General features: G+C 42.0%; 2 protein-coding genes across 2 annotated transcripts; one reads left to right on the top strand and one right to left on the bottom strand.

Annotated features, from left to right (window-relative positions):
- The first annotated feature begins 5,643 nt into the window (after window positions 1–5,643).
- Window positions 5,644–24,543, top strand: LOC138945806 (microfibril-associated glycoprotein 4-like). The gene is made up of 5 exons (XM_070317315.1): window positions 5,644–6,330; window positions 9,670–9,803; window positions 10,209–10,305; window positions 20,838–21,005; window positions 21,939–24,543. The coding sequence occupies exons 1-5, from the start codon at window positions 6,036–6,038 to the stop codon at window positions 22,187–22,189; spliced, it is 945 nt and encodes a 314-aa protein (XP_070173416.1). The 5' UTR covers window positions 5,644–6,035; the 3' UTR covers window positions 22,190–24,543.
- A 17,627-nt stretch (window positions 24,544–42,170) lies between these two features.
- Window positions 42,171–65,517, bottom strand: LOC138945914 (zinc finger protein Gfi-1b-like). The gene is made up of 4 exons (XM_070317434.1): window positions 65,346–65,517; window positions 51,820–51,993; window positions 50,658–51,350; window positions 42,171–43,700 (listed from the first exon to the last, which is right to left on the bottom strand). The coding sequence occupies exons 1-4, from the start codon at window positions 65,515–65,517 to the stop codon at window positions 43,474–43,476; spliced, it is 1,266 nt and encodes a 421-aa protein (XP_070173535.1). The 3' UTR covers window positions 42,171–43,473.
- Between the last annotated feature and the right edge of the window lie 6,572 nt (window positions 65,518–72,089).

Below are 72,089 nucleotides of genomic sequence, written 5' to 3'. Positions count from 1 at the left end.
TTGGTATTTATAGATATGGCTCCCCTCTGGATATTGTATGCATTTTTGAGAAGGAATTGTTATATAGAAAAGTTGTTTAAAATACATTTACATATAGTAATGTTAATGATATAGTAAAAACATTACTTTAAAAAAAAAAATTAAAAAAAGATCAATGAAGAAGGATGCTCCCCGCCAACAACAACAACAACAAAAAGGCAAAAAAGAAAGGGTTGAAGCAGCCTGCATGCAACTGAGATAGCCCCCCCCCCAAAAAAAAAAAAAAAAAAAAAAGAGCTATATTTTGTCATGCAGATTGCGGACACCTCGCTTGAAAAAAACACCTTTTATTGTCACTTTCATTATTATTTCTTCTAAAACGTGCCTGTCAAGATACCCCGCGTACAATGTTCCATCACTCATGGCTGGTCCAAATGGTATTCGTCTTTCAACACAGGCACCACTGTATATACAGTAATACCGTCGTTTCAAATACTTTGCAACTCGTGTAACCCATGTGTAAAACGTGTGTCCGTACCCGTTTAATTGCACATAACACATCCACAAGGAAACAAACAGCTACCAAAAAAATAAATGTGTTTTAATTGTAGCAATACAAAAGTCTGCAGGGTTAGCATCGAATTACTTCGACAGAATCTCGTCACACAGGTCTATCAGAACGGCATCTCTCGCTACGAGTCACTGAGTCGCTCATCAGTCATGTTGCCTAAATACAAGTCTTTCTGCGTCTAAGCCTGATCTAGATTGACATTTTTGTTTTATATGCAAAAAGAATTGACATAATACCAAGGTATGTTTTATACCTCAAAACATTTACACTTAGGGGGTTGCTTCAGTGGTTGGCCGCAACGAATTCCGCAGTGATCAATACCAAATCAGTACCTGGCAAGCGTTGGTCAGTATTGCAATTGATCACCAATAATGCTTTGGAATAAAAATGAATAGAGTAAAATAAAACAAATCAAAGGAGAGTAAAGAAACAATCAAATAAAATTAAAAGAATACCGCGCTGACAGAGCTCGAACCTACGACCTGCCAACTCAAAACGCAGTACGCTAACCGTTGCGCTACAGAGACATTCTTGCATCAGGGGAAAAAATAAAGTAGTAATCCCAAAAAGGTCAGAGGCATAGGCACCCGATATTGAACTTGGTACATTACAGAAGAGGAACTTTTTTTCGTGTTTCTTTCTAGAGTATTTTTTGCAGCAAGATATAACGTAACAAAGCAGACACATGTTTGGTTGTCTTTATAGAACCTTTTCTTGAACATATATTGGGGGTAAAGACACTGGTGATTTGTAAGTCTTCAAACCGGTGTCTTGTGCCTTTGCTTGTCCCCCAAGCTGTTTTGAAACTTAGAGGGTCTGACAGTGAATGATTTAGGTCAGTCCCTCGCATGGTTTGATATGCACGAGGAAAACGGGGAATGACTGGTTTTTTTCTGTTTCTTTTTTAAAAAAACTTTTTCGTCTGGTAGACACTCGTTTTCAAATGAAGGACTTAATGAAAAGATACCAGAATGATAAAGATTGTAGTTCAGTAACGTATGCGCTTGTGTCGATTGAGAGTAAACATCTGAACATGATCCGTTGATACGCGATACAGAAAGGCAATAACCCCACACAGAGGGAAGTCAGACGGTGGTTCCTTGTTTTGTCTACTCCCACTTTCTCTACTCCGAATGATATGGTGCTTGGAGACACAGGAAGGTATTCGTTGTTCGTAAATTGCCATTTGTGTGCTTTACGTTATTGGTTAAAAATATCGAGAATGAACGGAGACAGGTTACCAAGGAAGGCATATAGCATGCTCTTGAAGCTGGATGAAAAAGATAAACAAAATTGGGCCACCAATATTCGCCTGTGTTTGTACAGATATGGATTTGGATTTGTATGGGAAAATCAAGGGGTGCAGTTAATTCCTTTGTTTATGCGAACATTCAGGCAACGTCTAATCGATTGTAATATTCAAGATTGGTCCAGCCACTTGTCAAACAGTGACAGATTTGAAACAAGATTGGTCCAGCCACTTGTCAAACAGTGACAGATTTGAAGCAAGATTGGTCCAGCCACTTGTCAAACAGTGACAGATTTGAAGTATACAGACATTATAAGTCGTCATTTGGAACAAAATTGTATTTAAGATCCGATGTAAACAGGTATCTTGTTAAAGCCCTTGCCAATTTTTGAATGGGAATATCAGTCACCGAACCACATAAGCACAGATATGATAAATTTATACTAGCAGAGAAATTGCTTTGTCTTTTTTGCAAAACATGTATTGAAAGCGATGTTCATTTTGTATTTGTTTGTCCAGCATATGAAGACTTGCGTACAGAGTTTATTCCTGATAAATATTGTAGAATACCATGTACATTTAGGTTATCAATACTTGTCCAGTCACAACATCCTGAACATGTGAAGAGCTTAACCACTTTTATTTTTAAGACCAAAAAACGAAAAGAAGTTGTTTTTGGTTGAGATGTGGGAAGTGTACATTTATATTACATTCCTGTCAAGGAAAACCAGTATTTTTGTCAGATGGATTTGTTCCAGTTTTACATATATGTATAAGTTACAGCTCCGTCCATCCATGGTATCGCCTGATATTTTGTCGAGACTGGGTCAATGAATATGATGACGTCACTCGGGGGTGAAAGAATATAATGACGTCACTCTCGGCAGAGCCTCGAGTGACGTCATCATATTCATTGACCCAGTCTCGACAAAATATCAGGCGATACCATGGATGGACGGAGCTGTAACGTATATATGGCATGACCAAAGTAAAGAGAATTTGTCATGGGATGTGGAAACAAATCATTGAAAATTCACCATGGGCAATCAACCCAAGCCTAGAAGTTGTAGAACTATATTTTGTTTCAGTCTTGGCAAGGCCAGTTTTGTCCAGTTCCGGAAACAGGGCCGGACCCGGGGGGGGGGGGGGGGGGTTCCAGGGGTTCCGGAACCCCACCCCTGGAAAAAGCATGTACCTTGCTTTGAGTGTTTGTTTTTTTTACTAGTTTTAGCACCAAAACAATGCTGCTCTTAACCCTCAAAACAAGGCCCAGAATGCACCAGATTGCACAGATTTTAACCGTTTTTCAAAAAATTTCCGGGGGAGCATGCCCCCGGACCCCCTTTGCAGGCGCGCGCTTGTGGCTTCGCCACTTCGCTGATTTGCCCCCCAAAAAAAGGAGGAATCCCCCCTTTACAACTCATTTGGTCCGGCCCTGGGAAAAGACATCATGAATTCATTCACCCTGCCGAGACGAAAAAAACAATTCCATGGATGAAAACGTATAAGCTTATATCCCGTGACGCATCAAAGCAAAATTTTGCTTTGAAATGTCTTCACAACGTACAGATAACTTATAACGACATAATCGCCTTCACAAGACAGGAAAAACGCACACTTTGTTTTTCGTCTGCTAGTGCTACAAATCTAGTCTTGTTGGTTGACGGAGAGAATAAAGCTTCACCTTCATCAACAGGAATAAATGCTCAATCCGCTGTCAGTTCGCAACTGAACCTTGTTTTTTTTTCTTTAACTTTTTGGTTAACATTGAAACGGCAATCCAAAAGAGTGTTTCAGCTGTTTCAAGACACAGGCTTAGCTCCTTTTGAGTTGCTTTTCAGTCTAAAATGACACCGGAAGCGAACAAATTGTCGCGTATACTGTCGTCACAAAAAGACGTCATGACAAAGTTACACGCAAAGCGAAAGAGACTTTGACGTCATTTACTTATGTTCGGAATTTTCCGTCTGTTCCTAGCTTGTCAGTGACAGGAAAGACCTGACGTGAGTCAGCTTACCCAAAACGTCTTTGTTCTCTATTCACATTGCAGCTGTGAAATAATCAGTCTTGTGTCTCGGTCGTGTAGGTACAGAGTTTGCTTCTGCAATCATTGTGTTTGTGTTGATGACGGCTTCATAAGACAAATCAGCGAATCTATCGTGAGGAAGACGTTTATGTACAAATCACCGAACCCAACCCATTTTTTGTGTGCATTTTTCCGAAGAATAAACTGCATGTGGTTAATTTCATCCGTTTAATGCTTGTGGAAACGAACCATAAGGCTTTAGAATAAAAGATTTCATGCATTGCTTGGCCATCTGATCACAGATGAGGTCGCAGTTTGTAGGTTGAATCTATGAATCGGCCAGAGATTGATCTGCATTTCTGGAACGACCTTCCAGATTATCAACAGCGGGTTCATGGTCGGAATCAAGAGGTCAAATTTGCGTGGCTCCCAATCATTTCATAAAAGATTTCCATTTTCTTGTTTCTGCGGCTGCGCAAGTTATTTTGCCTAGGTCATGGCCGAACTTTAGGCCTACGGAGAAATATCGCTGGATATTTTCTCCCTAGATTAACAGAGACAAAGAAGGGAAGTCATGCTGTATATTAAGATTGAAACGTTATAACAGATTGCCTGTGAACATGTTTTTTATTACATTTAGTCAAGTTTTGACTAAATGTTTTAACGTAGAGGGGGGAATCGAGACGAGGGTCGTGGTGTATGTGCGTGTGTGTGTGTCTGTGTGTGTGTGTAGAGCGATTCAGACTAAACTACTGGACCGATCTTTATGAAATTTGACATGAGAGTTTCTGGGTATGATATCCCCAGACGTTTTTTTCATTTTTTTTTATAAATGTCTTTGATGACGTCATATCCGGCTTTTCGTGAAAGTTGAGGCGGCATTGTCACGCCCTCATTTTTCAACCAAATTGGTTGAAATTTTGGCTAAGGAATCTTCGACGAAGCCCGGGGTTCGGTATTGTATTTCAGCTTGGTGGCTTAAAAATTAATTAATGACTTTGGTCATTAAAAATCGGAAAATTGTAAAAAAAATATTTTTTTTATAAAACGATCCAAATTTATGTTCATCTTATTTTCCATTATTTGCCGATTCCAAAAACATATAAATATGTTATATTTGGATTAAAAACAAGCTCTGAAAATTAAATATATAAAAATTATTATCAAAATTAATTTGTCGAAATCAATTTAAAAACACTTTCACCTTATTCTTTGTCGGTTCTTGATTCCAAAAACATATAGATATGATATGTTTGGATTAAAAACACGCTCAGAAAGTTAAAACGAAGAGAGGTACAGAAAAGCGTGCTATCATTCTCAGCGCAACTACTACCCCGCTCTTCTTGTCAATTTCACTGCCTTTGCCGTGAGCAGTGGACCGACGATGCTACGAGTATACGGTCTTGCTGCGTTGCATTGCGTTCAGTTTCATTCTGTGAGTTCGACAGCTACTTGACTAAATGTTGTATTTTCGCCTTACGCGACTTGTTTGTAATTGTGTTTCACCCTATTTATGGGCTATGGCCTAAAATAAAACATTCCTGAGTCCTGAGTCCTGAGTCCTGAGTCTACTCCGCCTTTTGCGGTTTCCAAGGGGTCTCAGTCAGACATCTCGTGGGATACAACATTCTCAAGCAAGCAAGAGTCCAGTGGATGCTGCCTTTGTTGTGTCGGTGAGTGTATTTATTTAAAATCCGGTTTTTCGCGTGTTGCCGCGAGCATTCACGCAACAATCGATCAGGCCATATTTTATTAATAAAAAAGACCATCTAGAGGTTTGAGCTCAGTTCCCTTGCGAACACAGACAGTTCCATTGGCTCGAAGAACCAGATTTTGCGAGAGAACGCCGGAGGACGAAGACACCTGCCTTTTTAGATAATTCAAACAATCGAACATTCGCAAATTATAAACTGCTGAATCTAATAGATTTTTCATTTGAGACGAACACATTTTCAAACGTGGACTTTAGGACATCGAGTACGCCTCTACATTTAAAGACAACGCCCAAAATCATATTTGATATATTCATAGGACTTAACAGTACTGTTGATATATTCATAGGACTTAACAGTACTGTTGATATATTCATAGGACTTAACAGTACTGTTGATATATTCATAGGACTTAACAGTACTGTTGATATATTCATAGGACTTAACAGTACTGTTGATATATTCATAGGACTTAACAGTACTGTTGGATCCACGAAGATGATGGCCCTGTTGATCCTGCTTGCTGCCGGCTGGAAGCTAGGGGGCGCCACGGCCATTCAGAGTCAAATGTTCACTGATGTCGGTCTTGACGACAAGGCGTTCACAGAAGATGTTGTTTTTGAATCATCTGCAATAAGCAAGACGCATTGTGCCCTGATGTGCAACCAGCAAGACTCTTGTATGGCCTTCACCTTGGACAACAAGGTCTGCAGAGGTTACGCTGCTGTGATGACGTCACGCTCAAACTCGAGACCTGCTGTTGGAGCGCGGTCGTTTTTCAAAGGAAATAACCGTAAGTTTTCCAAAACACAGCAACAACAACAACAACAACAACAACAACAACAACAACAACAACAACAACAACAACAATATTAATGATATACACATGGTGACCGATGGGTAAAATTTCGTGTGTACAGTATAATAAGATGTTTGGTGGCTAATTGTTGACAGACCAGCACCCCTGTTGGTCCAAAGGGAGCATACCGTCTTCTGTGTCATCCGTAATGTATCGAGGAAGGCCGAGGTTGCTACAGATGCAACAGAAGGCGATATGCTCCTCGAGGACCAACAAAATTGCTGGTCCGACAACAAGCCACCGAACATAGTTTTTGTCTTCACACAATAATTGAAGGGAGTCCATATCCTCAACGTCATTTTTAGTATGCTATTCCGGGTCCCAAAGCGCGTCAGAAATGTAGATAGCTGGTCATACTTGTGTGTGACGTCAAATGTAACCTGTTTGTCCCTTTTCTTCCATCCTTAGAATGTACAGAGCTGACATCATATTTGACAATCTACGTTTCCCCATTCGCTACCTCGATTTGTCCCATATGAACATTGTTTTTAAAACCTGGGGCTGAATCGTTATTTAATCATTTAAGGGCAAGAGTTAATTCCTCTTTGGTAATATCAGAATCCAATCCACATTTTGGTCATTGGAGAGAAATGGTATATTCAAATCTTGTAAAAATTCCTTTGCGCTCATTTAAATAAAATAAAATCGGTTATCCCGAGTGTACAAGTAGATAAGGAAATTTGGACCCTTGCCTATGTTTCTAAAGAAGTGAGGTTAAGAGAATTGCAATGGAAAATTTTACACAACATATATCAAACAAATATTTTATTATGTAAAATGCAAGTCAGGGAGAATAACAGATGTTGTATATGTTGTACGGAAGTTGATTTTGTTGAACATTTTTTTAATGAGTGTATACCGGTAAAGTTGTTTTGGACGAAGATAGAAAATTGGACAGAGGAAAAGGTTGGATTAAGGGTTAAGTTTAAAATGCAGGATATAGTATTTGGCTATCAAGACACAAGTTGTAAAAAAATGAGAAATTTTGTAAATCACGTAATATTAATTGGTAAAATGTGTGTTAGTATTTTTAGAAAAGACAACTTGTGGTGGATCAGTGTTTGTAATTTTTGAGTTTCAAATATTAAGTAGAAAAATCGAATTGTAAATATAAGGAATATTTCCATTGTAAATAGAAAATGTCCATGTTTCGTGAGTGTAATATACCTCTTTGTTTGGAGTTAAAAAGAAAAAAAAAGAAAAAAAAAAGTCGCGTAAGGCAAAATTACTACATTTAGTCAAGCTGTGGAACTCACAGAATGAAACTGAACGCACTGCATTTTTTCACAATGACCGTAGTCCGCCGCTCGTGCAAAATGCAGTGAAACTGACGAGCCTGTTTAGCGCGGTAGTGGTTTCGCTGTGCTGCATAGCACGCTTTTCTGTACCTCTCTTCGTTTTAACTTTCTGAGCGTGTTTTTAATCCAAACATATCATATCTATATGTTTTTGGAATCAGGAACCCACAAGGAATAAGATGAAATTAGGGTTAGGGTTTAGGGTTAGGGTTAGGGTTAGGATTGTTTTTAAATCGATTTCGGAAATTTAATTTTGATCATAATTTTTATATTTTTAATTTTCAAAGCTTGTTTTTAATCCGAATATAACATATTTATATGTTTTTGGAATCAGAAAATAATGAAGAATAAGATTAACGTAAATTTGGATCGTTTTATAAAAAAAAATTTTTAATTACAATTTTCAGATTTTTAATGACCAAAGTCATTAATACATTTTTCAGCCACCAAGCTGAAATGCAATACCAAAGTCCGGCCTTTGTCGAAGATTGCTTTACAAAAATGTCAATCAATTAGATTGAAAAATGAGGGTGTGACAGTGCCGCATAAATAGATCCCTGCGCCTTGAATCCGAGTCTGGAGATACGCGCGCGATATAAGACTTCATATAACAATAGCCTCACCCTTTACAAAAAGCCATATATGACGTCATCAAAGACATTTATCCAAAAAATGAAAAAAACTTCTGGGGATATCATACCCAGGAACTCTCATGTAATATTTCATAAAGATCGGTCCAGTAGTTTACTCTGAATCGCTTTTCACACACACACACACACACACACACACACACACACACACACAAACACACACACACACACGCACGCACGCACGCACGCACACACGCACGCACGCACGCACGCACACAAAAACAAGTGGTAAACACATTTCAAGCGACAGCAACAACCTCAGCATTGAAAACATGGATCGGGTAGCGGAATATAGTGTACACTACATTGGGGTGTGCACGTTAAAGATCCCACGATTGAGAAAAGGGTCTTTCCTGGCAAAATTGTATAGGCATAGATAAAAAATGTCCACCAAAATATGAATGCGTGATGTATTGTGTAAAAAAATTCCATCTCACACGGCATAAATAGATCCCTGCGCCTTGAGTCCGAGTCTGGAGATACGCGCGCGATATAAGACTTGATAATAATAATAATGATAGTAGCGAGATTTCGGACCGGAGCAGCGTAACCGTAAAATGATAGTATCCGTCCAGAAAGAGTTAACATTCACGTACATTCCACATGTTAATGGCCACTATGAACTGTTTTCAACGCAAGAATCTATTGTGTTTGATAGTAAGCACCTGACACAAACTTGAAAAGTGTGTACTATATTTTGTCATTAAATATACATGTATCAAATGAAGTTGCAGATATGACCGAAACATAATAACACAAAATCAAATCATGTTTTTTTTTAAGATCTGTATTGAGCCATGACAAACGTATTGATTTTTGGCAAATAGATCACAATCTTGACTGTAACAACAGAAAAGTTCAAACTTAGTAAAACTATACACTCAGGGGCGGATCAGTTGCTTTGTAAGGGGGGGGGGGGGGGGGCACTTTGAATCGAAAGTGAATGTGATGGGCGCGAAGCGCCCGAATTTGCTAGGGGGGTCCGGGGGCATGTCCCCCCGGAAATTTTTTTTGCACAAAGAAGCAAAATGGTGCCATCTGGTGCCATTTGAACTTAGAAATGGTCATAGAATCAGCATAGAAAAATCTTTTTTTTTCTTCTTTTTTTTTCTTTTTTTTTCGGGGGGGGGGGGGGGGGGGCACGTGCCCCCTGTGCCCCCCCCCCCCTCGTCCGCCCCTGACACTTATCATCACTGCACATGTTGACGTCCAGCCAGAGTATGAACTGTGTGTGTTGATACTTTCCAGGTCTTGACACCTTGCACATGTTGACGTCCAGACAGATGCATGAACAAGCGTGAACAAGCGTATTGATTTCTTTACAGAGCTCACACGTGATTCAAAAAATAAGAAAAACTGCAAGGAAGAAACCAAGAGAGGCGAGGTCACCATCTATCCGGACAATTTCACTCCACTGCAAGTCTACTGTGACCAGGACACTGATGGTGGGGGCTGGACGGTATGTCACACACACACACACACACACACACACACACACACACACACACACACACACACACACACACACACACACACACACACTCACTCACTCACTCACAACCCACACACGCGTGCTTACAAAAAACCACGCCTGCATTTGTGCGAGTGTGTGTGTGTGTGTGTGTGTGTGTGTGTGTGTGTGTGTGTGTGTGTGTTCTGTGTTCTGTGTTCTGTGTTTATGTGTGCGTCCAAGTGTGTGTGTGTGTATGCACGCGAGGACGCATACGAACGCACGCAGGCATACACACACGCCCCCACACACGCATACATACACATGGACGCACATACATGTATGCGCGCGCGCGTGTGTGTGTGTGTGTGTGTGTGTATTTAACTTAGATGGTCGCTTATTTACAACAAACAGGTGTTCCAACGTCGACAAGATGCCTCCGTGGATTTCTTCAGGAACTGGACGTCTTATCAGAACTTCTTTGGTGAACTGACTGGAAATTTCTGGCTGGGTAAGGCAATTGTGTTGTGACATTGTGTCGTCTGTCACACTTCCTTCAAAGCGCTGTATACGTTAAAATAAATATAGGTTACACACTCCGAGTTTTGAATATCTTGCATATTTTTACCTATGGTCGATTTTCAGGTATTACCGAGCCTCTTTTTGACACAAACTCTGCGAGTGCCTGTTTTCTGCTCATCAAACCTTCCGCGACCGCAAATCGTATCATCAAATTCATGTGCGAAACGAGTCCCCTTTTGTCTTTTTGGTAAACGCGCCATAAAACGTCTGCTTTTGTATTCAGTCATCTATACTGCTTAAGAAAACGAATAACAGTTGTTTCTAGAGTGTTGAAATGAAATTGGAAACATTATTTTGCATCGTTGGCTTCTGGCTTTCGTCCTACCTGATCCGTACACCCGTCATGTTTCCGAGACTACGCAGTTCAATGCATTTGAAACTGTGCAGTTACAGGCCGGTTTCAGTCGGTGACCCAAAGTCGGTTGTCAGAAGCATTCGCCAAAAAGACTGCGTGTGTGATCTTACAAGCGATGAGGATGATTGCTGAATTTGTGCTTATTCACTGTTCAAATTTGGATTACTTACTTCTTCAATCGTCATTTAGGTGAGCCTTACTTTGATGTATGTCGTTCAGTCTTAGGCCAGTAAGTTATCTGTACTGTACTGCGGTAAGCTTAGTTTTGTTCTGCTGGTCTATTCAATGTAGTCAAAACTTGTAAATCTAGATCTGCTTGCATGACCTGAACCTAGACACCGTTGTTTACTTTAAAATTGAACAAGTCACGTAAGGCGAAAATAGAACATTTAGTCAAGCTGTCGAACTCACAGAATGAAACTGAACGCAATGCAATTTTTCAGCAAGACCGTATACTCGTAGCATCGTCAGTCCACCGCTCGTGGCAAAGGCAGTGAAATTGACAAGAAGAGCGGGGTAGTAGTTGCGCCAGAGACTATAGAGTATACAGAGACGCGTCATCCTTCTTTGCGCTGCGGTGCGAAATTGAGACCGGCCAGCCCAGCGCGGGAAAAGAGCCACACCCTGCCGCACAAGGAAACTCGCGTTTCGCGGCTACTGTCGGCTGTGTTTATATCACGGTTATATTAACATACTGTCTGTTCTGTCCGGCTGACAGTGCTGCAAAAAGTAACTGGATGAAAAAATATGTTTGTTTGTGAACATTCTTTTTTTAATGACCATAAAAACACCGCAGAAAATGGTATAGTTTAAAATTAAATCAAATTTTCTTAGGCAATATTCGCTGGATCGCTGTAGTTATGCAAACATGATTCAAGTCAGTCTCTTTTCACGAACTAACCGTCGTTATTTTTGTGTGTTTTAATCAAATACAAATACATACTGAATACATGGTCAGTTAAGCCTGAGAAAATATGTCAGGAATAAATCGTTTAACGAAATAGTTCCCGGTTAAATCGGTAACTAAGGCATTTAGTCAATTTGGTGTCGTCCCAGCACATCGAAACTGAAATGGGTTGTCAATTACACGGAGCTAAGAAGTTATCATGTAAGGAAAACTGTAATTCTTGTGACCAAACCGGCTGACTTTAAAGAATCTTGATCGATCGATGATTTTCTTATTTCTTTTCAGTTGCTTCTTTCTTGTTCAGAAAGCTCTCTCTCTCTCTCTCTCTCTCTCTCTCTCTCTCTCTCTCTCTCTCTCTCTCTCTCTCTCTCTCTCTTATTATGGCAAGATTCCGAGGTGGAATAACAGAACTATTTGTGCACGTTAATCGATATAAGAGATACGATGCGGATATGTTGTTATGCCCCTTTTTTCCAGGGAAAGTAAAGAAGATGAGTTTTATTTTGTGCTTTGTTGCCCCGCACTTCGTGATTTGCGATGCCAGTTTATTCCTGCTAAGTTTTATAGAAACCCAAGTTTACACAAGTTTTCTATGCTTTTGGCATCTGTGAATGAAGGTATTGTTCGAAAGTTGTCAGCTTATGTGTACAAAGCATTTCGGCTACGTAGTGTTGTTATGTCTTAGTTCATGTAAGCCTACGGTATATTTTATTTGAAATGTAATGTCTTAGTTCGTGTATGAACTATGATTTATTTCATTTGATTTGTGTGCAAATGTCATTATGTCATTGTATATATGTTCACCCCCGTCATTTACAATCAAAATATTAATCATGATAAATGATACTAACGTTCGCAGCTGCAAGCCGTTGTAGATCTACTCTATAACTCCGCGACGGCCGTGTCAATCAAACGAGATGGTTATGTCTACCCTAATCGATCACCGACCGTATTGCCACTAGATCTATCAGTTCCAGACTTGGCATGCCGAAATGAGATAAAGTAGAGGAGAAATAAATCTTATACATGTGAAACTAGTACCAACATGCACAGCTTGGACTGGTTTGAGGCTGTAGTGTGTACATTGTGTGTTTTCACTGTTCCGGTAGAATAGATCTACACGCAGTTCGACGCTACAACTTTTACTGATTTTCCAACATTTAACGAGAGAAAAATTGAAGAAACAATCCTCACCTACTCTCTTCCTTGGGAAATTTGAACATCCTCAAGCCTTTGGCATGTGCGTTTGAGCAATTGATGGCCGAACGCCATGCCCCACTGCGTTTTCGCGTTGGCGCGACCATGCTTGTGCAGCACGATATCACTACTGCTGTGGAAAGAGAAAGTAGGTGGTTCCATGTTTCCGCGTGGTGGCGCCACTGGGCTTCCGGTCTCACTTTTCAGCACCGTATGGAGCGTCTCTGTATACTCTATAGTCTCTGGTTGCGCTGAGAAGGATAGCACGCTTTTCTGTACCTCTCTTCGTTTTAACTTTCTGAGCGTGTTTTTAATCCAAACATATCATATCTATATGTTTTTGGAATCAGGGACCGACAAGGAATAAGATGAAAGTGTTTTTAAATTGATTTCGAACATTTCATTTTGATCATAATTTTTATATTTTTAATTTTCAGAGCTTGTTTTTAATCCAAATATAACATATTTATATGTTTTTGGAATAAAAAAATGATGAAGAATAAGATGAACGTAAATTTGGATCGTTTTATAAAAAATTTTTTTTTTTACAATTTTCAGATTTTTAATGACCAAAGTCATCAATTAATTTTTAAGCCACCACGCTGGAATGCAATACCGAAGTCTGGCCTTCGTCGAAGATTGCTTGGCCAAAATTTCACTCAATTTGATTGAAAAATGAGGGTGTGACAGTGCCGCCTCAACTTTTACAAAAAGCCATATATGACGTCATCAAAGGCTTTTATCGAAAAAATGAAAAAAAACGTCCGGGGATATCATACCCAGGAACTCTCATGTCAAATTTCATAAAGATCGGTCCAATAGTTTAGTCTGAATCGCTCTACACACACACACACGCACAGACAGACACACAAACACACACACACACACATACACCCCGACCCTCGTCTCGATTCCCCCTCTTCTCTATGTTAAAACATTTAGTCAAAACTTGACTAAAATAATGTAAAAATAACACACGCAATATCCGACCTTCTTCGCCACCTTTTATTTTAACCGTATCTCCAACTTTGTAAGTGGCAATTTCCATGTTGTTGGTCAACTTGATCAGTAGCCGATGATTCTGTAGCAAACGACAGATCTGCAGCAGACGACAGATCTGCAGCAGACGACAGATCTGCAGCAGACGACAGATGGGACAGTCTTGTTCTGTTGAACCAGATTTAGCAATCGATGCTCTAAAAGCGATAGCAAATGAACAAAACTGAAAGCATACTGTTTTAGTTTGATTCTTATTTCGTCGCTCAGGATTTTGAATCAGGATTTCGTTGTCGGGATTGATCTAAGCGGTTGCCTATGAAGAGTACTAGAGTTTTGCGCCTTGAATCACTCGTCTCTCTCTATCGCGCTCTCTCTCTCTCTCTCTCTCTCTCTCTCTCTCTCTCTCTCTCTCTCTCTCTCTCTCTCTCTCTCTCTCTCTCTCTATGAATGCCCGTTTGACAGCGTGGGCTGAGGAAAAGAACATTCTCTCTGAGTCACAGGCGGGTTTTAGAAAAAATTACTCCACAATTGACCACATGTTCACTCTTTATGCAGCAGTTACCAAGCAGCTTCAACTAAAAAAGAAGTTATATGTTGCTTTTGTGGACTTTCAAAAGGCGTTTGACACCGTTAAAAGGGATGTTTTGTGGAATGTTTTATTAAAGATTGGTGTAAAAGGAAGAATGTTTAACATGCTTAGGTCAATGTACTCATCTGTTCTCTCTTGCGTCCGATGTAACTCTGGCAATACTGATTATTTTGAATGCCTACAAGGCCTGAAGCAGGGCTGTCTAGCGAGCCCAACGCTTTTTTCGTTTCTTATAAACGAACTTGCCTCGGAAATAATATGTAAGGGCAGACACGGAATTCAAATGCTTCCCGGCGAGATCGAACTGTTTCTTTTGATGTTCGCTGACGACATTGCACTGCTATCATCGTCCATAGTGGGTTTGCAAAATCAACTGAACATCTTACATAACGTTTCAAAGCGTCTTGGGTTAAGGCTAAACATGAATAAAACCAATGTCGTTGTTTTTCGAAACGGTGGTCATTTAGCCAAAAGTGAGAAATGGTTCTACGGAAACGCGCAAGTATCAAGTGCTAGCTCTTACAAGTATCTCGGTCTGACATTCACAACCCAAGCCCGTTTGAATCTCTCTTTCAATGACGCAATCACCAGAGCCAAACAAGGTGTCATTGAGATTTTTAAAGTCTTATGGAATATAGGATGCCACGACATGGACATATTTTTCAAATTATTTGATGCGCAAATTGCTCCCATCTTGCTCTATGGCTCAGAACTATGGGGATGTTTTGACTGTTCACAGATTGAAAAGGTTCACATGTATGCCTGTAAAAGATTACTCGGGATCTCGTCAAACAGTCCAAACCAGATGGTGTATGGGGAACTTGGAAGATGCACTTTGTCAATCCTAGCAAATATCCGAAGCGTAAAGTACTGGTTGAGACTTAACTGTATGCCGGATTCGAGATATGCAAAGATGTCATACATCATGTTAAAAAACGCAGTTGAAAGGGGAAAACAGAATTGGGTCTCACAAGTTAAATGCCTCCTTTGCATGAATGGATTTGGAGATGTGTGGTTGAACGGGTCTGTAGGTAGGGAATGTGCGTTTATTAGAACATTACAGCAACGTCTGCAAGACTGCTTTGAGCAAAACTGGCACTGTAAACTTGATACAAGTGTGAGATTTGATGTATACAGGATGTTTAAAGGAGAACTTGAAAAAGAAAAGTATCTGGGTGTCATTGAAAACCAGTACATACGCAAAATGTTCACAAAGTTCAGACTGGGCATTACACCATTGAAGGTAAATAAACTGCGCTATAATCCCGAGTGCGCTGAATCCAGAAATTGTACATTTTGTAAATCAACTGAAGAAAATGAAAACCACTTCCTGTTTAAATGCCCAGCTTACAATGCAATCCGTCAAAAGTACATTGGTGCTTGTTTTGACCTTGACCAGTTCTCCAACTCATCGTTGTGTATTTTACAGACTGACAACAAATTACGACTGATTGCATTGTCAAATTATGTGTTCTACGCGTTTAGACAAAGAGAAAATCAATTGTGAAATAGACCGGTATGATCGTACAACCCAAAATCCTTGTCTTCATCTTACTGTATTTTTTTTCTTCTCTGTTTTTACTTCTTGTGCTAGGTGTTGATTTTAAGTTGCCTTGCTTCCGGACGGTCAAGTCCACTGTGTTCACATGCTAACTATTTCTCCCCCTTGTACATACACATTGTGTTTGATGCAATAAAAATTCGCCTTCGCCTTCGCCTTCGCCTTCTCTCTCACCGCTACAACCCAGCAGATTATGTGTATTCTTTGTTGTTTTCTTTATTTCTTCAATGTTAAAATGTTTGTAGATCGTTAGTCAAACGTGAGTTCGACTTTTATACCGCAGAATATCTCAATCGTTTTGCTGAAGAAAGTAGTCCCGGAGTCAACAATAAATATGCAGATGACCTCTATAAATTATTCAGTTGTACTCTGAGATCAAAGACAATGACCAATGACAGGTGAGAACGAGACTCGGTGATGATGGATTATACATATATGGTAACCATAGATTATCCAGAATAATCACCTCCTCAGCTGACAGAGACAAAGAGGCAGGTCATGGGATAGAAAGAGATAATTGTGGGTTGCTTTCAGTAACACGGTTAATGGGCCTCTACGCCCTGTCCATGATACTGGAAACAATATTAACTCCCCTATTGACCCCCCCCCAAAAAAAAATTGACACCCTGGTATGAAGGTTATTGACCGACACGGCGTCAGACTAAAAGCAACACCCTCAATGTATACATGGACTGATGACAGACTGCGGTATGACAATGTTGATTGTGTTGATGCTTTGCAGGTCAGAACGCGCTTAATGTATACATGGACTGACAGACTGCGGTATGACAATGTTGATTGTGTTGATGCTTTGCAGGTCAGAACGCGCTTAATGTATACATGGACTGACAGACTGCGGTATGACAATGTTGATTGTGTTGATGCTTTGCAGGTCAGAACGCCCTTTGTGTATACATGGACTGACAGACTGCGGTATGACAATGTTGATTGTGTTGATGCTTTGCAGGTCAGAACGGCCTTAATGTATACATGGACTGACTGCGGTATGACAATGTTGATTGTGTTGATGCTTTGCAGGTCAGAACGGCCTTAATGTATACATGGACTGACTGCGGTATGACAATGTTGATTGTGTTGATGCTTTGCAGGTCAGAACGGCCTTAATGTATACATGGACTGTGTTATGGAGTGGTATAGCCCTTATTGCGCCAGATGTTATGGTCTCTTATTGGCCGGTTTCTAGACAATCATAAATGCCTCTACACCACTCTATAAATTTAGTATTTGTTTACAGGCTTGAATGTAATCTGAATAGTTGTCCGCTACAGTAGCTTACAAGGCACAAGCGCACACTCACTCACACACGCAAAAACCTGGTGTTAATTGGATCTTGACACTGCCAAGACTAATTATTATTGTTTACAAAGCTTTTTACATCACAAAATCATTTCCGGGCTTCGACCAGTACTCTAGGCCGACAACACCGCAAGAAACTCTACAGTCCAAGACGCAGACACCTTTTGGCTCAAACAAAGCAGCTTAACAGGTAAGACGAATAGGTATTCTACTGTACGTTACCCTACTGCCATCTTTCGGCTTTCAAGATGTTGGTATGGCTGTAAGTCCTTCAGACGACTGACAAGGGTGCACCAGTCCTCACGACACCGCAACCATTGCTTGACGTAGTCCTTGATCCTTCCAGTTCGTCTCGGCGGCTAACTGTAGAACCCTGCCAGCTCTCCATGCCATGGTCATGTCCACAAGCCGCAGTTGACTGGTTCAGTTCAGCCTCCGGCGATGAAAACCCCCCAGTTGGAACACTGTAAAGTTTATAGTCCATAAGTCAACTTGTCTTTAGTTTCTTTCACTCGCACAATAAAAATACTCACTCGTCCAACATATTAAGCTGCATGAGCCAATATAATTATTTACACGTTAATTCCTGTTTTCTAAAGCCAAGAAAACGTTACGTAAAACCCTCACATGTTTAAGCAGTGTAGCACAATAGCTTAGGCCTACACAATAACGTTAAACACAGAACCAGTCACTCTTCTCACATACGACAACATGACATGAAAATATAACCGGTTTCAAACATACCTCAAAAGAGTGTAAAGCCAACATTTAGTACAGTCGCCGACCTGGCATGAATATGAAAATGGAAGATATCATGTAAGCTGATAGGGAAAGTTCGTCAGTCTTCATCCTTCTTCAGTCAGATACCTAAAACAGGAGCCCGTCTGCTAAAGTGTTACGAAAAACATGAGTCGAGCTTGGCTCCTTGACGGCGACTGATTTTACAAAGTCGTTCTTGCTATGACATTGCCAGTGAGCTGTCGCCTGCATTACTTGCACGTGAAAAACCTTGTCAGTTACACAAAGGTTCAACTGCGGTCAACGCGACGGTATGCAGCCTATAGCCCTTTCCAATGTCTGACCATCGCTATAGTCTATTCTATTTACAACAATACACATTACCACAAATACGAGTAAACCGCTTCGTAACAGACTGACTGCGGTATGACAATGTTGATTGTGTTGATGCTTTGCAGGTCAGAACGGCCTTAATGTATACATGGACTGACTGCGGTATGACAATGTTGATTGTGTTGATGCTTTGCAGGTCAGAACGCCCTTAATGGTGACATTCATGCAGAGGTTTAACATGAACGATGTTTCTATTTGTCGGTCGGGGTGTGTACGTCTTTGGTGTCCAGACTGTAATCTGAACTGTGTGTGTTGATACTTTCCAGGTCTTGACGCCCTGCACATGTTGACGTCCAGACAGATGTATGAACTGTGTGTGTTGATACTTTCCAGGTCTTGACGCCCTGCACATGTTGACGTCCAGACAGATGTATGAACTGTGTGTGTTGATACTTTCCAGGTCTTGACACGTGCACATGTTGACGTCCAGACAGAGGTATGAACTGTGAGTGTTGATACTTTCCAGGTCTTGACACGTGCACATGTTGACGTCCAGACAGAGGTATGAACTGTGTGTGTTGACACTTTCCAGGTCTTGACGCACTGTACATGTTGACGTCCAGACACAGGTATGAACTGTGTGTGGTGATACGTTCCAGATGTTGACGCCTTGCACCTATAGATGTCTAGACATAGGTATGAACTGTTTCGGTTGATATTGTTAGGGTCTTGACGCCCTGCACATGTTGACGTCCAGACAGAGGTATGAACTGTGTGTGTTGATACCTTCCAGGTCTTGACGCCCTGCACATGTTGACGTCCAGACAGAGGTATGAACTGTGAGTGTTGATACTTTCCAGGTCTTGACACGTGCACATGTTGACGTCCAGACAGAGGTATGAACTGTGTGTGTTGATACTTTCCAGGTATTGACGCCCTGTACATGTTGACGTCCAGACAGAGGTATGAACTGTGTGTGTTGATACCTTCCAGGTCTTGACGCCCGGCACATGTTTACGTCCAGTCAGAGGTATGAACTGTGAGTGTTGATACCTTCCAGGTCTTGACGCCCTGCACATGTTGACGTCAAGACAGAGGTATGAACTGTGTGTGTTGATACGTTCCAGATGTTGACGCCTTGCACCTATAGATGTCTAGACAGAGGTATGAACTGTTTCGGTTGATATTGTTAAGGTCTTGATGCCCTGCACATGTTGACGTCCAGACAGAGGTATGAACTGTGTGGGTTGATATTGTTAAGGTCTTGACGCCCTGCACACGTTGACGTCCAGACAGAGATATGAACTGTGTGTGTTGATACCTTCCAGGTCTTGACGCCCTGCACACGTTGACGTCCAGACAGAGGTATGAACTGTGTGTGTTGATACCTTCCAGGTCTTGACGCCCAGCACATGTTGACGTCCAGACAGAGGTATGAACTGTGTGTGTTGATACTTTCCAGGTCTTGACGCCCTGCACATGTTGACGTCCAGACAGATGTATGAACTGTGTGTGTTGATACTTTCCAGGTCTTGACACGTGCACATGTTGACGTCCAGACAGAGGTATGAACTGTGAGTGTTGATACTTTCCAGGTCTTGACACGTGCACATGTTGACGTCCAGACAGATGTATGAACTGTGTGTGTTGATATTTTCCAGGTCTTGACGCCCTGTACATGTTGACGTCCAGACAGAGGTATGAACTGTGTGTGTTGATACCTTCCAGGTCTTGACGCCCTGCACATGTTGACGTCCAGACAGAGATATGAACTGTGTGTGTTGATACTTTCCAGGTCTTGACGCCCTGTACATGTTGACGTCCAGACAGAGATATGAACTGTGTGTGTTGATACCTTCCAGGTCTTGACGCCCTGCACATGTTGACGTCCAGACAGAGGTATGAACTGTGTGTGTTGATACCTTCCAGGTCTTGACGCCCTGCACATGTTGACGTCCAGACAGAGGTATGAACTGTGTGTGTTGATACCTTCCAGGTCTTGACGCCCTGCACACGTTGACGTCCAGACAGAGATATGAACTGTGTGTGTTGATACCTTCCAGGTCTTGACGCCCTGCACACGTTGACGTCCAGACAGAGGTATGAACTGTGTGTGTTGATACCTTCCAGGTCTTGACGCCCTGCACATGTTGACGTCCAGACAGAGGTATGAACTGTGTGTGTTGACACTTTCCAGGTCTTGACGCCCTGCACATGTTGACGTCCAGACAGAGGTATGAACTGTATGTGTTGATACTTTCCAGGTCTTGACGCCCTGCACATGTTGACGTCCAAACAGAGGTATAAACTGTGTGTGTTGATACCTTCCAGGTCTTGACGCCCTGCACATGTTGACGTCAAGACAGAGGTATTAACTGTTTGGGCTGATACTGTTAAGGTCTTGACGCCCTGCACATGTTGACGTCCAGACAGACGTATGAACTGTGAGTGTTGATACTTTCCAGGTCTTGACACCCTGCACATGTTGACGTCCAGACAGAGGTATGAACTACGCGTGGACCTGATTATGTGGAACGGGACAAAAGGTTACGCCACCTACAGAAACTTCTCCATCAGCGACAGCAGCGACAACTACCGTCTGAACTTTGACAGCTTCACTGGGGGAAACGCTGGTAGGTGCATGATTGATGATACTTGTGTTAAAAAATGGAGAAAAAAAAAATACTGCTTTGTGACTTCTTGAGATAACTCCCGCTTTGAAGTGCGTTGAGACCAAGGAATGAATCATGTAAGCTTTGAATCGTACTCACTCAGTCACTCTGTTTGTTGTTGAGATAACTCCCGCTTTGAAGTGCGTTGAGACCAAGGAATGAATCATGTAAGCTTTGAATCGTACTCACTCAGTCACTCTGTTTGTTGTTGAGATAACTCCCGCTTTGAAGTGCGTTGAGACCAAGGAATGAATCATGTAAGCTTTGAATCGTACTCACTCAGTCACTCTGTTTGTTGTTGAGATAACTCCCGCTTTGAAGTGCCTTGAGACCAAGGAATGAATCATGTAAGCTTTGAATCGTACTCACTCAGTCACTCTGTTTGTTGTTGAGATAACTCCCGCTTTGAAGTGCGTTGAGACCAAGGAATGAATCATGTAAGCTTTGAATCGTACTCACTCAGTCACTCTGTTTGTTGTTGAGATAACTCCCGCTTTGAAGTGCCTTGAGACCAAGGAATGAATCATGTAAGCTTTGAATCGTACTCACTCAGTCACTCTGTTTGTTGCTCTGCTGTTTGTGTGTCTGACTGTCATAACAAATTAATCTTGGTCTTTTAAAATACAGAAAAATATGACATAAAATAGATATTGGCACTATGATAACCCTGCAATATTTCAGTGCTACTAAAACACACACACACACACACACACACACACACACACACACACACACACACACACCCAAACACACACACACACACACACACACATACATACACACACACACGCGCACACACACACACACACACACACACACACACACACACACACACACACACACACACACACACAAAACACACACACTGACGATGCTAGAACTGTCTATCCCCAGGTGACAGCCTGACCTTTCATCGCGGTCAGCAGTTCAGCACGTGGGACAGGGACCACGACACGTGGAGCAAGGACAGCTGTGCACAAAGTCACCACGGCGCCTGGTGGTACAGCTTCTGCGGCAGATCCAGCCTGAACGGGGAGTACATGACCAACAGCAGTGATCCATATAAAGACGGGCTATGGTGGTACCATTTTACAGGATGGGACTACTCCTTTCAATTTACTGAGATGAAGATCCGAGCTGTTTGAACAAGGGGAGCATGTCTGCCGTTGATCAGAAAAGAAGAACGGTTAAGATGATAGAACGTTGAATTATTCTACCCGATAAATCGAACGTTTCGTGAATGTTACAGTTTTTGTTAATTATTGATTTTTTAATATTAGCGGTCTCTCTGTTTCGGATGTCTAACATTGTTATAAACCTGTTTAGCAAATCATTAAATAAATGGCAAGTTATGTCAAGGAAATGCGCTTTGTAACGGAAGTTATAAGTAAAACAAATACATTTATTTTGGTGAAGGGTAAGGTCGTTTGGAATTATTGGAAATACGTGATTGATGATACTTTAAAAAATTAATTCATTTTGTATTCTTAACGGGGTGTAGTGTTAAAGAAAAATCCAATTTTCGTTTCAGCAGCAGAAAAGGCGATCTATTTTGTATTTTGTTTGAACACCAAGGATATGAAGTATGTATTCTTTCACAAAAGATTTTTTTGTTAGTTTGATTTTTGTGTTACATTGTTACTGTTTGTACGACATATACTCCCCAGCTAAAGAAAGAACACAATTTTAAATGTTGTGCCGCAGACGTAATACCAAACACAATGGATTGTAACCCTGAGCACGGTTCTTTATAATTTAGACCATTAATTTTTATACTGCGGACACACGTGAATGTTAGTCATCTGCACATGGGAACGGTGTGCACGTGTATTTCTCGATGTTTCGACACGGGGAACCCCGTCACATAAAATGTAGAAAATTCCAACTTTTCTTGATGGAATTTTCAATATGGTAGAGACAAAATAATACTCCCTTGTCCAATAAAACCCCAGGAAGTCTGATATGCGTGACGTCACACACGGCTGAAACACACATTTCGGGGAAAAAACACTTTTGACAGTGCAGGTGTTTTAAGTTATTTTAAGTGCATCTCAACAAGTTGTTGCTAGTAAACATTACTGAAGTATCTTTATTAATTACACAAATTTGGTCTAAGGAATACGAATTATCGGGGCTACCAAGGTTTCGCAAAATGTCAGGCAGATAATTCGTCGGACACACGTCAAAACACGTGAAAGTCAGTGTACATACTGGTACACTTGATAAGGATCTGGATCCATAACAATTAAGAGATTCCACTGTCTCTGTGGCAATCTACAAGAAATTAACAATGTTTGTGTACTCATGGCAGCAACGTTTTTCCATGGCTCAAAGAAACATTACACAGGCAACCTCCTTATAACGTTATGGGGCTATGCGGACATTCCAGCTCAGTTTGATTATGGTCCGTTTTATTTTGCACCTTCAATTGAGTAAACATTCCTTTACAAATGTGATGGAATCTCTTCACTTTGATTCAGAACTTGACACGCACTGCCAGAGTTGACTCCCCTCACTGTGTTCAACCTTTCATTAAGTGGAGTCATCGGACACACATTCCTACATGCTTTCAGTCAAATCCAAGATCTCATTGGTTTAAAGGTTGTTATTGTTGACAATTTGGAGTTTTGATAAGCTTTCTTCTAAATTCAATCACAAACAAGTCGCGTAAGGCGAAAATACAACATTTAGTCAAGTAGCTGTCGAACTCACAGAATGAAACTGAACGCAACGCAACGCAGCAAGACCGTATACTCGTAGCATCGTCAGTCCACCGCGCAGAGCAAAGGCAGTGAAATTGACAAGAAGAGCGGGGTAGTACTTGCGTTGAGAAGGATAGCACGCTTTTCTGTACCTCTCTTCGTTGTAACTTTCTGAGCGTGTTTTTAATCCAAACATATCATATCTATATGTTTTTGGAATCAGGAACCGACAAGGAATAAGATGAAGGTGTTTTTAAATTGATTTGGACAATTTAATTTTGATAATAATTTTTATATATTTAATTTTCAGAGCTTGTTTTTAATCCGAGTATAACATATTTATATGTTTTTGGAATCAGAAAATGATGGAGAATAAGATAAACGTAAATTTGGATCGTTTTATAAATTTTTATTTTTTTTTACAATTTTCCGATTTTTAATGACCAAAGTCATTAATTAATTTTTAAGCCACCAAGCTGAAATGCAATACCGAAGTCCGGGCTTCGTCGAAGATTACTTGACCAAAATTTCAACCAATTAGGTTGAAAAATGAGGGCGTGACAGTGCCGCCTCAACTTTCACGAAAAGCCGGATATGACGTCATCAAAGACATTTATCAAAAAAATGAAAAAAATGTATGGGGATTTCATACCCAGGAACTCTCATGTCAAATTTCATAAAGATCGGTCCAGTAGTTTAGTCTGAATCGCTCTACACACACACACAGACACACACACACACGCACACACGCACATACACCACGACCCTCGTTTCGATTCCCCCTCGATGTTAAAATATTTAGTCAAAACTTGACTAAATATAACAAGTCGCGTAAGGCGAAAATACAATATTTAGTCAAGTAGCTGTCGAACTCACAGAATGAAACTGAACGCAATGCCATTTTTCAGCAAGACCGTATACTCGCAGCATCGTCAGTCCACCGCTCATGGCAAAGGCAGTGAAATTGACAAGAAGAGCGGGGTAGTAGTTGCGCTTAGAAGGATAGCACGCTTTTCTGTACCTCTCTTTGTTTTAACTTTCTGAGCGTGTTTTTAATCCAAACATATCATATCTATATGTTTTTGGAATCAGGAACCAACAAGGAATAAGATGAAAGTGTTTTTAAATTGATTTCGACAATTTAATTTTGATAATAATTTTTATATATTTAATTTTCAGAGCTTGTTTTTAATCCGAATATAACATATTTATATGTTTTTGGAATCAGCAAATGATGGAGAATAAGATAAACGTAAATTTGGATCGTTTTATAAATTTTTAATTTTTTTTACAATTTTCCGATTTTTAATGACCAAAGTCATTAATTAATTTTTAAGCCACCAAGCTGAAATGCAATACCGAAGTCCGGGCTTCGTCGAAGATTACTTGACCAAAATTTCAACCAATTTGGTTGAAAAATAAGGGCGTGACAGTGCCGCCTCAACTTTCACGAAAAGCCGGATATGACGTCATCAAAGACATTTATCAAAAAAATGAAAAAAACGTTCGGGGATTTCATACCCAGGAACTCTCATGTCAAATTTCATAAAGATCGGTCCAGTAGTTTAGTCTGAATCGCTCTACACACACACACAGACACACACACACACACACGCACACACGCACATACACCACGACCCTCGTTTCGATTCCCCCTCGATGTTAAAATATTTAGTCAAAACTTGACTAAATATAAAAAGAGAGAAGAGCGCGCCGCTATACTTTAACGACTTTTGATTTCGACCCATGTCATGGTCCAACGTGTGCTACATCAACACACAAAGGCCGATAATTCATAATCAAACACAGTTTGACAGCAAAATGAACATAATTTCTGCTCATCATCTTTGATTCGATTTTTTTTCATTAATACACATTGGCGTCAAAAGTAACACAATGTGTACTATCTTTTACCGGAGAGCATACATATCACTGACAATCGCCATGAATCATCATCATCATCATCATCATCATCATCATCATCATCATCATCATCATCATCATCATCATCATCACCACCACCACCACCACCACCACCACCATCATCATCATCATCATCATCATCATCATCATCATCATCATCATCATCGTTGTCGTCGTCGTCGTTTTTGTTGTCGTCGTTGTTGTTGTTGTTGTTGTTGAAACATATTTCTTGCGCAAACAAAAGGTACCCCCCGCAGGTTCCCATAGTGGTTGGGACGAGAAAGAATTTACCCGATGCTCCCCAGCATGTCGTAAGAGGCGGCTAACGGATTCTGTTTCTCCTTTTACCCTTGTTAAGTGTTTCTTGTATAGAATATAGTCAATGTTTGTAAAGATTTTAGTCAAGCAGTATGTAAGAAATGTTATCTCCCAGTAAGGTAATATATTGCACTACGTTGCAAGCCCCTGGAGCAATTTTTTGTTTAGTGCTTTTGTGAACAAGAAACAATTGACAAGTGGCTCTATCCCATCTCCCCCCTTCCCCCGTCGCGATATAACCTTCGTGGTTGAAAACGACGTAAAACACCAAATAAAGAAAGAAACAAACGTTCTACGTCATTTTACGTGACAGTTAGGCTTATTTTGGGGGCTCAGATATGCCGTTACCAAACATGCCTGTGTTTTTCTTGGAAAAACTGAAGAAACATTTGTTGTCAAATCTCTACGCATAAGCAGTGTAACATTTGAGTTTTTAGTTTTTTTGGGGAGTGAACTTTTTTTTAACTGTCCAGAACTTATCAATTAACAAAGGAACAAACCTGATCAAGCGATTCCTGCTTTATCCGTGATGCCCCCCCCCCCCCCCAAGGCAAAGTAACGCTTCAGTGTTTTCTTTATCAAATAAAATCTATTGCTACGTGTATAGTTTGACCGATGACCGATGACCGCGACCAGGTGACCAGTGTTTGAGAGATGTATTCTTGTTGTCTGTCTGCTTCTTTTTATGCCACCCCGCACGATTACTGTGCTCTTTAAATCATGTTATGCCACCCCGCACGATTACTGTGCTCTTTAAATCATGTTATGCCACCCCGCACGATTACTGTGCTCTTTAAATCATGTTATGCCACCCCGCACGATTACTGTGCTCTTTAAATCATGTTATGCCACCCCGCACGATTACTGTGCTCTTTAAATCATGTTATGCCACCCCGCACGATTACTGTGCTCTTTAAATCATGTTATGCCACCCCGCACGATTACTGTGCTCTTTAAATCATGTTATGCCACCCCGCACGATTACTGTGCTCTTTAAATCATGTTATGCCACCCCGCACGATTACTGTGCTCTTTAAATCATGGTTTGCTCTTTGGTTTTTACCCGCACAGCTAACATGTCTCATATTGATACAAGAACGCGTGTAACCTGAACCTTAATCCTTGTAAAATAAAGTATTACGAATTTCACCGGATGCCTTCTCTTCCCTACATTTGTGAAACTCAGTTCAGTTTGTTGTTGTGCCTGCACAGTACTCGGTTTGTCTCGCTCTTGATTCACACTTTTAATTCACTTGCTACTTATCTTATCTTATCTTATCGTATCGTATCGTATCTTATCGTATCGTATCTTATCGTATCTTATCGTATCTTATCTTATTCTATCTTGTCATAACTTATCTTATCTTATCTTATCTTATCTTATCTTATCTTATCTTATCTTATCTTATCTTATCTTATCGTATCTTATCGTATCGTATCTTATCGTATCTTATCGTATCTTATCGTATCTTATCTTATCGTATCGTATCGTATCGTATCGTATCTTATCGTATCGTATCTTATCATATCTTATCATATCTTATCTTATCGTATCGTATCGTATCGTATCGTATCGTATCGTATCGTATCGTATCGTATCGTATCGTATCGTATCGTATCGTCAATTTATGTCCACGCATTTTGACGACTGTAGCGACGTTCACCGTTGTGCAGCAACGTTTATATTGGCAGGTTCTCAAACTTCAAACTTTAAAAATTCGGTCGCCTTCTCTATCTTAAAGATTAATTATGTTGCAATATAACGGTGTGAATGTTTAAACTACCGAAGAACGAAACTGTACAGTACATGAAATCAATATTTCAAAAAGCCACCAATAGGTAGGGATCAAACAAATTAATTCTTCAACTACTCACACTTGATTTAAAAAAAAACCCAGCTTTATATTTTCGAGCTTAGTATCCTTCAATTCCTCACTTACACCATGTTGGATTAAGTATTCAAGGACCATAATTACAAACACGTACTTATTGTTTAACTTAGTCAAGTACCGAACTTGTCCTTATTTTTTAAATCCATTTTAACCTTCGCCAGTCCGGGTTATTGACTACACACGGAAGACATCGTGGGGCCGTGCGGACCCATGCTTCTCAAAATGCACGCTTTTCCTTCTTTGAGAAACATGGGTCCGCACGGCCCCATAATGTTTGTAGTCTAAATATGACTTTATTTTTGTAAATTAATTCTCCCTAAAATTTTAGGACATAAGGGCTTTTTAGGTGCCTGAGGCATTCTTAAAAGCTCTTTGAAAAATTCCAACTAGTTTAAAAGATATTTGCAATTAAACACCGTTCTGGGTCCACACGGACCCACGAAACCCGGCGAAGGGGCGTGTTTTTCATCACTGTGAAATGTTTGGCTTAGACTGCTATTTAAACGTCAGTGTATGTTGTTGTTTTGATGTTGTTGTTGTTGTTGTTGTTGTTGTTGTTGTTTTGATGTTTTAACTCTCTTGCATCTATCAAAATAAGTAGAATAGTGTGTCGGTGTTGTATCATTAAGTCTGACATTTTTACACTTTCGAATTTGCTTTTTGAGTCACTTGAGAAAAAGTGACTCTATGTAATCGGTCAGTGTTAGTCTGTCCGGCCGGCCGTCCGGCCGGCCGGCCGTCCGTAGACACCACCTTAACGTTGGACTTTTCTCGGAAACTATCAAAGCGATCGGGCTCATATTTTGTTTAGTCGTGACCTCCAATGACCTCTACACTTTAACGATGGTTTCGTTAACCTTTGACCTTTTTCAAGGTCACAGGTCAGCGTCAAAGGAAAAATTAGACATTTTATATCTTTGACAAAGTTCATCGGATGTGATTGAAACTTTGTAGGATTATTCTTTACATCAAAGTATTTACATCTGTAGCCTTTTACGAACGTTATCAGAAAAACAAGGGAGATAACTAGCCTTTTCTGTTCGGCAACACACAACTTAACGTTGGGCTTTTCTCGGAAACTATAAAAGTGACCGGGCTCAAATTTTATGTGAACGTGACTCATTGTGTTGTGAATAGCAATTTCTTCCTGTCCATCTGATGCCTCATATAATATTCAGAACTGCGAAAGTGACTCGATCGAGCGTTTGCTCTTCTTGTTATGTTTGTTTGCTTGTTCGTTATCTTTTCAAATTGTGTTTTTGAAATGTTCAGTTGTCAGTTTGTTTTCTTTATATTACAATTATTGTATTTACTGTACTTAGGGGGGGGGGGGGGCTGAAGTGTTGTCCGTTGCAATAGATGTATTAGCTTTATAACGTGTACCGCTGTACCAAGTTAGATGTAACGGATATTTGACAAAAAAGCAGGCGTGGTGGATCTCTCAACATTATATCACCTTCACTTAGCAATGGACTCTTTAAGAATTGAGTATCGTTTTCGTGAACCTCAATCTGGAACTTCCTTATCTAATTCTGTACTCTTTAAAACCAGACTAAAGCTTTGCGGAAAGTATCATAAACATTTCATGATACCTGAAATGATTCCACCGAAGTCTTATATGTATAATCCGGGCTCCCCACGGACGCCCAACTTAAAAGGTCTTGGACCCCCACCTAGAGTAATTAGAGGGTCCGTGGTCCGTGGTCCGTGGTCCCTCGGGTAAGTTGTAAAGGGTCCCCAGAGTCCAGGGATCCCTGAAAATTGTTGGACGTGTTTTACGTGTGTTTGTGGTCCCTTTACCTGCACTGTGTGTGGTTGTCTTAGTGATCGTTAGTCTAACCGTTATTTGCTGTCCCTTTACCTGCACTGTGTGTGGTTGTCTTAGTGATCGTTAGTCTAACCGTTATTTGCTGTCCCTTTACCTGCACTGTGTGGTTGTCTTAGTGATCGTTAGTCTAACCGTTATTTGCTGTCCCTTTACCTGCACTGTGTGTGGTTGTCTTAGTGATCGTTAGTCTAACCGTTATTTGCTGTCCCTAGACCTGCACTGTGTGTGGTTGTCTTGGTGATCGTTAGTCTAACCGTTATTTGCTGTCCCTTTACCTGCACTGTGTGTGGTTGTCTTAGTGATCGTTAGTCTAACCGTTATTTGCTGTCCCTTTACCTGCACTGTGTGTGGTTGTCTTAGTGATCGTTAGTCTAACCGTTATTTGCTGTCCCTTTACCTGCACTGTGTGTGGTTGTCTTAGTGATCGTTAGTCTAACCGTTATTTGCTGTCCCTTTACCTGCACTGTGTGTGGTTGTCTTAGTGATCGTTAGTCTAACCGTTATTTGCTGTCCCTTTACCTGCACTGTGTGTGGTTGTCTTAGTGATCGTTAGTCTAACCGTTATTTGCTGTCCCTTTACCTGCACTGTGTGTGGTTGTCTTAGTGATCGTTAGTCTAACCGTTATTTGCTGTCCCTTTACCTGCACTGTGTGTGGTTGTCTTAGTGATCGTTAGTCTAACCGTTATTTGCTGTCCCTTTACCTGCACTGTGTGTGGTTGTCTTAGTGATCGTTAGTCTAACCGTTATTTGCTGTCCCTTTACCTGCACTGTGTGTGGTTGTCTTAGTGATCGTTAGTCTAACCGTTATTTGCTGTCCCTTTACCTGCACTGTGTGTGGTTGTCTTAGTGATCGTTAGTCTAACCGTTATTTGCTGTCCCTTTACCTGCACTGTGTGTGGTTGTCTCAGTGATCGTTAGTCTAACCGTTATTTTCTTACACGGTAGTGCACATTTGTCTCAAACCAACATTTGTCACAATTATGGGATTTTGCCCTATTTTGATAGAAGTGAATCGTTTTACAAAATGACAAGTTCTTTGTGAAAGGAGCTCTTTTTGTGTGAAATTGAGTATAAACTGTTGTACTGAGGCGATGAAGATAGGTATTGCCCGTTTTGCAAAAATTACCTATCTGCCAATAACAGCAAGTGCTGGAAAGCGTTTCCTTTGTTTTTGTTTTTTCTAAAAATGTGTCCAAATGATATATTTCAATTTTAGAGCTTTCTCGGAAAATAAGTATACAGGTCGAACATTTTGTTTGCTGGTAAGAATCCTGTTTGCCTTAAAAAGGCCTAGCTTAAACATTTGGTAACTAAAACAAAAACTTTCACAAAAACGTTTGAAAATCGTCATAATGACACCTTAAACAAAACCAAGAGAAATAATCTAAAACAATACAAAAATCCGTATTTCAAAACGCATATGCTATTAGTGCAGATATGACCGTGCTGAAGAGATGGAAAAAAACACAAACAAATAATTATGTTAATTTGTGGATGAAATGTACATGTTTGAACATCTGTCTTGAAAACTCTTTCAGACAGAAACAAAACCCGCACCAAGAAAGGAAGAAATACGTCACAGTGTTGCAATGCCGTGTATCCACCTCGCACTAGATGTTTGTATAATTATGCCATTATCTTTGTCAATAAAGCATCTTCTTATCAAATATTAGCTCTTCGTGTGTGTGTGTGTGTGTGTGTGCGTGTGTGTGCGTGTGTGAGTGTGTGTGTGTGTGTGTCTGTGTGTGCATATGTGTGTGTGTGTGTGTGTGTGTGTGTGTGTGTGTGTGTGTGTGTGTGTGTGTGTGCCGTAGTTAAGGGGAGGATCTCCATCCAAATATTAATCGCCTGTGCACTTTTAGGGGAACAAAACTGTGGTGTATAGCCCCCAATAGTAACAAGAACATTATCAAACAAACTCACGACAAAAACGCACTGTCACACATAAAAACTGACAGCTATCTTCGAGTTTTAGTGACTGCAAAATGTGTAATTCCAGACTTAATCTGGTGTTTTGCTCACTGCGACAACTTGTTTAACACGACGTGAATTACCTTCCGTTATTACCCCAGCAAAAACGTCCAAAACACAGACACCAAAACTCCATGTTTTACCGTGTTTTAAAATCTCCGGGATTTTATTGCGTTTCTGCAGTTTTTCTAACATGCTGTGAAGTGCATTGCTTTCAAGCCATTCAGTTCGATGATTAACTGGTTGTTTGATGTTGAAAGCACACTCAGCTTCACGTAAACCATCAGTTTCTGGTCACAGACACTGTCAGGCTTTTACACACGGTACAAACACCCTTTCGTTTAGCCATTCAAATGAACTGTGTCATTCAATGCTGTTAAATGCTATTTGCAAGTGTGTTTCGTAAGGTTAGAAGTGCTTTTTTTGTCTTAGCCGTCATATATAGCAAGTTTTGTGTGATAAAAGCTTTGGCTGTGGACAGAAACGAGTCCGTTTTAGGCGGCAAATTTAGAGTGTGTGTGTGTGTGTGTGTGTGTGTGTGTGTGTGTGTGTGTGTGTGTGCGTGTGTTTGTGAGTGTGTGTGTGTGAGTTTGTGAGCCGTGTGTGTATGTGTGTGTGTGTGTGTGTGTGTGTGTGTGTGTGTGTGTGTGTGTGTGTGTGTGTGTGTGTGTGTGTGTGTGTGTGTGTGTGTGTGTGTGAGTGTGTGTGTGTGTGTACACGCAAGCACTGGCACACGCACTGACACACACAGTTACACACACAAACACACACACACACACTCCTGTGGCCATGTTGTAATTGATACAGCCGTAATGCCCCGCTCTCCACAGAAAGCAGCCAGGCTGTTGAATTCAGCCAGTAAGGGTCCAAGTGAAAAGATGCTCCGATTCCAAGTAACAGCCTGGCCAGGTGTCGTGGGGGTGGGGGAGGGGGTTCCTTCAAAGCGGCTGTCCACACTAACTTAGTCCTTCACGGCTAGAAGGAGTATGAAGAATCGCTTGAATTGGTTCCACACCTTTTTTATGATGAACTGGGCAGGGGAAGTAACTCATTGTACTTTGCGAGTCGGACACCTTGGTGCAGTACCTTCCCTTGGGTCATTCAAGGTTGGGTGTGCTGATCTTTGGCGAAATTTTATATTTTATTATTTTAATTTTATCCGCATTGAGTAAGTGACGAGGAATAGCTTTTGACTCGTTAATTCAATAAACAGTTAAATCGATGAATAGCTAATTAACTCCACAGTTTTGTTGAATAGGTAACTGATGACATGTAGATTATTACCTAGGTAAAACAATGAATCAGTATCACTTGAAATAGATTAAATAAACGAATATAACAGGCGCTAATGATATAGACCATACTAATATGAAATAGCCAGCTAGCTGAGCTGACTGGGAAAAAACAACCTGTCTACCAGTGAATTAGGTCAGAAAGTGACAGCTGTGACCGTCACTCCCATTTAGCCAACACATTCAGAAAATGGTCTCTTCGCTCCAGCACAAATGCGTGTTTCGTGATGGAAATCTCAATTGATCCATATCAAGTCAGCCTTGTGTCATCCATTCAGAAAGACAACAATGTTCAGCTGACAAGCTTCAACGAGACTTTAAAAACTTGCGAACTGTTGAGGGCAAATGTTTCGTTTGATTTGACATTTTCCACAATGCAAATTTTTTCAACCAGAGGCTAACAGGACTGACTATAAGGCCCCACATGTGCAAACAAACACACGAGTGTACGAGGGAATTTCAGCCCATGAATGACTAAGAACAAGAATAACCTCCATTCTTTAGCGTCCAGACAAAAGTTTGAACTGCGTATGTTGATGCTTTTCAACTTGAGTCACGCTCACATACTTACATCCACACTCACACAGTGCGCCTCCCGTAAACCATCAAAGATACTGTCAGGCTTTTACACACAGTATAAACACCCTTCTATTTGAACGCTCACCAAACAGGAACATCCTAGGTGCCCTACGTAAAGAGCGAGTAATTTTCAAATAATTAATTTTGCGGATTGTCTCAGTAGACAATCGGACCGTGGTGCGTTTTGGCGCTAGACCTAACTTGTAAAATCTAAATAATAAATTGACAGCAGAGCTTGTTACACAAACATTCTTAAATCATAAAAGAATTCTTTTTTCATCAAGACAAGATCAGTACAATTCGAAGTTTTGAAAGTTTGAAAAAAGAAACGCCCGGAAGCAGGGTCACACAAGGTCGTGGTTCTCGTAGCAGACGACGGTTTATGCCTATCGCCAGTTCCTCTGAACAGTCAAAAGCCATCGCGAGAGTTCTTGTGAACCACAGCCGTTTGTTTCGTGCATAGTCAGAGGTACATATAATAACGTGCTATTGCAGATAAGCTCACAGCAAGTCGCATTCAAATTACTGAACTGACGACTGCATTGTGAAATGGGGAAACTGGATCACTTGGGTTCACGATGGCTCAGGGGTAAGATAAACCACGCAAAAATAAATTCTTTGAAAATTGCTCGCTCATTACGGAGGGCACCTAGGATGTTCTCAAGCGGTGAGTGTTTAAATGAAAGGGTGTTTGTACTCAGTGTTAAAGCCTGACAGTATCTGTGATGGTTTACGGGAGGCTTACTGTGCCTTTAAAACAAACAAACACACACGCGCGCACTCTTTCTCTCTCTCTTTCACATATTCTCTCTCTCTCTCTCTCTCTCTCTCTCTCTTTCTCTCTCTCTCTCTCAGTCTCTCTCTCTCTCTCTCTCTCTCTCTCTCTCTCTCTCTCTCTCTCTCTCTCTCTCTCTCTCTCTCTCTCTCTCTAACTGTTTCCCTTGGGCAGTATCCAGAGTGCACTATTTCTGTGTGTATGTCTCTTTCGACGTCTGTGTTGCCGTCCTCAGCTGCCGTCCCACAGGCAAACCGAGACTATTGAACAAATCGACAAACTGAACAGCGGCGCGCCCTGGCGGTGAAAGCCGTCCTTTCAGTTAACACCCGCGCGGCTCACAAGAGTTATTTAAAAACATATCCCGTCAATATTCCTTTCTCTCCCTCCTCGGAACAGCGATTAATTGAGTATTTCCTTTGTCGTCGCGGCGGTGAAAAGATGGCGGAAGCACAAGATGGGTATTGACATCCGGGACAATCGGGCTTTTGTTGTGGCCATCTTTAACCGGTCCCTAACCAAGCAACGCTCTTCGTCGGGCAGGAACTGTGTGAAGTGGAGCAATTGACCTTTGATTTTCTCTTACCTCATTGCTGTTTTGTCTCAAAGCGTCTGCAGCAAAGCACACACACTCGCCAGACTGTCATATACCGGTGTTGGTGTCAGAATTGCCTCCCCGGCTCATTCTTGTCCTGCCTTGTCGGGGCCGTAAAGACTAGTTAAAGGACCAGACCATGCTTATTTAAAGGTTATTAGAACCACTAACCGATGACTGAACGCATGCAAGGCTAGACCTAGTGCAGGGGAGAGACGGGCTTACGACACTGACATGATGAGGCAGGGGTACAGGGGCTGGACCTAGGGCAGGGGAGAGACGGGCTTACGACACTGACATGATGAGGCAGGGGTACAGGGGCTGGGCCTAGTGCAGGGGAGAGACGGGCTTACGACACTGACATGATGAGGCAGGGGTACAGGGGCTGGACCTAGTGCATGGGAGAGACAGGCTTCTGACATGGGACCCAAGAAACCCCCACTATACCCAGAACTGACATTATTTGGGTTTGGCTAGGGCTGGTAGCATGCAACACATGTGTTCATACCCGACTTTTGACAGTGTCTCATTCTCCGATAATCACTGTTGCGTTTTACGCCGTCGATCGCTGCGACTTGGGCTGTTAAGTATTTAGCAAATCATTGTTCGCAGGTTCTGCACATGCCGCTGTTATGGAAGAGTATCACAGGATTTAAAAGTCACTCGGTCAAATTCAGATTATTTTAGTGTTCGTGGCTTGTTTCTAACATGATTTCGTTTTCTGCGATTTACAGGTGTTCACTCGGTGTTTTATTGATTTGTTTCTAAAATGATTTCGTTTTCTGCGATTTACAGGTGTTCGCTCGGTGTTTTATTGTTTTGTTTCTAACATGATTTCGTTTTTTGCGATTTACAGGTGTTCGCTCGGTGTTTTATTGTTTTGTTTCTAACATGATTTCGTTTTTTGCGATTTACAGGTGTTCGCTCAGTGTTTTATTGTCTTGTTTCTAACATGATTTCGTTTTTTTGCAATTTACAGGTGTTCGCTCGGTGTTTTATTGTTTTGTTTCTAACATGATTTCGTTTTTTGCGATTTACAGGTGTTCGCTCGGTGTTTTATTGTTTTGTTTCTAACATGATTTCGTTTTTTGCGATTTACAGGTGTTCGCTCAGTGTTTTATTGTCTTGTTTCTAACATGATTTCGTTTTTTTGCAATTTACAGGTGTTCGCTCAGTGTTTTATTGTTTTGTTTCTAACATGATTTCGTTTTCTGCGATTTACAGGTGTTCGCTCGGTGTTTTATTGTTTTGTTTCTAACATGATTTCGTTTTTTGCGATTTACAGGTGTTCACTCAGTGTTTTATTGTTTTGTTTCTAAAATGATTTCGTTTTCTGCGATTTACAGGTGTTCGCTCAGTGTTTTATTGTTTTGTTTCTAACATGATTTCGTTTTTTTGCGATTTACAGGTGTTCGCTCAGTGTTTTATTGTTTTGTTTCTAAAAATTTATGATTTCGTTTTCTGCGTTTTACAGGTGTTCGCTCAGTGTTTTATTGTTTTGTTTCTAAAATGATTTCGTTTTCTGCGATTTACAGGTGTTCGCTCAGTGTTTTATTGTTTTGTTTCTAACATGATTTCGTTTTTTTGCGATTTACAGGTGTTCGCTCAGTGTTTTATTGTTTTGTTTCTAAAAATTTATGATTTCGTTTTCTGCGTTTTACAGGTGTTCGCTCAGTGTTTTATTGTTTTGTTTCTAAAATGATTTCGTTTTCTGCGATTTACAGGTGTTCGCTCAGTGTTTTATTGTTTTGTTTCTAAAATGATTTCGTTTTCTGCGATTTACAGGTGTTCGCTCAGTGTTTTATTGTTTTGTTTCTAAAATGATTTCGTTTTTTGCGTTTTACAGGTGTTCGCTCAGTGTTTTATTGTTTTGTTTCTAACATGATTTCGTTTTTTGCGTTTTACAGGTGTTCGCTCAGTGTTTTATTGTTTTGTTTCTAAAATGATTTCGTTTTCTGCGATTTACAGGTGTTCGCTGAGTGTTTTATTGTTTTGTTTCTAAAATGATTTCGTTTTCTGCGATTTACAGGTGTTCGCTCAGTGTTTTATTGTTTTGTTTCTAAAATGATTTCGTTTTTTGCGTTTTGTTTTTAGTTATTGCTCCTTTCTACCGGCTGTTGTTTCCTTACCTCGGTCATTATGACATCTACGTGGACATAGCGGTCCCAGACTTAATTAGCCCGTACAGGTGAAGGAAAGGCAGGTAACACCGGTAGAAAGCCGAGTTGTGATTGGCGCGGCGTTTGGCGTACAATCGATGTGGGTCATTAATCAGTGTGAGATACGTCCCCCTACCGACAGATGCCGAGGTTTACACGACTCAGGGGAGACAATAGCCCCGAGATCTACCGCTGCTCGCTTCGTTCCGAGTGATCGAACTTGCGCGCACCGTGGTTCCTTTGAAACACGAGACAGCATTGTGTCAGGGAGAAACAAGGCCCGGTCTCTAAACTCCTGCGCCCTTGCTTTCTGTATTCGATTATCCGCACAAATCGTTGGCTCCATTTTGTAAGGTGACGCCAAGCTGGTGTCGGAATAGCGTGATTTGAAACAGTGTCCTATTGCCAGGCGCAACAAACCCACAGACCTCCTTTCAGATTGAATCTTTCCCGACAGCGTCAGCTTCTCAAAGCAAGAAAGCGTTGTTTTAAACCTTACTCTATTTGCTTTGTGATCCGTTTTGATCCACAGTCGTAGACGTCGCAAATAAACGATGGAATTGTGTGTCCCTTTGACATGCAAATCACGTGGAAACCGGATTCTATCGTAGGAAAATCGAAATCTTGCCATAAGCGCACACACACACACTCACACTCACACACACAAACACACCACACCACACACACACACACAAACACACACACGCACCACACACACACACACACACACACATTACCCCCTCCATCCCTCCTCCCCCTCTCTCCCTTCCCTCCCTCTCCCTCCGCTTGTCCCGTGGCAGTAATGTTTTACTTGGCATTGGAAAGCACTTATTGTAACATCCTTGATGATCGTTTTCATGGTTAGCTGTTACCGCTAGCTTGGTTTTGATGTGATGGCGTGTCGTTGTGTGATGTGTATGTTGTGTGATCTGTATGTTCTTTAAGTCTTTTCTTTTCTGATCGCGTTTCTTTCACACACACACACACACACACACACACACACACACACACACACACACACACACACACACACACACACACACACACACACACACACACACACACACACACCACCACCACCACCACCCCCCCACACACAAACACACAAACACACACACACATACAATCAATCAATCAATCAATGAAGCTTATATCGCGCATATTCCGTGGGTACAGTTCTAGGCGCTCTGCAGTGATGCCGTGGGAGATGAAATTTTATACGGCCAGTAGATTGCAGCCATTTCGGCGCATATTTACCTTTCGCGGCCTATTATTCCAAGTCACACGGGTATAGGTAGACAATTATTGACTGTGCCTAAGCAATTTTGCCAGGAAAGACCCTTTTGTCAATCGTGGGATCTTTAACGTGCACACCCAATGTAGTGTACACGGGGGGGGGGGGGGGGGGGGGGGGGGGGGGGGGGGGGGGGGGGGGGGGGGTGGGTTCCGACACCGAAGAGAGTCTGCACACAACGTTGACGTCTGTGAAATAAATTTCCGCCGAACCTGAGATCGAACTCACGCTGACAGCGGCCAACTGAATACAAATCCAGGGCGCTACCAACTGAGCTATACACACACACCCCCCCACACACACACAAACACACACACACACACACACACACACACCAACCCACCCAGACACACATATACACACACACACACCCACAAAAACACACACACACACACACACACCAACCCACCCACACACACACATACACACAACCCAAAACTCATCTTGCCTGACCGCTGAATTAGCTGAGCTTCTGCACTCTTCACAGAACATGACGTAACGATAATTTATAATTATTGGACAGAACAAAACATGACGTAACAATAATTTATAATAATTATTGGACAGAACAAAACATGACGTAACGATTTTATAATTATTGGACAGAACAAAACATGACGTAACGATTTTATAATTATTGGACAGAACAAAACATGACGTAACGATAATTTATAATTATTGGACAGAACAAAACATGACGTAACGATAATTTATAATTATTGGACAGAACAAAACATGACGTCTCTATATTTTATAATTATTGGACAGAAAAAAAGAAAGTATACAGGGTGACCCCAAATAGGCCTCCCACAAAAATGTTAATTACCTCTACATTTGTTGACCGAATCACTTTTATAATTCAGTGTACATAATCTTTAGCTTATGTATGGCCCTTTCACAAAGTGACAATTTTTATAGATCAAAATAATTTAATGGTCTCTGACTTTTGTGTAATGTCAAACAAACTTTAAATTCAGGGATCGACTCAACAGTATGAGGTTTAAAATGGAGCGGTGGCCTAACAAAGCCGATTTAAGTCCTCCAGATTGTTACTGTTGGGGTTATTCGAAAGACCTATAATACCATAACCTACAATAGACATCTAGTGACTTAAATAGAGCAATTACAGACAGGATCAGGGCATTTCTCATGGAGGAATGCGTTCTTGACAGTGATGAATTTTGTTAGCAATTGCGCAAGTGTAACTTTACAACGAAGGGGGTCATTTTTCCAGTCATAGTTGTTTTGCATGAACTTACGTTTGTTTACGACCATTCCGCAAAGTTTCGAGTTTGTAAGTACAATGGTCCGACTTTTTCCGTCCCTCCAAAATGTGTTCCAAATTACACTTCCGAAATTGTCAATGACACCCAAGGGATTGCCCTTAACCTAGCTGAAACTGTTTTCTTCGGGTCACCGATGATCTGGGGGGTCAAAAAATTCAAAAGATAAAAGTTTGAAGGGTTTAAATCAGTTAAGTATGGCCACCGCTCAATGTGTGAAGGGTTTAAATCAGGTAAGTATGGCTACCGCTCAATGTCTGAAGGGTTTAAATCAAGTAAGTATGGCTACCGCTCAATGTCTGAAGGGTTTAAATCAGGTAAGTATGGCTACCGCTAAAAGTCTGAAGGGTTTAAATCAAGTAAGTATGGCTACCGCTAAAAGTCTGAAGGGTTTAAATCAGGTAAGTATGGCTACCGCTCAATGTCTGAAGGGTTTAAATCAGGTAAGTATGGCTACCGCTCAATGTCTGAAGGGTTTAAATCAGGTAAGTATGGCTACCGCTCAATGTCTGAAGGGTTTAAATCAGGTAAGTATGGCTACCGCTCAATGTCTGAAGGGTTTAAATCAGGTAAGTATGGCCACCGCTCAATGTCTGAAGGGTTTAAATCAGGTAAGTATGGCTACCGCTCAATGTCTGAAGGGTTTAAATCAAGTAAGTATGGCTACCGCTCAATGTCTGAAGGGTTTAAATCAGGTAAGTATGGCCACCGCTCAATGTCTGAAGGGTTTAAATCAGGTAAGTATGGCTACCGCTCAATGTCAACCCTCGTTCTGTTGAGTCGACCCCCGAATTTGGAAACTAATTTTTGAAATTGCACAAAAGTCAGACCATGTAGTCTACTAAATTGCTACTTTGTGGACAGGTCTGTGAAAGTAACCTAGAAGTAATTAGCAAGGAATGTGGCCATTAGATGTAGAAGTAATTAGCATTAGGGGGGGGGGGGGGGGGGTTACTCCCTATATTGGTCTGCTTTCTAACATTTTTTGGTTCGGAATTTAAATGTGAGAAATGTTTTATGAGACCCTGATTTCGAAAAAACTTGAACAGCCTTGGACGTTGCTTGTCCTCAGCAATAGCAATATTGTCGTGACGTCACAGAGGTGTATGGACGTTGCTTGTCCTCAACAATAGCAATATTGTCGTGACGTCACAGAGGTGTATGGACGCTGCTTGTCCTAAACAATAGCAATATTGTCGTGACGTCACAGAGCTGTATGGACGCTGCTTGTCCTCAACAATAGCAATATTGTCGTGACGTCACAGAGGTGTATGGACGTTGCTTGTCCTCAACAATAGCAATATTGTCGTGACGTCACAGAGGTGTATGGACGTTGCTTGTCCTCAACAATAGCAATATTGTCGTGACGTCACAGAGGTGTATGGACGTGCATCAAGGGGAACCAACTGTGACAAGCAACACATCCACCAACAACACTTCACACAATAGGCAACCAACCACACTTCACACAGGAGACAACCAACCACACTTCACACAGAAGACAACCAACCACACTTCACACAGGAGACAACCAACCACACTTCACACAGGAGACAACCAACCACACTTCACACAGGAGACAACCAACCACACTTCACACAGGAGACAACCAACCACACTTCACACAGGAGACAACCAACCACACTTCACACAGGAGACAACCAACCACACTTCACACAGAAGACAACCAACCACACTTTCCACAGAAGACAACCAACCACACTTCACACAGAAGACAACCAACCACACTTCACACAGAAGACAACCAAACACACTTCACACAGGAGACAACCAACCACACTTCACACAGAAGACAACCAACCACACTTCACACAGAAGACAACCAACCACACTTCCAACAGAAAACAACCAACCACACTTCCAACAGAAGACAACCAACCACACTTCCCACAGAAGACAACCAACCACACTTTCCACAGGGGACAACCAACCATACTTCACACAGGTGACAACCAACCATTCTTCACACAGGAGACAACCAACCACACTTCACACAGGAGACAACCAACCACACTTCACACAGAAAACAACCAACCACACTTCCAACAGAAGACAACCAACCACACTTCCCACAGAAGACAACCAACCACACTTCGCACAGAAGACAACCAAACACACTTCCCACAGGAGACAACCAACCACACTTCCAACAGAAAATAACCAACCACACTTCACACAGGAGACAACCAACCACACTTCCCACAGAACACAACCAACCACACTTCACACAGGAGACAACCAACCACACTTCACACAGGAGACAACCAACCACACTTCACACAGGAGACAACCAACCACACTTCCCACAGAAGACAACCAACCACACTTCCCACAGAAGACAACCAACCACACTTCACACAGGAGACAACCAACCACACTTCCCACAGAAGACAACCAACCACACTTCACACAGAAGACAACCAACCATACTTCACACAAGAGAACGATTTATTTGTTGGGAATAACACTCAGTGACACCGTGAAGTACCTGTCAAACATTTATTGCACTATTCACACACATGTTACACATGTTCAACACATCAATGTTGCTGTCGACTTAAATCTTTTCACAAAAATGTTTAACAAATTAATTATGTTGCTGTTGACTTCAAATTGGAAACTAAAGTTTAAAAGACCCACCGACAAAATAAAAAGAAAGTTCACACCACGTTTACGTTGAATCGCCCACAACAGTTGTTTGTCTTTTAAACTTTAGAAAGCAGACCCACAAACACATGAGCCAACTTCACACACACACACACACACACACACACACACACACACACACACACACACACACATACACACACACACAGAGCTGCACACACACACACACCCGCACACCGCACATACACACACACACACACACACACACATACAAACACGCACACACACCCACACGCACATGCACTTTATATTAGTGTTGGTCAGGGTAGACCAGGACTGACACTAAAGGTCCGTGATGTGAAAATCTACTTGAAAGGAAAACAATAGGAACGTGCGAAACATCGGATGCTGCACAATCTAGATCGATCACCTTGATACACAACTCATGATTTCATTCTGTCTTTGTTAGGCAAACAATGCACACACAGCAAGGTGAAATGAGCTGCGTCTATCTCCAGCACACACAGCAAGGTGAAATGAGCTGCGTCTATCTCCAGCACACACCGGCAAGGTGAAATGAGCTGCGTCTATCTCCAGCACACACAGCAAGGTGAAATGAGCTGCGTCTATCTCCAGCACACACAGCAAGGTGAAATGAGCTGCGTCTATCTCCAGCACACACCGGCAGTGGGACCTGATTCGTCAAGCGCTACCTTCACGCACTCAAACAGAATGCAGTCTGTCCTGTGTGAAGATCGTGTGAAGACTACCATCACGCACTCAAACAGAATGCAGTCTGTCCTGTGTGAAGATCGTGTGAAGACTACCATCACGCACTCAAACAGAATGCAGTCTGTCCTGTGTGAAGATCGTGTGAAGACTACCATCTGGCACTCAAACAGAATGCAATCTGTCCTCTGTGGAGACCGTGTGAAGACCATGCAATACGCTCTCAAACAGAATGTAGTCTTTTCAATTTGAAGACCACCAACAAGTGGCTGTTTGTGAGAATGTTAAGTACCTATCAGTATCATACCTTTTTAAGACCCCTTAATTAAAGACACTCCCCTTTAAGATTCTGTTTATCACATGTTCTGTTCGTAACCACACTGTGTCAAGATGACGGACAAGTGACTGTTCGCACATCTCGCGAGATGAGAACGGCGTGACCCGTGAAGGGTAGGGCCTGTCAGCGGCGGTGCGTGTCGGGATATCCCGGCATGCCCCCCGTGGCGTCGAGCAGCAGTGCATGCTGGGTCTCAAAATGGCGGCGCAGGTCCACCTTACGCTGAAAGGCGCGTCCACAGTGCGAGCAGGCGAAGGGTTTGAACCCCGTGTGCTTCCGGCTGTGGGTGATGAGGTTGGAACTCTGACTGAACGACTTGCCGCACTGCTGACACTTGTGGGGCTTCTCGCCTGAAACATAGAGTTTGTGACACAGAACAGCTAGTTGATATAAACTGTGCACACAAATGATTGCGACAATGTTCGTACCCCGACTGAAACATGAGTTTGTGACACAGTACAGCTAGTTGATATAAACTGTGCACACAAATGATTGCGACAATGTTCGTACCCCGACTGAAACAGAGTTTGTGACACAGTACAGCTAGTTGATATAAACTGTGCACACAAATGATTGCGACAATGTTCGTACCCCGACTGAAACATAGAGTTTGTGACACAGTACAGCTAGTTGATATAAACTGTGCACACAAATGATTGCGACAATGTTCGTACCCCGACTGAAACATAGAGTTTGTGACACAGTACAGCTAGTTGATATAAACTGTGCACACAAATGATTGCGACAATGTTCGTACCCCGACTGAAACATAGAGTTTGTGACACAGTACAGCTAGTTGATATAAACTGTGCACACAAATGATTGCGACAATGTTCGTACCCCGACTGAAACATAGAGTTTGTGACACAGTACAGCTAGTTGATATAAACTGTGCACACAAATGATTGCACCAATGTTCGTACCCCGACTGAAACATAGAGTTTGTGACACAGTACAGCTAGTTGATATAAACTGTGCACACAAATGATTGCACCAATGTTCGTACCCCGACTGAAACATAGAGTGTGTGACACAGTACAGCTAGTTGATATAAACTGTGCACACAAATGATTGCACCAATGTTCGTACCCCGACTGAAACATTGAGTTTGTGACACAGTACAGCTAGTTTATATAAACTGTGCACACAAATGATTGCACCAATGTTCGTACCCCGACTGAAACATTGAGTTTGTGACACAGTACAGGTAGTTTATATAAACTGTGCACACAAATGATTGCACCAATGTTCGTACCCCGACTGAAACATTGAATCCCGTGTCATGTCATTCAAACTTGCTGTGCCATTACAGGCCCTCCACGTGACTATCTGGCACACTTCCCGGATCAAAGATGTCCTTTACACGGGGTCACGTGACTATCTGGCACACTTCCCGGATCAAAGATGTCCGTTACACGGGGTCACGTGACTGGGGCTCAAATATTACGGATACCCCCTAAACTCGACCTGACAAAAACGACTGGTAACAGTTAAAACAAATTGACGAAAATTCAGAAGAGGCAAAACTTGGCAACGTTTACATATGAAGAGAAAGTGATATGAATGATCTATCCAGAACAGGTTGATTTGTTTAGCTATCTTGCGTATTACTTGTGTAATGCCATTACTACTGATGCAGGTGTCGATCTTGCGTATTACTTGTGTAATGCTATTACTACTGATGCAGGTGTCGATCTTGCGTATTACTTGTGTAATGCCATTACTACTGATGCAGGTGTCGATCTTGCGTGTTACTTGTGTACTGCCATTCCTACTGATGCAGGTGTCGATCTTGCGTGTTACTTGTGTAATGCCATTCCTACTGATGCAGGTGTCGATCTTGCGTGTTACTTGTGTCATGCCATTCCTACTGATGCAGGTGTCGATCTTGCGTGTTACTTGTGTAATGCCATTCCTACTGATGCAGGTGTCGATCTTGCGTGTTACTTGTGTAATGCCATTCCTACTGATGCAGGTGTCGATCTTGCGTGTTACTTGTGTACTGCCATTCCTACTGATGCAGGTGTCGATCTTGCGTGTTACTTGTGTAATGCCATTCCTACTGATGCAGGTGTCGATCTTGCGTGTTACTTGTGTAATGCCATTCCTACTGATGCAGGTGTCGATCTTGCGTGTTACTTGTGTAATGCCATTCCTACTGATGCAGGTGTCGATCTTGCGTGTTACTTGTGTAATGCCATTCCTACTGATGCAGGTGTCGATCTTGCGTGTTACTTGTGTAATGCCATTCCTACTGATGCAGGTGTCGATCTTGCGTGTTACTTGTGTAATGCCATTCCTACTGATGCAGGTGTCGATCTTGCGTATTACTTGTGTCATGCCATTCCTACTGATGCAAGTGTCGATCTTGCGTGTTACTTGTGTACTGCCAATCCTACTGATGCAGGTGTCGATCTTGCGTGTTACTTGTGTAATGCCATTCCTACTGATGCAGGTGTCGATCTTGCGTGTTACTTGTGTAATGCCATTCCTACTGATGCAGGTGTCGATCTTGCGTGTTACTTGTGTAATGCCATTCCTACTGATGCAGGTGTCGATCTTGCGTGTTACTTGTGTAATGCCATTCCTACTGATGCAGGTGTCGATCTTGCGTGTTACTTGTGTAATGCCATTCCTACTGATGCAGGTGTCGATCTTGCGTGTTACTTGTGTAATGCCATTCCTACTGATGCAGGTGTCGATCTTGCGTGTTACTTGTGTAATGCCATTCCTACTGATGCAGGTGTCGATCTTGCGTGTTACTTGTGTAATGCCATTCCTACTGATGCAGGTGTCGATCTTGCGTGTTACTTGTGTAATGCCATTCCTACTGATGCAGGTGTCGATCTTGCGTGTTACTTGTGTAATGCCATTCCTACTGATGCAGGTGTCGATCTTGCGTATTTCTTGTGTAATGCCATTCCTACTGATGCAGGTGTCGATCTTGCGTATTACTTGTGTAATGCCATTACTACTGATGCAGGTGTCGATCTTGCGTGTTACTTGTGTAATGCCATTCCTACTGATGCAGGTGTCGATCTTGCGTGTTACTTGTGTAATGCCATTACTACTGATGCAGGTGTCGATCTTGCGTGTTACTTGTGTAATGCCATTCCTACTGATGCAGGTGTCGATCTTGCGTGTTACTTGTGTAATGCCATTCCTACTGATGCAGGTGTCGATCTTGCGTGTTACTTGTGTAATGCCATTCCTACTGATGCAGGTGTCGATCTTGCGTGTTACTTGTGTAATGCCATTCCTACTGATGCAGGTGTCGATCTTGCGTGTTACTTGTGTCATGCCATTCCTACTGATGCAGGTGTCGATCTTGCGTGTTACTTGTGTCATGCCATTCCTACTGATGCAGGTGTCGATCTTGCGTGTTACTTGTGTAATGCCATTCCTACTGATGCAGGTGTCGATCTTGCGTGTTACTTGTGTAATGCCATTCCTACTGATGCGGGTGTCGATCTTGCGTGTTACTTGTGTACTGCCATTCCTACTGATGCAGGTGTCGATCTTGCGTGTTACTTGTGTAATGCCATTCCTACTGATGCAGGTGTCGATCTTGCGTGTTACTTGTGTAATGCCATTCCTACTGATGCAGATGTCGATCGGTCAAAAACAGGAGTTTTTGCGTCAATTTTGAGAGGTATCATGACATAAATCGCTGTATTTCAGCAATGACCTTTAGTTACTTATGGATTGCTTTGAAAGTTGTCGGATCGTATGTGCACGTAGGAGGCTTACTTCGGATACAATTTTTTTTATTGTTTCAGGCAGTATTGAGAGAGGGGGAGAAAAACACTTGAAAGACACGGCAGTAAAGGTGCCCGGCATAGCGACGTTGTATTTGCTCAGCATTGATGGCGGAGTGGTCGAGGTGGGTATTTGCCCGCTCAGGGCTTTATTCACTTCGCTATAGACTCGCACCCAGCCTGTTCGGTCACAGCGGGGAACACTGCGAGTGGCGCTCACTATCGATTGGATAACCAATAACCAATAGATTGTCCTCGTTGAAAAGAACATCAGTCAGGATAGCGCCGCCACCACTGGCAGCAACACTGTGACTTCTTCTTCTTCGTTCATGGGCTTAAACTCCCGCTTTCACTCATGTTTTTACACGAGTGTTTTGTTTTTTTACGTGTATGACCGTTTTATCTCGCCATTCAGGCAGCCGTACGCCGCTTTTGGGGAAAGCATGCTGGGTATTTTCGTGTTTCTATAACCAACCGATCTCTGACATCGATTAGCCATTACAGAATATTTTCCGTGCGCACTTCGTCTTGTGCTTGCGTGTACACACGAAGGGGGATAAGGCACAAGCATGTCTGCACACTAAGTTGACCTGGGAGATCGGAAAAATCTCCACCCTTAACTGACCCACCAGGCGCGGCCGGGAATTTAGTCGACCCCGCGAGCATCCCCATAGGTGGCCGATATCTTATCCACTATAGGCCACTGCGTCCGACCTCTGACCAAGCTGACAGACGACACTAGCAGACAGGGTGCTGAATATTGAACCGCCCTTCTTAGCCAGCTGTCAGTCAAACGGTGATAAGCCACGCCCCTCAGCTAAATGACAGTAGTGAGCTGTCAATCAAAGTGTAAACAGTCACGCCCCTTGGCGAAATGTCAGCAGCAGGTTACGCCTCCCTCGGCGCGCGCTCTCCCCCCGTTCTTCAGTCATGCTCCGCCTGGCCTTCTCGTCAGCTTGTGATTTCACGATCCCGTGACTTCCCGCGAGACTTGAGCGTGATTAGCCCGACCTATGAGTGATTTGGTGTACTGTTGGTAATGGATACGGCTCTTGCCCTTTCTTAGTGATGGTGGTGGTAACGCGGAATACACTAATACGTAAGATAAAAAATAAATAAATAGATAAAATTGATTAGTTAATAAATATTAAATAATTCGTGAGTCAGAGGCAAGAATGTTTAAGAGACCAGTGAAAAATGCAACTGTTCACAGGAAGCGCTCTTGGAGGGCAGTTTAAAGAAACGAAAGTACATACAGACACTGAGAAACAGGTTAGAAACAAGGTACGATGGCAGCAGATAAGAAACAAGGTACGATGGCAGCAGATGAAATTAGACAGAACAACAAAGTCAGACAGAAAAGTGACTGTATCAAAAAACGGCTGACAGATTAACAGCTTGCGATGCTGTAAGACCGATCAATCTGCGGGTGCTGATACAAATCTCGCGATCTCGCGCGATCACGTGACGCGTGGTTTGATTTGTTTGACATTCAGGTGACCTTTACAGCGGCACCAGGCGCCCCCACACACAGGTCCCTGAAGAACGCTTAGCGCACAGTCAGAGCGGGGGATATAGTTCACCAGGGGCGCTTGTCTTGGTATTGGCGTCATTAGCTAATGATGGAATGACACGTCATGAATTATTCCATACGTCATCATCTTGCCAATATGGCGCTGGCAGGCTAATTTATCCGAATCGGTGATTCTTCTTTTTTTGAATTAGGGTTTATAAATTATGAAATATATTTTCTGGGCTTGCAGCCGTTCTGTCGGTGCGAGCCAATCTTGCAATTTCGTTCTTTCTTTCTTTCTTGCTCTCTTTCTTCTTTTTGTTGTATGTTTGTCTGTCTGTCTGTCTGTCTGTCTGTCTGTCTGTCTGTCTGTCTGTCTGTCTGTCTGTCTGTTTGTCTGTCTGTCTGTTTGTCTGTCTGTCTGTTTGTCTGTCTGTCTGTTTGTCTGTCTGTCTGTCTTTCTTTCTTTCTTGCTCTCTTTCTTTCTTCTTTTTGCTGTCTGTATGTCTGTTTGTCTGTCTGTGTCTCTGTGTTTCTTTCGTTCTTTCTTGCTCTCTTTCTTCTTTTTGTTGTCTGTCTGTCTGTCTGTCTGTCTGTCTGTCTGTCTGTCTGTCTGTCTGTCTGTCTGTCTGTCTTTCTTTCTTTCTTGCTCTCTTTCTTTCTTCTTTTTGCTGTCTGTATGTCTGTTTGTCTGTCTGTGTCTCTGTGTTTCTTTCTTTCTTGTTTCTTTCTTGCTCTCTTTCTTTCTTTCTTCTTTTTGCTGTCTGTGTGTCTGTCTGTCAGTCTGCCTGCCTTTCTTTCCTTGCTGGCTGGTGACGTTCAAAGATTACATTATGGACTTTAAAGGCATATGTACTCGATGACTATACACGCTAATTGCTTTACCAACAGCTGGAGACATGCTAAATTAAGTTCTCTGCAAAATATTGTGGTCTAGGACCCCTTCAATGTTGAGATATGTTAATTTTCATTTTGATCTGGATCGTCCTATTTATAGATTTGGCAACACATGTAACGTTGATGCAAGGGAGCTAACACCGCGGCTTTGTTGACATCCTCACTTTTTCAGAGGCTAGAACAAGCTGTAATGCATGTATTATGGTCCGCGCATGGTGACATATCGTCATTATATGGTCTTATGGTGCGTTTGACATCGATTATGGGCAAACTACACTTTGTAAACACGGGAGCGCGTACATATGCCTTTAAGTCCCCCGTGGTTAACGTCAACACAAACGTAAGCCACATTGACCGCTGCTAACCATGTCATCGCGGGCGAGGAGAGGGACGCTGTCAAAGAAGCTTGCGTCACGCAGACCGTTAACTCGCCCAGTTTTAGGGCCAGTGTCATGATCTCGCAGCTGTAAGCTCTGACCCGGTTGCCTACCTTTGCAACCCTTGACAACCACTACGCTATGACTGTATCTGTCTAACGGAGTCCGACTTAACGCCCCTATTTAGCGACGGAAAAACGATTCTCGCCTGTGTGGATGGGTGTGTTTCTTACCTGTATGAATGTAGGTGTGTTTCTTATCTGTATGGATGTAGGTGTATTTCTTACCTGTATGGATTTGGGTGTGTTTCTTACCTGTATGGATGTAGGTGTGTTTCTTACCTGTATGGATGTAGGTGTGTTTCTTACCTGTATGGATGTAGGTGTGTTTCTTACCTGTATGGATGTAGGTGTGTTTCTTACCTGTGTGGATGTAGGTGTGTTTCTTACCTGTATGGATGTAGGTGTGTTTCTTACCTGTATGGATGTAGGTGTGTTTCTTACCTGTATGGATGTAGGTGTGTTTCTTACCTGTATGGATGTAGGTGTGTGTCTTACCTGTATGGATGTAGGTGTGTTTCTTACCTGTATGGATGTAGGTGTGTTTCTTACCTGTATGGATGTAGGTGTGTGTCTTACCTGTATGGATGTAGGTGTTTTTCTTACATGCATGGAAGTAGGTGTGTTTCTTACCTGTATGGATGTAGGTGTGTTTCTTATCTGTATGGATGCAGGTGTGCTAATAAGGTAGAAATAAACTGACCTGTGTGGATGTAGGTGTGTTTCTTCATGTCTGACTTCTGGTGGAACCTCTTGCCGCAGTATGGACAGGGGTAGGGGCGCGTGTCGGAGTGGATCAGCAGGTGGGTGGAGAGGGTGGAGGACCGCTTGAAGGTCTTGCCGCACTGACCACACACAAAGCTGCGGTCCTGGCAGTGTACCGCGCGGTGCTGGGCCAGGCTGACCGAGTGACCGAACGTCTTGGCGCACACGTCACAGGCGAAGGGGCGCGTGCCGGAGTGCGAGCGTCTCACGTGCACCTCCAGCCCGTGCGGCGTGGAGAACGGCTTGCTGCACTGCCCGCACTCGTAGCTAGACGAGGAGGAGGAGGAGAGGAGGGAGGGGTGCGAGGGGAGGGAGGGAGAGCGCTGGCAGTTAGACAAGCCGGGGGAGGGCAGGAGGGTCACGTCTGGAGTGAAGAGGCTGGACAGGTCTTTACGGGTGAAGCAGGGGGGGTTGGCATGGGCGGCGGGAGGTGTGTACCCGCCTAGACCCGCCCTCAGGTGCAGGTCCCAGGGGAGAGCACTCGGCCAAAGGTGGTAGGGGTAGAAGAGGTTGGCAGGGAGGTAACTCAGCTTGCCGAGCGATGATGGTGCCCTCTGGTGGAACTTGGCGAAGAAGAAGTTGATGTCGTCGTGCAGTTGTCGCACTGTGGTTGGCGACCCGCCATCTTTCTCTGCAGGCAAAGACAGCACGGGAAACTTTAAAGCCGAACATCCGTCTACCGGCCTTGTTACAGAAGTAGGCCACAGAGCTAAAGTAAGAATTGCGAGCACTAGAAACTAGAGCTACATCTGCCGCGCACCGATGTTTGCCTGCGTTGGCCTAGCTGTACTCAACCCCGCTGTGCAGAGTCACTTCATACAGGCTGCACGAGTCTGCCCAACTTCTCTTATAAATGTCTGATGGCGCACTGTGCAGTCACTTCACAGGGGATGCAAGAGTCTGCCCAACTTATCATATAAATGTCTGATGGCGCACTGTGTAGACTTCTGGTACAACAGGCAGAGTGGTTTTATTCCCCTCATGACTGCTTTGTGTAGCGAAGCAAGCTATCTAATCCGAGTGCTTGGTTTATAAGGGTACAACAACACGGACACACATAATATCTTATGGATTTAAGGCTCAGATAAACAAAAGCTTACCTTGAGCACCAGGAGACGATGTGTGTGTGTCAGCGACCTCTCCCAGCCAGGGTCTGAAGGCGGCGAAGTCTCCGTTCACTGTCGAGATCCGACCTGTCGTCTGCGCCTCCGCCTCGGGCTGCAAGAGTTCCGTCCCTTCGTTCTCCGAGTCGGACGGGAAGCCTGGGGGAATACCTGGCAACAACACACCGTGGACTAAGAGTTCAGGCTCAGAGGGCTCCATTGTTTTCATTAACAAATACACAAAACAAACCAACAAACAAACAAACCACCAAAACAAATCGCAAGCAAATACAAACAAGTCGCGTAAGGCGAAAATACAACATTTAGTCAAGCTGTCGAACTCACAGAATGAAACTGAACGCAATGCAATTTTTCAGCAAGACCGTATACTCGTAGCATCGTCACTCCACCGCTCGTGGCAAAGGCAGTGAAATTGACAAGAAGAGCGGGGTAGTAGTTGCGCTGAGAAGGATAGCACGCTTTTCTGTACCTCTCTTCGTTTAAACTTTCTGAGCCCTGTTTTTAATCCAAACATATCATATCTATATGTTTTTGGAATCAGGAACCGACAAGGAATAAGATGAAAGTTTTTAAATTGATTTCGAAAATTTAATTTTGATCATAGTTTTTATATTTTTATAATTATGTTTTTGGAATCAGAAAATGATGAAGAATAAGATGAACGTAAATTTGGATCGTTTTATCAAACAAATAATTTCTTTTACAATTTTCAGATTTTTAATGACCAAAGTCATTAATTAATTTTTAAGCCACCAAGCTGAAACGCAATACCGAAGTCCGGCCTTCGTCGAAGATTGTTTGGCCAAAATTTTAATCAATTTGATTGAAAAATGAGAGTGTGACAGTGCCGCCTCAACTTTTACAAAAAGCCGGATATGACGTCATCAAAGGAATTTATCGAAAAAAAGAAAAAAAACGTCCGGGGATATCATTCCCAGGAACTCTCATGTAAAATTTCATAAAGATCGGTCCAGTAGTTTGGTCTGAATCGCTCTACACACACACACACGCACAGACACACACACATACACCACGACCCTCGTCTCGATTCCCCCTCTATGTTAAAAAATTTAGTCAAAACTTGACTAAATGTAAAAACAACAACAACAACAACAACAACAACAATCAATTGTCTGCCACCCGTTTATTGATGTTTGATTGTCAGTGTGTGCTTGAAGACACCACTATCAGCCGTGGGCTGGTTGTTGTTGTTGTTGTTATGAAAGTGTCGCAGATCAACCGAACACTCCTCTCCCCAAAAGTCACTAGCAAGAAACTATAAATGGTTGTTTAATATATCCTTGTATTGATACGTTCGCTGACAGGGCAATGGAGGATTTATTGGTTTATTCATTTACTAAGACTTATTCCTTTCTTTATTCAGTCACTCATTTTCTTAATTTTTCATATTTTCATGTATTTAATCAAGTATTCCTCTATTTATATATCTATATCTCTATTATATGTATTGATTAGGCCAAACAAGATATCTGTTGGTTTAGCGTAACATGACCAAACAAAATAGGGTCGGTAGATCAGCTTTTTATTTCTTAAATTTTTTTTTTAATCTCGGTATGGTTGTTAAAATGTGTCAGAGGTTGATTTTTCGGATTTTTTGAGAAATGAAAAAAAGGTTTTAGGTTTGGCGGAAAAAAAGGGTCGGTCGGGTTACCCTAAACCAACATTTTTTTTGTTTGGCCTAAACCGATCTGTTCACTTTGTTGTACATTTTTGTTAAATTCCGACTTGAAAAGCTGGAATGGAGAAGTTACACCCGTCGCGATATAACCTTGAACGGTTGAAAAAGACGTTAAACACCAAATAAAGAAAGAAAGAAGTTACACCTTGATGCAATTAGAACTAGGCTTTTCATCGGAATTGTCAGCTGTCCGTGGCACAACTTATCGGAAGCTGTATGACGAGAAATCGGAAGCTGTATGATGGGTCAGGCTTTACAACACCACAAGAGCGACGCAGAAGACATACATTGATTGTATATTTTAAACTAGTTAATGGTATAGTGCCAGCTTGTTGGCTTGGTTACCTTCCGCCTCTCATTTCAGCAGTAAATCCCTATCACCGACACAAACCATTTGATAGGCAAAGTTCTCGCCGGAGAACTGAGTTATATAAACATTTCTTTTTCCCTTCCACAACAATCTCATGGAATGAACTTCCCGACAGTATAAAACAAACAACTTCTAGTGGTTATTTTAAAAGGTTCTTGTTCAGAGATAACACTGTTATTCCCCCGTATTTGTTTTATTCAAAAGATCGAACAGATATAAGTATTCATTGCAAATTCAGATAAGAGATAAGTGATTTAAATGCCGATTTATTCAAGAGACATTTGACAAAAGACGCGTCATGCAGGTGTGGCTTACATATGGAAAATTGTAAACACTTTTTATTTGACTGTCCATTATATGAGAATGTTAGAACCACCACTATCAGCACTTTGCCAGATTATGAAAAGATCACTGTCTGTTGTGCTATGTACAGCAACAGCGATAAGTCGCTCACTAAAAAAAAAGCGTTGTTTTATCAGATTTAAAGATATATATTAGATAGCAAACGTTTTTCATAAGATTGAATGAATAATGTTATTTTTTTTATTTCTGTTAGAAAATTAAACTAATCTGTAGTGGACTAATGCACTCTCTCTTTCTCTTTCTCTCTCTTTTTTTTTTTTTTTTTTTTTTACTCTCTCATTTACATGCGGTCAGAAAAACGTGTACATTATACAAAAGGACTAAAAATAGTCATACGTGAAAAAAAATATACGTGTCAACATGTGTAGCATCAAAATGATCATATGTCATCATATATTGATCTTTTTTTTTTTTAAACAATATTCGCATCATAATGTATGGCTGTCTTTACATTATATCAAAGAAAATAAACAATAATTTGTTTTTAATTAATAAAACTTCAGACTAACGAAATCTCAAAACAACATGATTTCCAAAAATAATTTCCAGTGTTAATCGTGAATCGGTTTTTTTAAAAATGCTTACGCACATCTTTGCGATTTTCTCTCTTTCTCATTCTCTTTCTTTCTCATTCTCTCTCACTCTTCCTCTCGTTTTCTCTGTATGTATGTGATACTCCAATTTTCATGCTTGTGTGCTGTTGTTGTTTTTGAAGATTAGTTGTCGGTGTTCTTACTGTTGTTGGTTTGATTGGTTTTAATAATGAATTTACAATATCGTCCGCCACTTTCTTATTTTGACTCTAAGAGCACATTCATAAGTTGATCGTGATGTGCTCCTTCATCAAAACATACATTCCATGGCTCTGTAAACTTGTATCAGAATAATATATTGTTTGAACCAAGAGCTTGCTGGACCTCTTCCGAGCATTTTTCAATTTGCCTTAAATGTGTTTTTTACATTTAGTCAAGTTTTGATTAAATGTTTTAACATAGAGGGGGAATCGAGACGAGGGTCGTGGTGTATGTGTGTGTGTGTGTGTGTCTGTCTGTGCGTGTGTGTGTGTAGAGCGATTCAGACTAAACTACTGTACCGATCTTTATGAAATTTGACATGAGAGTTCCTGTGAATGATATCCCCGGAAGTTTTTTTTCATTTTTTCGATAAATACCTTTGATGACGTCATATCCGGCTTTTTGTAAAAGTTGAGGCGGCACTGTCACACCCTCATTTTTCAATCAAATTGATTGAAATGTTGGCAAAGCAATCTTCGACGAAGGCCGGAGTTTGGTATTGCATTTCAGCTTGGTGGCTTAAAAACTAATAAATGAGTTTTGTCATTAAAAATCGGAAACTTGTAATTAAAATCATTTTTTTATTATACGATCCAAAAATAATTTCATCTTATTCTTCGTCATTTTCTGATTAAAAAAACATGTACATATGTTATATTTAGATTACAAACAAGCTCTGAAAATTAAAAATATGAAAATTATCATTAAAATTAATTTTTCGAAATCGATTTAAAAACAATTTCATCTTATTCCTTGTCGGTCCCTGATTCAAAAAACATAGATATGATATGTTTGGATTAAAAACAAACTCAGTAAGCTAAAAAGAATAGACATACAGAAAAGCGTGTTATCCTGCTCAGCGCGACCACTACCGCACTATTCTGCATGGCTTGTCGATTTCATTGCCTTTGCCACGAGCGGTGGACTGACGAAACTACGAGTATGTGTTCTTTGTGAAAAAAGCAGTGCGTTCAGTTTCATTCTGTGAGTTCGACAGCTTGACTAAATGTTGTTATTTTGCCTTACGCGACTTGTTGTATGGTCCACGTTCCCTTTGTCCTTTTGCCGAGTTTCTAATTTCATCCCTTGCAGATATTGGCTACCCAACATTTTTAGTTATTTGCATTTTTTGCAAAAGGTTCCCGCTGATCGTTTATTTTTAAACATTTCATTTTAACATATTGCTAGACATTGAAAGATCCCTCTCCCGTTTTAAATACAGTTGCTGAATCGTGATTTGAATCTTTGTTTCTTCACTTTAATCCTCGTCTCTCCGTGCTGAATGGACATGTGCGGAAAACGGTTTCTTCCAGCAAATCATTTTGGTATTGTTTCCTATCAGAATAAACAACAGTTTGCGGTCTGTTTTAGTCAGACATGTCCCGCTATTCGAGCTTACCTCTCTTGTTCCCCATGCCTTTGTCTCCCGAAAACACCCTGAGAAGGAAGAATGGAAAGCATTGTGTTAACATGTTGGGCATGCAGAAACATGAAGTGATCTGTTATTCGGATGCTGTGTTTTACAGCTGCACGTTCCGCTTGCTCGAACACTAACGGGGTGTTTTGTTTGTTTAATTGAGAGAAAACTCTCCCCAGGTAGACACACACTGCCAGCTGACCGCATTCCCACCCGCTTTCCACCCGTATCCACCCGTATTTCTGCCGCATCGAACAGCGCGGGATTCTGCTTGCATTCCCTCCCTTGCCGCGACCACCTTTCGCGATCACACGTCACCAAACAGTTCAATCAGGGGACGTAATCCCTGCTTGTAGCTGCTGTTTGAACAGGAGAGTTCCAATCTTGGAGAAATCTAAACGCACTGTGATCAGGGGAAGCCTTACGACACCGTCCACCTTGTACGAAGGGCGGGGGGGTGTGTGTGTGTGTGTGTGTGTGTGTGTGTGTGTGTGTGTGTGTGTGTGTGTGTGTGTGTGTGTGTGTGTGTGTGGCTTTGAACAGTAAGAACCACAATCACCATCACCATCCTCCTGCTCCTCCTGCTCCTCCTCCTCCTCATCATCATCATCATCCTCATCATCATGCTACTGCTCATGATACTGAGAGATTATAATCACTACATGGACTATCACCGCGTCTGTTTGCGTGTATTATTGTCAGTGTGTGTGTGTGTGTGTGTGTGTGGTGTGTGTGTGTGTGTGTGTGTGTGTGTGTGCATGAGACAAGAGAAATGAAAACAAGAGCAGAGTGTGAGTGTGCCGAGCAAAGCCCCAATTAGCGGCTACAAAGAGAACACCAGGGGTTTTCTGCTGTTTCACGTCCTCCGACACTGCTCTTCACTCGACACAATGGGCTCACTCTAGGCTGGTTAAGACCACGTGAGGTGCACAGCCTTGGACGCAGCGAAGGTTTTTCGCCCTTTCTTTCTACCCTTGTGTTTGCTGGCTACCCGTGTGTTCGCTGGCTACCCGTGTGTTCGCTGGCTACCCTTGTGTCCGCTGGCTACCCGTGTGTTCACTGGCTACCCGTGTGTTCGCTGGCTACCCGTGTGTTCGCTGGTTACTCGTGTGTTCCCTGGCTACCCGTGTGTTCCCTGGCTACCCGTGTGTTCCCTGGCTACCCGTGTGTTCCCTGGCTACCCGTGTGTTCCCTGGCTACCCGTGTGTTCCCTGGCTACCCGTGTGTTTACTGGCTACCCGTGTGTTCGCTGGCTACCCGTGTGTTCGCTGGCTACCCGTGTGTTCCCTGGCTACCCGTGTGTTCACTGGCTACCCGTGTGTTCCCTGGCTACCCGTGTGTTCCCTGGCTACTCGTGTGTTCCCTGGCTACTCGTGTGTTCCCTGGCTACCCGTGTGTTCGCTGGCTACCCGTGTGTTCGCTGGCTACCCGTGTGTTCCCTGGCTACCCGTGTGTTCGCTGGCTACCCGTGTGTTCCCTGGCTACCCGTGTGTTCCCTGGCTACCCGTGTGTTCGCTGGCTACCCGTGTGTTCGCTGGCTACCCGTGTGTTCCCTGGCTACCCGTGTGTTCGCTGGCTACCCGTGTGTTCCCTGGCTACCCGTGTGTTCCCTGGCTACCCGTGTGTTCCCTGGCTACTCGTGTGTTCCCTGGCTACCCGTGTGTTCCCTGGATACCCGTGTGTTCGCTGGCTACCCGTGTGTTCGCTGGCTACCCGTGTGTTCGCTGGCTACCCGTGTGTTCCCTGGCTACCCGTGTGTTCCCTGGCTACCCGTGTGTTCCCTGGCTACCCGTGTGTTCCCTGGCTACCCGTGTGTTCCCTGGCTACCCGTGTGTTCGCTGGTTACTCGTGTGTTCACGTTCACGAGTCGCTAGTCAAACAGAACACAAGGATAGCCAATGGCTGGTTACACTGAACACAAACACACAATAATAATCATATTGCGACAACTTCTGTACGCAAGTAAAGCATTAATTCTCGTGACATATTGGATTCAAACTTTATGACATTTAAGGAACTCAACTTGTAAACAAACTTCTGAACCTGTAATAATCCAAAGTGCGAAGTAAGCTTACGTTCCATATGTAGACATCATTTATAAAGTGTCACATCAATCAAAGATGCTGAAATAGAGCGCTTTTTGTCAACATTGACGGAAAACACCTCCGTTTTCGACCACTTATGCGTTCGCCACAAAAATTACGCAGGATAGCGCGCTTTTTTTAAGTGCAATTTGCTACTGCGCTATACTGACTTGTCACTTCAAGCGCTTAGCAAGCCGGGTTCGGGTAAACGGGAACGCTATTGTAATTACATGCCGCAGTGCGTTTTGTTTTATTCTCTGAGATTGGCAGATTTACTAAATATATTAATTTCACTTCACGCGACTTGTAGTCAAGATTTGATTAAATATTTTAACATAGACTGAGAATCGAGACGTGGGTGTGTGTGTAGAGCGATTCCCAGAAAACTACTGGAGCGATTTTCATGAAACTTTACACATGAACATTCCTGCAAATGATATCACCAGACATTTTTTACCTTTGTTCCCTACAAAGAGGTTTGGCGACAGTGTCGCGCAGTGCGTGTTATAACCACTGATCCACCCCCAACAGGACAGCGGCCACTAACTGGAGTGGGGCGGATTGCAGAGAGAAAGGCCGTGTTTGTCTGTGTAGGATAGTTTAAATCACACCCCGCGAACCATCAATTATTCACCACGCTTACTCGCTGTGCAAACCTTCAGATTTTGCATTCTGTATGGAGTTTCTTTAAGTTTGTTTTCTCATTCAATGAAAATCTTGATTGGAAGCAGAGAGAGAAGACAAGACAAGCAAGGCCTGGGGTCGGGGATGTGTATCATGTCTTTGTCTCGATCAAAACCCTGATGGCATGCTAATTGATCAAAACCCTGATGGCATGCTAATTGATCAAAACCCTGATGGCATGCTAAGTGATCAAAACCCTGATGGCATGCTACCTGATCAAAACCCTGATGGCATGCTAAGTGATCAAAACCCTGATGGCATGCTACCTGATCAAAACCCTGATGGCATGCTAATTGATCAAAACCCTGATGGCATGCTAATTGATCAAAACCCTGATGGCATGCTAATTGATCAAAACCCTGATGGCATGCTACCTGATCAAAACCCTGATGGCATGCTAATTGATCAAAACCCTGATGGCATGCTAATTGATCAAAACCCTGATGGCATGCTAAGTGATCAAAACCCTGATGGCATGCTAATTGATCAAAACTCTGATGGCATGCTAATTGATCAAACCCTGATGGCATGCTAATTGATCACACGCTGATGGCATGCTAATTGATCAAAACCCTGATGGCATGCTAAGTGATCAAACCCTGATGGCATGCTAATTGATCAAAACCCTGATGGCATGCTAAGTGATCAAAACCCTGATGGCATGCTAATTGATCCAACCCTGATGGCATGCTAATTGATCAAAACCCTGATGGCATGCTAATTGATCAAAACCATGATGGCATGCTAAGTGATCAAAACCCTGATGGCATGCTAAGTGATCAAACCCTGATGGCATGCTAATTGATCAAAACCCTGATGGCATGCTAATTGATCAAAACCCTGATGGCATGCTAAGTGATCAAACCCTGATGGCATGCTAATTGATCAAAACCCTGATGGCATGCTAATTGATCAAACCCTGATGGCATGCTAATTGATCAAACCCTGATGGCATGCTACCTGATCAAAACCCTGATGGCATGCTAAGTGATCAAAACCCTGATGGCATGCTAAGTGATCAAACCCTGATGGCATGCTAAGTGATCAAAACCCTGATGGCATGCTAAGTGATCAAACCCTGATGGCATGCTAAGTGATCAAAACGAACTTCTTCTTCTTCTGCGTTCGATGTTGATGGCCGTGCTAAATCCTCAGACCAGTGGCTGCCAGGAAGTCCGCAGTCGATCAAAACGAACGAACCAACGAACCAACGAACCAACCAACGCACGAACGAAAAGAACGAACGAACGAACCAACGGACGAACCAACGAACGAATGAACCAACGAACGAACCAACGAACGAACCAATGAACCAACGAACTCACGAACGAAAAGAACGAATGAAAAGAACGAAAAAACGAACGAACGAACGAATAAACTAACGAATCAATGAACCAACGAAAAGGAGAACTAACAAAACGTTTTCCAACGACGTCACGAATGAACATGTTGCGTTTCTTGTTGGACGAGTGCTACACGTACCAAGTGCTCTCAGTTTGGTTGATATGATTTAAAACACAAAAAATGATATGGTTACATAAAACCCAACATCCTTGCAAAATCCATTACTTGCCTTGACTGTTATAAATGTTTTAATAATGTGGATTTGAAGACGTAGTCCCCCTGCAACCGTGACATGTTTATTTGACGGTCACACTACATTACAAAGATAGTATTAAAAAGAGTGGTTCAGCAATGTCCCAAGCAATTAAGTAAAAATGCGATTTTTATTTTTTTAATGTTTTTTCCTGAATTGTAAATTAATGTATGTTTTAACATAGAGGGCTAGGGGGAATCGAGACGAGGGTCGTGGTGTATGTGTGTGTGTGTGTGTGTGTGTGTGTGTGTGTGTGTGTGTGTGTGTGTGTGTGTCTGTGTGTGTCTGTGTGTCTGTGTGTGTGTATGTGTAGAGGAAATCAGGGAAAACTACTGCATCGATCTTCATGAAACTTTACATGAGAGTTCCTGAGTATGATATCCCCGGAACTATTTTTCTTTTTTTGGATAAATGTCTTTGATGACGTCATATCCGTTTTTTTTGTAAAACTTGAGGCCGTACAGTCACGCCGTCATTTTTCTAACAAATGGATTGAAATTTTGGTCCAGCAATCTTCGACAAAGGCCGGACTATGGTATTGGAGGCTTAATAACTAATGAATGAGTTTGGTCATTACAAATCTGAAAATTGTAATTCAACTTAATTTTTTATATAACGATCCAACAAATACTTCCATCTTATTCTTCATCATTTGCTGATTATAAAAACATATAAATATGTCATATTTGGATTAAAAACCAGCTCTGAAAATTAAATACATGAAAATTATGATTAAAATCAAATTTCCAAAATCGATTTGAAAACAATTTCATCTTATGTATAGGCATAGATAAAAATGTCCACCAAAATACCCGTGTGACTTGGAATAATAGGCCCTGAAAAGTAGGATATGCGCCGAAATGGCTGCGATCTGCTGGCCGATGTGAATGCGTGATGTATTGTGTAAAAAAATTCTATCTCACACGGCATAAATAAATCCCTGTGTGCGCGATATAAATTGCATAAAATAAAAATAAATAAATAAAGAAATAAATCCCTGCGCTTAGAACTGTACCCACGGAATACGCGCGATATAAACCTCATATTGATTGATTGATTGATTGATATACAGGCAGCTAAAGTTTCAAGAAGAAGGGGAGGGGGACGAGGGATTACACATTCAGATTAACTACATATACAATATTTAAAAAACAAACAAACACTTAAGAGCATTGCATACAGTATCCGAGTACACAATGGAAACTAAACATCAGGGGCAGTTTATAGTGTTATCAAATTGGATTGGATTGGATTGGATAAGATTTACAGTCCAGTGAGGTTACCCTCATGGAAATTCGGGCTGCTTTCTCCCCGGGGAAAGCGAGCTGCCATACATACGGCGCTACCCATATTTTTTTTCCTGCATGCGTGTATTCATGTTTCCTGAAATGTGTGTGCAACTGCCTTTTAAAGGCCTTTAAGGATGCGGATCGTTTGATTTCTATTGGCAAAGAATTCCACAGAGATGATCCTGAAAAAGCTAAGCTGGATTTATAAAGATCTATACGAGAAATTGGAGGAAGTAAATTTTGAGACCCATACCTCTTCGTAACATGTGTAAAATAGGAATGCACATAACTGGGCACATCACCATGAACTAATTTATACATACAGACAGCCTTATTGTATGTAAGGTGGGTTTTTAGGGGAAGGAAATTAAGGCTGTTTAACTTCATTTCCGTAGACATGTGCGATTCATACAGGATAAGTTTTGTAGCACGACGGTACAAAGAATTGAGTTTCAATAAGTGAACATCACTGCAGCCATCCCACAATGTGGAAGCAACATTAATATGAGGCATTATATGAGCATGAACGAACATTTTTAATGTTTCAGACTTCGCATAATGTTTGAGTTTTGACAACAAATACAAATTCTTTGATAACACTTTGCAGAGGTTGCTTATGTGTGTTTGCCATTTCATTTCTTCATCGACAGTTACACCAAGTATGCGATGTTCTTTAACTTGCTGTATTTGAGTTGTACCTGAGGACTTATCTGATGCTTTTGTCTTGTGGTAATAACAATGTTTTTAGTTTTTTCTGGGTGCAGTATCATGGCATTTGATGTGCACCATTTCGCAACTTCGTCCAAAGTGTTCTTCAGGGAAGAATTTACTGATTCCAACGAGGTGTTACTGGTATGAATAGACAAATCGTCTGCAAAAAACTCGCATTTGACTTTATCATCCGATACATGTAAAGGCAAATCATTAACGTAAATACAAAAGAGAATAGGTCCTAATACAGACCATTGAGAGACGCCATGTTTTACTAGTGCAGTAGACGAATTCTGGCATTGTAGAGTGACATACTGTGTCCGGTCAGCAAGATACGATTTAAAGAAGTCACAGACCGAATCGTTTCTCAAATAATAGTGTAATTTTTTCAACAATATGGAATGATCGACTAAGTCAAATGCTTTCTTAAAATCGAAAAACAATGCTCCTGTAACTTCAGACTTGTTCATTGCTGACAGTCAAGCTTCACAGAGAAACGTAAGAGCTGTGTGGCAAGAATGCTTGGACCGAAAACCGGATTGAAACTGATGGAACAAATTTTGTTCTTCCATGTAAGCAAGAAGATGCTTGTGCACATGCCGTTCTAATGGTTTTGACAAAACAGGCAGCAAAGAAATGGGTCTAAAATTACTTGGGTCTGAGAGATCTTTACATTTGGGAAGGGGTATGACTTTGGCGCTTTCCAATTTAGACGGAAAAACGTTCTGCTCAATACTAAGGTTATATACGAACGTGAGCGAATTCACAATATACGGTAGAGAAAGCTTCAATAACTTCACGGGTATTTTATCAGGACCCATGGACTTTTTATTCTCCAGGTTTTCAATAAATGTTCCGACCTCATGAACTGCAATCGGAGGAATGATAAACGCTTCATTGTTTATTCTGTTCCGCTGACAGTATTCGTCCAATTTGTCAAAACAGTTATCTGTATCCGGAGAATATGTTTCTGCCACAGAAGCCTTCAATTTATCCGCTAAAGATATAAAATGATTATTAAATTCTTCCGCAGATAGTTTATTTAGATTAGCAGTTGACTTTTTCCTAGATTTATCAAGGATTTCATTTACTGCCCGCCAAATTGTTGCAGTATCTTTCTTATCGGAAATCAATTTATCAAAGTAACCAGTTTTTGATTGTCTCACACGGTTTAACACCTCATTCCTCTGCTGTTTATATTCGTCTGTCATCTTATTTTCCTTGAAATAATCTCTCAGAGCCATCGCCTCTATAATATCTGATGTTAACCAAGGTGGAAGTCTGGCATGTTTTACTCTATGCTGACGCAGGGGCACGTGCTTATCTATAATTGTGCTTAAAATGCTATACAAGTGATTAAAAGCATCATCTGCAAGACTGAAATCAAAAACGCTCTGAAATGGAGCTTCACTAAGATCACGAAAAAATGCAGACTCATCAAAATGTCTAAAACTTCTGTATTCTATGGTCGTGTGGCCTTTTGGTCCTGATTTAGGCAAGCGCATAGAGACCGAACAAAAAATACGCCAATGATCGCTGATACTGGAATTGGACACATACACATTTGAAACAATCTTCTTATTATCAGTATATATGTGATCAATAAGAGTTGCAGTTGTGTCTGTTATTCTTGTTGGGTTCAGAACCAGTTGATGAAGACCTAATAAAGTTGTTGTTGAATTCCATACTGTTTGAGGCTTATTCAGATTAATATTAAAATCTCCAAGCAATACAATTTCTTTATTGCGTGATTTGACTTTATTCATCATCTGAATGACATATTCTGACCAAATCGACGTTTCGGCAGGGTTACGATATATATAACCTATGAGCAGAGGCGAGGTTTTTACTTCAATCCAAATGCACTCAATATTGTCGTCCTCTAAATCAGTTCTTCGTGTTGCAAATTCAGAAATTGATTCATGAATATAGACTGCAATGCCTGTCTGATTCTTCCTTTGCGCGTCGCAAAACAGAGTATTGGGAAATGTAAATCAAGTTATCGGCAATTCTCGAGTCGAGCCGTGTTTCGCTCATCCCAAAAACATGAACTGGCTGTGAGCTTTGGTTTAGCAGCACGCATAATTATATCAGGCACTTTGTTAACGAGATGATAGACATTAAGATGTCCAACCTGGAGAGTGTGTTTTGACACGTTTGAATTCATAATAATTATAATAAACAAAATTATTAACAAGATGTTCCTGACATTGACAGCCAGTCAACCAGCCAGCCAGCCAGCCAGCCACACAGACAGCCAGACAACCTGACAGCCAGACAACCCAACAGACAGACAGTCAACCAGCCAGCCAGACAAACAGCCAGCCAGCCAGTCAACCAGCCAGCCAGTCAACCAGCCAGCCAGTCAACCAGCCAGCCAGCCAAACAGCCAGCCAGACGGACAGACAGCCAGTCAACCAGCCAGACAGACAGACAGACAGACAGGCAGACAGACAGGCAGGCAGACAGACATACACAGACCATGCATACCAACCTCTGAGTGAGGGCACCACCAGGTGGAAGGCGCTGGGACGGGTCAGCTTACTGTGGCTGTCATGGTCACTGGCCGGTCCCACGTCTTTGCCCGTGTCGTTGTGACTGTCCGGAACTCTCTCTGTGCTCATCTCGCCCTCTCGCTGACTCTTGACCAGAAACGACCTGGGCATCACACCGGACCCTGGTCAGAGCGAAATGAACTTCTCCCCCTCTGACTACTCAGCGACAGTCACCGACTCGGGGATTCCAACCAAGATGACCCTCTCTTGGTGAATGGCAAGCTTTCTGTATTTTGATATTTTGCAAGAACTCTCTTTTTATTTTTCTGTGAGAAAAATGTTCCCATGCAATTTTCCTTTTTTTCTGATGAAAATAATGTTCGCGTAGAATTAGATTTTTTCTTCAAGAATCAAAAGTAAACAACTTAAGTGCTGCTCTTTCTTGCTTTTTGACGATAATAATAAAACACACGAGCTAATTAAGTAGCAGCAAAAAGTCCCGTTCTTAAAGTGACACCGTTGTAACTGATACGCGTTCCGCTGTTGTCAGAGATGCTCTCGGTATGGTACGCCGTCCATGACAAATCTGATGAGTGGCGACACACGCGAACAAATCATCACACGGCCACAAACATCGTCATTGAGATTGTTTCTCTGCCTCTCTAGCACCGCCCTCCCCCAGCCACAGTGACACTGTCCGCACGTGCCCGCCTCGCGCCGTGACGTCACTCAGCCAATCAACAGCCAGCACACAATTAGCGGCACGTGCTGATGATGAGTGATCTATTGACCGGGAGGTGGAGCAAACAGGGATTGATACGAGGGACCGGTAAAGAGTACTAAGGACCCGTTAAACGCGGCGCCTTGAACGGGAGGTGGAACAACCAGGTTTTGATACGAGGGGCTGGTAAAGAGTACTAAGGACCCGTTAAACGCGGCGCCTTGAACGGTAGGTGGAACAAACAGGGATTGATACGAGGGACCGGTAAAGAGTACTAAAGACCCGTTAAACGCGGCGCCTTGAACGGGAGGTGGAACAAACAGGGATTGATACGAGGGACCGGTAAAGAGTACTAAGGACCCGTTAAACGCGGCGCCTTGAACGGGAAGTGGAACAAACAGGGATTGATACGAGGGACCGGTAAAGAGTACTAAGGACCCGTTAAACGCGGCGCCTTGAACGGGAAGTGGAACAAACAGGGATTGATACGAGGGACCGGTAAAGAGTACGAAGGACCCGTTAAACGCGGCGCCTTGAACGGGAGGTGGAACAAGCAGATTTTGATACGAGGGGCTGGTAAAGAGTCGTGACGAACGTCGTTGGAAGGCAGGCGGAACAAACAGCGGAATAACATGAAGCTTTGCAACAAAGCCGTTAGCAGCGGATTAACCCGAGGCTTTGCTACAGAGCCGTTAGCAGCGGAACAACACAAGGCTTTGCTACCGAGCCGTCAGGAATATCATCGGGATCCACTCGCCACAGGCTCGTGGATCCCTATGATATTCATCCGCTGGGTCTTGACTGAAATACAAGCCATATAAAAAACCACTCGTGTTGTAACCTATACATTTTTTTAAATTTAGGTGTCTTTGTTTTTGAAGTGGGGAAGCAATAAAGATGTCGTTATCGACGGAAATGTCGTCGATATAACTTCGGCAATGAGCTCAGTTTTGCCCAATTGACCAATTGACCAATGGACCAATTGACCAATTGACCAATGGAAATCTCCGCAACATCTGAACAAGCACTATTTTTAATGATTGCTTAAATCGAACCAAAACAAGTAAATCTGATGAATATTTAATTTAGTCTGACCCTCACACTGAGAAGCATTATGCTATTTTGAAATATAGGGGGCTTTTTACAACGATTCGTGATGGCCTCTTGACTGGGCCATGCTAGACGCCCAGGCTCCTTATATGGTGTCAATGGATGTGCTGTGTCTTCACCAGTTGTGGATTTGTCTTGGTTCATTTGTTGCTGAATGTCTCTCGTTGCGAATTCGATCTAGTTAGCCCTAACGGTTAGCTTAAAGGCACAGTAAGCCTCCCGTAAACCATCACAAAGCTCCCCGAGCGTCTACATACAGCACAAGCATACTTCCATTTGAACGCTCACCGAACGGGAACATCCTGGCTGCTTTCTGTCGAGGGTGAGAAATTTTCAAAGAATTTATTTTCGTGGAGCAATCTTCTACAACAATGGCGCCTCGTTTTGGTGCTGGACGGCTGTTATGAATATACCGGAAATCACGCCCGGACAGTAAGCCTCCCGTAAACCATCACAGATACTGTCAGGCTTTTACACACAGTACAAACACCCTTCCATTTGAACGCTCACCAAACGGGAACATCCTAGGTGCCCTACATAAAGAGCGAGCAATTTTTTAAAGAATTAATTTTGCAGATTGTCTCGAACACTTTTTGGACCCATCCTGAATTCAGGTCAAAAATGAGTTACTTCCCTTCGGCCCGGAACTTGAACAGGGTCACGCAAGGGTCGTAGCAGACGACGGTTTATGTATATCGCCGTTCCTCTCAACAGTCAAAATCAATCAATCAATCAATATGAGTCTTATATCGCGCGTATTCCGTAGGTACAGTTCTAAGGGCAGGGATTTATTTATGCCGTGTGAGATGGAATTTTTTTTACACAATACGTCACGCGTTCACATCGGCCAGCAGATCGCAGCCATTTCGGCGCATATCCTACTTTTCACCGCCTATTATTCCAAGTCACACGGGGTACTTTGGTGGACATTTTTATCTATGCTTATACAATTTTGCCAGGAAAGACCCTTTTGTCAATCGTGGGATCTTTAACGTGCACACCCCAATGTAGTGTACACGAAGGGACCTCGGTTTTTCGTCTCATCCGAAAGACTAGCACTTGAACCCACCACCTAGGTTAGGAAAGGGGGGAGAAAATTGCTAACGCCCTGACCCAGGGTCGAACTCGCAACCTCTCGCTTCCGAGCGCCACCCAAAAGCCATCGCTAGAGTTCTTGTGAACCACAGCCGTTTGTTTCGTGCATAAAAACGTGCTATTGTAGATAAGCTCACATCGAGTCGCATTCAAAAGACTAACTGACGACTACATTGTGAAAAAGGGAAACTGGATCACACGGGTTCACGATGGCTCAGGGGTAAGATAAACCACGTAAAAATAAATTCTTTGAAAATTGTTTGCTCTTTACGGGAGGGCACCTAGGATGTTCTCAATCGGTGAGTGTTTAAATGAAAGGGTGTTTGTACTGTGTGTAAAAGCCTGACCGTATCTGTGATGGTTTATGGGAGGCTTACTGTTAAGAGATAACTTCCAGGCACACAGTGAACCTTGTGGCGAGGCTCAGGCATGACTGACACAGAGTCACAGGAAAATCGATTGAGGTAGAACAGCGTGGAACGCCGCGCGACTTTCTACGTCATCACAGCCACGCCCCTTTCTCTTTGGCCCCGCCCCTCCACCACCATCACCCTCACTCGCCCGCCGTTCAGTCCGCGATTTCTAAAAGCCTGATTTTGATTGGTTGAAGTCGACTTTAAAACATAAAACAGCGCTTTTTCTAGCATGTAATCACGTTCAGTCCCAAATAGACTCTAGTTCTGGGAACAGAAAAACCAAGTTAGCATACTTAATTTCCGGTAAAAAGACTTCGCGAAATCAACTTCGGGCGCTGTCAAGACTGATTCCCTCAGTTCCGTGACTTAGCAGTGTTACCTGTCATGTCAACTCTCTCTGATACTGAAGTAACCGTGCGCGTGCGTGTATGTGTTGGTGTATGTGTTGCTCTTTGTCGTTCTATTTCTCTCACACACATTTGTTCAATGTCCAAGTGATCGTCAACACCTTTAAGTCAAACGAAAATTATTACACATTTCTCTCTCTCTCTCTCTCTCTCTCTCTCTCTCTCTCTCTCTCTCTCTCTCTCTCTCTCTCTCTCTCTCTCTCTCTCTCTCTCTCTCTCTCTCTCTCTCTCTCGCTTAGCCTTCTCGGGAGCTTTTCTCTGGAACTCCTTCCCCCAACAGATAAGAAATGCAACTTCGGTGAAAATGTTTAAGAGACAGTCACGTTCACACATCATTCGTGAATGAAATGTCTTGTTTGATTGTTATTTTGTTGAACATTTTGTACTAGTGTTAACGGATGTGTAGCTGATTTGAGCAACTTAATTCTCAAAATGTCAATGTAATTTTGTAATTTTTGAGTTCTCCTTATATAATTCCTTAAATGCACATTGTGTTGCAATCCATACAATGTATCTTATATGATTGAATTTTATTTTTATGTCCGTGTGTCTTTATGTGTTGTATAAAGGACAGGTTGGAAGAATAGGCTTTGCCTAAAACCTTTATCCTTTTGTAATACAGTTCTGAGTCTGAGTCTCTCTCTCTCTCTCTCTCTCTCTCTCTCTCTCTCTCTCTCTCTCTCTCTCTCTCTCCAACTTCACACAGGCCTTGACGTTTACCATACTTTTACATCGAAAAAAACACACAAGTGTACCTACATTCGCCTGAAATAACTGTTATAAATTCATAGAAACATGAATCTAATAATAACAACAGATAACGACTGAATGACAGAAAGGGAAAACATCTGTGTGAGTGAGAGAAAGAAGGAGAGACTCACACATATACTGAACCACACACACATACTCACGCACGCACCATTACGTCATAATGCACAAAATGACTTCCTAGAACATCGTAGTTTTCAACTTTCTGAATGTTTTCCCATATTTCAAATTTAAAACACGTTAAAGCAACGCTTACATTGTCAATAGCACTCAAAACTCATTCTTTTCAGAGTACGATCACTTTTACCTCTATTCAACATGGGGGGGGGGGGGGGGGGGGGGGGGTCGGTACGTTTTGGTGGTCGGTGCAAAAATGTCACGGTCAATTGTTTTACATTGTTAGTGTGTGATTGTGTGGACTCCGCTCGGCAAAATCTCCGCTCGGCATTGAGTCATCTTTTGGGTCAAAATCGCTCGGATTCTCTAGGAAATATGTTCATGCGAACTGAGAAACTGATCTAATTTTAACCTACGAAAACGTCATGTAATTACGCTATTTCCAGCCATACGGGAAAGACACGTTACAATAATTCAAATAGAAACACATCATTGCAAAGGCCTGGGTTAATACCACTTCCATGACTAAATATTCCAGTTGGTTTGATGTACAAAGAGGTACCAGACAAGGAGATCCATTGTCACCTTATTTATATCTAATATGTGCCGAATTTCTGTCCATTATGATCCGCCAGAGTACAGAGATAAAAGGTATAAAGGTGGCAGATGATGAAATATTAATATCCCAGTTTGCAGATGACACCGCCCTGTTTCTGGATGGTTCAAAACAATCATTTTGTGCATGTATGAACGTTTTGAAGCAATTTGCCTCTATATCCGGTCTGAAAATGAACTATGAGAAAACTACGGCAGTCTGGATAGGCTCACATACAAATTGTAATATTAAATTTATGCCGGAACTTATGCTCAGTTGGAACCCTGTAACATTTAAAGTTCTTGGCATTGTTTTTTCAGTCAACTTAGATGACATTATACCCCTTAATTATGAACATAAATTGGTAGAAATTGAGAATTTGTTCAGGTCCTGGTCCAGAAGAAATTTAACACCCTTTGGAAAAATAACAGTTATTAAGAGTTTGGCGCTGTCTAAGTTAACTCATCTGTTTATGAGTTTACCTGACCCTGATGATAAGTTTTTGTTTGATTTGAATAGGTTATTTTTTTCATTTCTATGGAATGGTAAGAAAGATAGAATAAAGAGAACAACAGCATATCAGTCGTTTGAAGAGGGGGGGCTTAAAATGGTGGATTTGAAATGCTTTTTGTCAGCTCTGAAGATATCATGGTTACAGCGAGTCCTTTGTAGTGAAGGAAAAGTAACTAAACTTCTGAAAGCTCTGTGTCCACTTGTACATAACATTCACAAAAGAGGAGGTGAGTTTGGAAACATATTGATGCAAAGAGTTCAGAATCCTTTCTGGAGAGATGTTTTCAAACATTATAAACATTTTGCATGCAAATGTGTCCCCATCTCCTTGAGTGATTTTGCTTCAGAGCGTCTGTATTATAATGTACATATTTGCATAGATAAAAAGGTTATTTTTAACAGGAATTGGATGGAAAACGGCATTATTACAGTCGGTCACTTGATGAGAGCCGATGGGTTTTTGTCATATAACGATTTTAAATTGAAACATCCAAATTTACAACTGAATTTTGTCTTTTTCGAGGGCGTTATGCGCTCAGTTAAGAATTTTCATAAAAGACTAAAGTTAGATGCAGTTTTAAACAATGTTTTTCATATTGGTGATGATGTTGTATGGAAACAAATAGCTAAAGGTGGAGCAAAACATATATATACCCATCTTGTGAAAAATGATGGCAATCTACAGTGCATGGAAAAATGGGCTAATTTATTGAATTTTGATGTAAATGTTGGAAAGGTATTTCTGACAATAAGGCGAACTACACAAGACACATACCTAAGGTGGTTCCAATATAGAATACTGCATAGAATTTTTCCCACTCAACGCCTGTTATTTTTGATGAAAATTTCTGACACATCACTATGTAGCTTTTGTACACAGGAAGAGGAAACCTTAGAACATTTGTTTTGGGAGTGCACAAGAGTTAAGCTTTTCTGGTCTGATTTCACAGAATGGTTATGTCAAAATTTCACACATTGCAGTAATTTGAATTTGTCAAAAG

The sequence above is a fragment of the Littorina saxatilis genome, linkage group LG13, assembly GCF_037325665.1.
Source record: "Littorina saxatilis isolate snail1 linkage group LG13, US_GU_Lsax_2.0, whole genome shotgun sequence".
In the NCBI taxonomy this organism is placed as follows: Eukaryota; Metazoa; Mollusca; class Gastropoda; order Littorinimorpha; family Littorinidae; genus Littorina; species Littorina saxatilis.
The sequence above is the reverse complement of the archived record's forward strand: the minus strand, read 5'-3'. Positions and strand labels throughout refer to the sequence as shown.

What these genes read in the sequence shown, in the direction of transcription:
- LOC138945806 (XM_070317315.1), top strand. Translation starts at nt 6,036, where the DNA reads ATGATGGCCCTGTTGATCCTGCTTGCTGCCGGCTGGAAGCTAGGGGGC. An exon ending in GTTTTTCAAAGGAAATAACC is followed by an intron (nt 6,331 to 9,669) that starts GTAAGTTTTCCA and finishes ATTTCTTTACAG; the next exon opens with AGCTCACACGTGATTCAAAA. An exon ending in GACTGGAAATTTCTGGCTGG is followed by an intron (nt 10,306 to 20,837) that starts GTAAGGCAATTG and finishes GATACTTTCCAG; the next exon opens with GTCTTGACACCCTGCACATG.
- LOC138945914 (XM_070317434.1), bottom strand. Translation starts at nt 65,517, where the DNA reads ATGCCCAGGTCGTTTCTGGTCAAGAGTCAGCGAGAGGGCGAGATGAGC. An exon ending in ATCGTCTCCTGGTGCTCAAG is followed by an intron (nt 51,351 to 51,819) that starts GTAAGCTTTTGT and finishes CTTTGCCTGCAG; the next exon opens with AGAAAGATGGCGGGTCGCCA. An exon ending in ACACACCTACATCCACACAG is followed by an intron (nt 43,701 to 50,657) that starts GTCAGTTTATTT and finishes TCTATGTTTCAG; the next exon opens with GCGAGAAGCCCCACAAGTGT.